General features: G+C 44.1%; 4 protein-coding genes and 2 long non-coding RNA genes across 8 annotated transcripts in view; 3 read left to right on the top strand and 3 right to left on the bottom strand.

Moving 5' to 3' along the window:
• The window catches only part of LOC112073890 (protein Hook homolog 3), a 54,199-nt gene extending 44,249 nt beyond the window's left edge, over positions 1-9,950 (bottom strand). The window contains exon 1 of the mRNA XM_024141124.2: positions 9,568-9,950. Coding sequence (XP_023996892.1) covers positions 9,568-9,624 — 57 coding nt within the window. The 5' untranslated portion in view covers positions 9,625-9,950. The remainder of the gene's footprint in view (positions 1-9,567) is intronic.
• Positions 9,951-10,361: 411 nt separating this feature from the next.
• On the top strand, positions 10,362-11,827 carry LOC112073891 (uncharacterized). The gene is made up of 4 exons (XR_011476709.1): positions 10,362-10,458; positions 10,998-11,164; positions 11,391-11,469; positions 11,714-11,827. It is a non-coding gene; the product is annotated as an uncharacterized lncRNA (long non-coding RNA).
• Positions 11,828-19,292: 7,465 nt separating this feature from the next.
• LOC112073888 (phospholipase A2) lies at positions 19,293-23,674 on the bottom strand. Its single transcript, XM_024141122.2, has 4 exons — positions 23,567-23,674; positions 22,824-23,052; positions 20,217-20,323; positions 19,293-19,899 (listed from the first exon to the last, which is right to left on the bottom strand). The coding sequence occupies exons 1-4, from the start codon at positions 23,607-23,609 to the stop codon at positions 19,751-19,753; spliced, it is 528 nt and encodes a 175-aa protein (XP_023996890.1). The 5' UTR covers positions 23,610-23,674; the 3' UTR covers positions 19,293-19,750.
• Positions 23,675-26,552: 2,878 nt separating this feature from the next.
• On the top strand, positions 26,553-44,187 carry txndc11 (thioredoxin domain containing 11). Its single transcript, XM_070440313.1, is given in 22 exon segments — positions 26,553-26,956; positions 28,925-29,141; positions 29,810-29,907; positions 32,682-32,725; positions 32,728-32,809; positions 32,907-32,914; positions 33,814-33,906; positions 34,277-34,389; positions 35,565-35,768; positions 36,039-36,269; positions 36,271-36,441; positions 36,443-36,577; positions 36,580-36,628; positions 36,631-36,657; positions 36,660-36,822; positions 37,023-37,042; positions 38,411-38,431; positions 40,329-40,489; positions 41,011-41,123; positions 41,569-41,624; positions 41,627-41,648; positions 42,616-44,187. Coding segments are annotated over 22 exon segments (2,703 nt in total). The 5' UTR covers positions 26,553-26,831; the 3' UTR covers positions 43,166-44,187.
• A 6,798-nt stretch (positions 44,188-50,985) lies between these two features.
• Positions 50,986-53,278, top strand: LOC112073885 (LITAF domain-containing protein-like). Its single transcript, XM_070440314.1, has 3 exons — positions 50,986-51,137; positions 51,331-51,462; positions 52,538-53,278. The coding sequence occupies exons 1-3, from the start codon at positions 51,037-51,039 to the stop codon at positions 52,644-52,646; spliced, it is 342 nt and encodes a 113-aa protein (XP_070296415.1). The 5' UTR covers positions 50,986-51,036; the 3' UTR covers positions 52,647-53,278.
• A 6-nt stretch (positions 53,279-53,284) lies between these two features.
• On the bottom strand, positions 53,285-58,268 carry LOC112073886 (uncharacterized). 3 transcript variants are annotated; one of them, XR_011476710.1, is made up of 4 exons: positions 58,234-58,268; positions 56,710-56,804; positions 56,146-56,428; positions 53,285-56,010 (listed from the first exon to the last, which is right to left on the bottom strand). It is a non-coding gene; the product is annotated as an uncharacterized lncRNA (long non-coding RNA). The 3 variants fall into 3 exon arrangements; XR_011476711.1 differs by lacking the exon at positions 58,234-58,268 and having other exon boundaries at positions 53,285-54,452; positions 54,663-56,010; positions 56,710-56,893; XR_002894630.2 differs by lacking the exon at positions 58,234-58,268 and having other exon boundaries at positions 56,710-56,875.
• Positions 58,269-59,430: the final 1,162 nt, after the last annotated feature.

Below are 59,430 nucleotides of genomic sequence, written 5' to 3'. Positions count from 1 at the left end.
CTGCAGCTAGAGAGAGGGCCCCAGTGTTATCAGGTAGAAGGAGGCCCCAGTGTTATCAGGTAGAGGAGGAGGCCCAGTGTTATCAGCTATGGGACTCCCAATCACGGCCGGTTGTGATACAGCCTGGAATCGAACCAGGGTGTCTGTAATGACGCCTCTAGCACTGAGATGCAGTGCCTTCGCTACTTAGCTCCCGAGTGGCGCGGCGGTCTGAGAGAATGACTAGATGATCTGCTTTCATGGAGGACTGGCTTGAAATGGGAGGATGAATCACACCATTTATTTTCAAATCTATTGGTTTTCTACCCAAAGTTCCAAAGGAAAATGTTGTGATTTAATWAACACGAGAGAACAGCAAAATGGATAAGAGTGTGGCGGTAGAGCAGGAACAGCTGCATCTTGTGGTCAACCTGGTATTTTCAAACTAAATGGTAAATGCAAACAAACAAAGGGAATACATACATAGTATGGAGAAGCAATACTCCAAGCCACAGCTTCATACTACTTGTTAAACATAGAGAACCGATACTAGAGCTGGGACAATAAACCGATAGTTATCGACACCGACCATATCGATCACTTATCACAGGCATTTTGCTGATGTCGTTCATTACGATAAGTAGCCTATATTAGAGATATGTGAAGTTTGAAATTAAATGTTTGCTAATATGGGTTATAAACTTAATGTTATCGCATCAATTCAGGCAATTTATCGCCCAGCTCGAACTGATACTGTGTACTGCTTGTTGGGGTTGGCATGAGGGGTCCATAGGTGACTTTCGACAATTTTGGGGGGGGGGATTCCTCATGTCTAACTCATTGGTAGGAAGAAGTTTGGTCCAAATCGGATGTTGGGTACTATATTCATTGAATACTATCTGAATCCTATAATTTGRGCGCAATCAGTCCGTAGACTAATTTCTCAGTGATCAAATTATATTTAAACAAAATAATGTTTCAGGAATGATAAATAATTTYGGTTACTAACTACAGAAACAAATTCAAAACAAATCAGATGGTGGGTGACAAAATCCTATTTTTTGTGCTTTTTGAAGTGGAATGACCCCAGTGGAACATAAAGGCCCCGAACAGGTAGGCCTAATACCCCTGGTGAAGTCAACGACAGACTATTAAAATTGCAGGTGAGTGTAAGTGATGAAGGATAACACTGTCAGACACAGAGTTGCTTGGCTGCCCTTGAAAGCAGTCTGATCCTGGTCATGGCCTGACTCTGATATGGGTCCTCAGTTCTTCTTGCCCCAGTTCCACCCCTCCAGTTCCGTTTTTTCTCTGCCCATTCCAGTTCCAGCCTCATTCCTGTCTTTTCTTCTGCCCATTCCAGTTCCACCCCTCTAGTTCCTGTCTTTTCTCTGCATTCCAGTTTCCTGTCTTTTCTCTCCATCCAGTTCAACCCTCCAGTTCTGTCTTTTATCTGCTCCAGTTCCAGTTCCTGTCTTTTATCTGCTCCATTCCAGTTCCGTCTTTTCTCTGCTCCATTCCAGTTCCAGTTCTTTTCTCTGCTCCATTCCAGTTCCAGTCTTTTCTCTGCTCCATTCCAGTTCCACCCTCTAGTTTCTGTCCTTTTCTCTGCTCCATTCCAGTTCCACCCCCCTCTAGTTTCCTGTCTTTTCTCTGCTCCATTCCAGTTCAACCCCTCTAGTTTCCTGTAACTTTTCTCTGCTTCATTCCATTCCATTCAAAAATCAAAAGTAACAGTCAGTATCTGGTGTGGCCACCAGCTGCATTAAGTACTGCAGTGCATCTCCTCCTCATGGACTGCACCAGATTTGCCAGTTCTTGCTCTGAGATGTTACCCCACTCTTCCACCAAGGCACCTGCAAGTTCCCAGACATTTCTGGGGCCGTAGCCCTCACCCTCCGATCCAACAGGTCCCAGACGTGCTCAATGGGATTGAGATTCGGGCTCTTCGCTGGCCATGGCAGAACACTGACATTCCTGTCTTGCAGGAAATCACGCACAGAACGAGCAGTGTGGCTGGTGGCATTGTCATGCTGGAGTATGTCAGGATGAGCCTGCAGGAAGGGTACCACATGAGGGAGGAGGATGTCTCCCTGTAACGCACAGCGTTGAGATTGGAGCTTGTTGTCATTGCAAGCAGTCTGATGACGCTGTGACATCACCGCCCCAGACCATGATGGACCCTCCCACCTCCAAATGCATCCCGCTCCAGAGTACAGGCCTCGGTGTAACGCTCATTCCTTCGTCCGATAAATGCGAATCCGACCATCACCCTAGTGAGAGAAAGCCGCGACTATTCAGTGAAGAGCACTTTTTGCCATCCTGTCTGGTCCAGCGATGATGGGTTTGTGCCCATAGGCGACGTTGTTTGCCGGTGATGTCTGGTGACAACAGGCTATAAGCCCTCAGTCCAGCCTCTCTCAGCCTATTGTGTGGATAGTCTGAGCACTGATGGAGGGATTGTGCGTTCCTGGTGTAACTTGGGCAGTTGTTGTCATCCTGTACTGTCCCACAGGTGTGATGTTCGGATGTACCGATCTGTGCAGGTGTTGTTACACGTGGTCTGCGCACTGCGAGGATGATCAGCTGTCCGTCCTGTCTCCCTGTAGCGCCGTCTTAGGCGTGTCACAGTACGGACATGCAATTTATTGCCCTGGCCACATCTGCAGTCCAGATGCTCCTTGCAGCATGCAAGGCACGTTCACACAGATGAGCAGGAACCCTGGGCATCTTTCTTTTGGTGTTTTTCAGAGTCAGTAGAAAGGCCTCTTTTGTGTCCTAATTTTTCATAACTGTGATCTTAATTGCCTACCGCCTGTAAGCTGTTAGTGTCTTAGCGACCGATCCACAGGTGCATGTTCATTAATTGTTTATGGTTAATTGAAAAAGCATGGGAAACAGTGTTTAAACCCTTTACAATGAAGATCTGGGAAGTCATTTGGATTTTTACAATTATTTTGAAAGACAGGGTCCTGAAAAAGGGATGTTTTCTTTTTTTTTTTTGCTGAGTTTAGTTGTATTACATTATGCAAATGAACAAATAGACTGAAATATGACAGTCAATTGTATTTACATTGACTGGTATTTACATCAATGAATAAAAGCATTTTGCAATGAGATTTTTTCTTCAGGTCATTTTTATACGTTTTAACAGCTTTTCATTATCRGCCAAAAGCCGGCAATTGCTGGCTAACAGAATCCCTGCTGTGGATTAGCATAGAGGCGATGAGTGACCGCCAGCTGGTTAGACGACCCATTAGAGTACATGTTGACAAAATTGGTGTGGGGTTTTACATTTTGCCCTCGCATGCTGCAGAGGCCGAGGGTGAGCCAGACAATACTAGTCAGCATAGGAKACCACACCACCTCATAAGCAACGTCCTCTCCAAGAAACAGACTGGTACAAGGCTCATCCGCCTTCTTATGGTAACGTACTCSGATCAAATCCTAATTCATCTGCTAATCTCATTCAGATTATTGTATAACCTCTAAACCCCTGGCCGTGGTACTCAAGGAGCTCGTTTWTAACAGACATATTCAGTTGTTTGAAAATGACTGATCTCTTTTTGTTTTAATTCAGGTTCCATTTTTCACATCTGTTTGTAGTGTTTAGTTCTCCTCACCTCTAAATGAGCTGCACCTCACTGTCATCTGAGAGARAGCTAAAATGAGGAAATCCTCCACACCCATATACAATTCTAACTGAAAGGAAACAGATGGGTGGAGTGGAGGAAAAACTGAACTCCCAGAGAAAAAAATGTTACCAAAAATATAGCTGCAAGCAGCAATGAACGGGGTTCACAGGATGACACAAAGGACAAGATCAGTTGGATAACAAAGCAAGCACTCCATGTAGGAACAATGTTAATTTATGTGCAATCAGTGAAAGCATTACCATGTTTATCTCTCAATAACACAAAGATGACGCAYGTGAAGTTTAGTCTAGTGCTGTAGGTAGCGTTTCACGGCATACCGAAAAGTGTCTACAACATTAATATCTTAAAATTCTGAGAACATGTAACAAAGTTCTCTTTGATATTAAAGAGAATGGTCTCTTGGGAAACATTACTTACAAATCACAGGAACATTGATATGAAAATGTTAGTTAAGAGTTCAGCTAGTGCCTTCAGAAAATATTCATACACCTTGACTTATTACATATTTTACAACCTGAATTCAAAATGGAATAATCACTCTCTCTCACCCATCTACACACAATAACAAAGCGAACACGTTTAGAAAATGTAGCAACATTTAATGAAAATGAAATACATAATTAACTTCACACCGCTGATCAATACATGTTAGAATCACCTTTGTTAGAATCTGCAACTGGATCCTTGACCTCCTGACGGGACACCCCCAGGTGGTGAGGGTAGCCAACAACCCATCTGCCACGCTGACCCTCAGAACAGAGGCCCCTCAGGGGTGCGTACTTAGTCCCCTCCTGTACTCCCTATTCAACCACAACTGCGTGGCCAYGCATGACTTCAACACCATCATTAAGTTTGCAGACGACATGACAKTGGTAGGCCTGATCTCCCTCAACAAGCCAAAGGAGTTGATTGAGGACTATAAAAAAACGAATCGCCCCCATTCACATCGACAGGGCTTTAGTGGAGCGGGTCGASAKCAGGGGGGGAGGACGATCCCCATTTCGTTTAAAACGTTTAACACCGCTAACTTAACTTTTTATTTAAGRTCAAACAGGGCAAGGGATGAGGGTGTAAGTGAGACTGCTAGAGTCCTACATTTCAAGCTCACACCAGCTAAATTCAGGCCGTACCCTACACAGGCCCGATTGCTTCTGCCAAATTTAAAGCCTGGCCCAAAACAACTTCCTCCGTTAGTAAATCCATGAGCCGCTCCTCTCTGTCCATCACTCACTCCCTGGACACAGGCAGCTCGCTCTGCATGCACTCTGCTCATGGMRCTTCAGAGTAAGTGACTATCCATAGCAATGGCTTCGCTTGGCCTGCTTTACTCAATGAAAACAGAGAGCAGTTAGCTACTTTTCATTACTCTAGAACTTTTTTTTTTTTAACTCTAGAAACATTATTTTTGGGTGAAATATCTCGTCTCTTATATTTGGCAAGTTTGAAACACTTCTAACACCATGTTATGATCTTAGTTAGATATGACTGTACTGTGTGTGGCAGAGCAGTTTCAAAATGTAACTGATACATTTTGTGACACTCGAACCCGTACCCTAGTTATTGATGAAAGAAAGTCCCTACCCGGCCCTAACCCGGGACCCATCGKGCTGGGTCGGGTAGCAGAGCTCTAAAGACTGCTTACAACGGCGCAACCTATAGGCCTATCACTGCCATGCTTTTTGACCAAATTACTCAGTTTCTGTGTACCAAAAAAAARAAAAAAAGMTGGTCAAATAATTTGAGCATTTCAACCATGTCAAGAAAAGAAAAATATATATAGCTGCAAGCAGCAATGCTGGGTTTCAGCTGTGGGACTACTGTGACACATCACCCTAGGATAAGCTACTTYCGTACTGCTTACCACGCTTGCCAAATATCAGAACTCAGAATCAAACTGATCATGCAATAAACATGTTGGATAATTTTTTGCAACTAGATCTATCTTTCTTTAAGACATAAGCACCATCTATGGATCCACATCTTCAACCACAATGTTTTCCAGGACTCTAGCTCAAACAAAATGGCTGCTATGAGCCAATAAATTGCATGAATGACTTTCTGTCCAACAGCGCCACCATGCACTAGGGCTGGGCGGTATACTGTATTTTACGATATACCAGTATTGATGCATGGACAGGTTTGGGTTTTTAACTTTACCTTCTATAAAAACGGTATTTGAATGTTTGGTTTGTTAAAATGTGATACGCCGTGGGGAATGTCCATTTTTATAGTTTACTTTTTATAGTTTCAATTAGAAATCTGGTTTCTCAATAAAAACTAAGGGACTTGCTTGCAGTTCCTACCGCTTCCACTGGATGTCACCAGTCCTTAGAAATTGGTTGAGGTTTTTCCTTTGTGTAATGAAGAAGTACGGCCATCTTGAATGACAGTCACATGAAGTGGATTGTTTGAGAGAGGCACATTACCAGAAAAGTTGCGTCAGTTTGTTTTCTTTTTGTATTGAACACAGATCATCCCGTCTTCAATTTGATCGATTATTAACATTGAAAAATACCTAACGTTGTATTACAAAAGTAGTTTGAAATGTTTTGGTAAAGTTTACATGTAACTTTTTAGATATTTTGTAGTGACGTTGCGCAAGTTGGAAGCTGTGTTTTTCTGGATGAAACGCGCCAAATAAATTGGCATTTTGGATATATATCGACGGAATTAATCGAACAAAAAGGACCATTTGTGATGTTTATGGGACATATTGGAGAGCCAACAAAAGAAGTTCGTCAAAGGTAAGGCATGAATTATATTTGTATTTCTGGGTTTTGTGTTGTGCCTGCAGTGTTGAAATATGCTACTCTCTTTGTTTACTGTTGTGCTATCATCAGATAATAGCATCTTATGCTTTCGCCGAAAAGCCTTTTTGAAATCTGACATGTTGGCTGGAATCACAACGAGAGTAGCTTTAATTTGGTAACTTACATCTGTGATTTAATGAAAGTTTGATTTTTATAGAATTTTATTTGAATTTGGCGCTCTGCATTTTCCCTGGCTATTGGCCAGGTGGGACGATTACGTCCCACCTACCCCAGAGAGGTTAAAAACAAATTCTTATTTACAATGACAGCCTACACCGGCCAAACCCGGACGACGCTGGGCCAATTGTGCGCCACCCTATGGGACTCCCAATCGTGGCCGGTTGTGATACAGCCTGGATTCGAACCAGGGACTGTAGTGACGCCTCAAGCACTAAGATGCAGTGCTTTAGACTGCTGCGCCAGTCGGGAGCCCCCGAAAAAGACCCATTGAAATCATTTAGAATGTATGCCTTGCCACCCTAGAGTCACGCACTACTCATAAAGAAAATGTAGAACTTTGATTATTCAAAAACATTAAATATCAAATACCGTCATACCGTCCAATTAAAAAAAAAAAAAAAAAAATACCCTGATATATTTTGGACACATTAGCCCAGCCCTACCATGCAGCCAAACTTAGCGATACTTTACAGGTTAACTAGGCTCATATGCCTGAGCATGTGTGCCAAATTTCATCACTCAAACACATCAAGAGTTAAAAACAAATGCGTGTTATTGTTATTTATTTCACCTTTATTTAACCAGGTAGGCAAATTGAGAACACGTTCTCATTTACAATTGCGACCTGGCCAAGATAAAGGTTAAAGTTATAGCACCACTGTGTGATCGATCTGAATGTGCTTACATGTGTTGAGTATTGACTGTGTTTGGAACATGTGTTGTTACAATATGAATATCCTTGCCTGATTTCTATGTATTTATGTGCCAGACCACACCCATGWGAAGGCTTATTGGTCAATAGTGGCCATGTTGTTTTAGGTACTAATCTGGAAAATACTGAGTTGGGAGAACCTTTTCCATAGATGCCACATGTCAAGTTTCGTGCAGACCGGTCTTTCGGTAACAGAGGAGTAGCGTTTTAAGTGTTTATCACAAAATTCTGAATGGTGGAAAAATMCATCATGGCAGCAGACCTTACGGGTCCTTGAGGCAAATGTGTTCCTTGTGAGGATTGTGACCCATGTACCCRAATTTCATGACTCTAGGTCAAATGTGGTGAGGGGTTGTGACCTATCAAAGTTAGCATTTGTGGCTAATTGGCATGAGAGGGTGTAGTCCTTGGCCCTTTACCATCATGCCAAGTTACACCCTCCTGGGCCTTACCATCTTACAGGAATGTGCATGTTAATGTCCTTGCGAGAAGAACCGGTTTATTAATAAYGAACGGCAACAAATAMAACACATCCAGAGTTKCTGCTGAACCCCTATTGATAATMATTCAGAACAATAGACTGCAGTTCATTTAGGGAGATTCAAAAGTTTGTCCAATTACTGTCCATTTATTGCCCAGTTGTCCCAATAAGGAAAATACACTTTGGTATGAGTGTGCTCAAAACAATGGCATTAGGCCCAGTTCCCTTGACACCAGTTTCCTGCAGAGGAGGACTTTTTGAGAATATTTTAGTAAACCCACACTTTCCAGGGTTCAGGCTTCAGCGACATGGCCTAGGCTACTGTGTGTATACTCACAATGCTTGCTGACAGAGGGAAACAATGTTCTCTTGTTTACTGTGTGAGTGGTGGGCCTGYTTCAGTATATTTTAGCAACAATGCTAAACAGCTATGTGAGGAATGTGAGCCAACTATATTACTTCCAGGGAAAGGAGCAGGAGCAACTAGATCTATCTTTCTTTAAGACATAAACCTTAACTGGCGGGCTATCTTCTCAATATGAATGCATTTGAACTACTGTCTGTGGCTCGCTAGCTTTGGACCAGTAACGTACAATGTATTTTTTTTTAACTTAGTTATTAATGGAATAAATATATCACACCCAAATCATCATGATCAGTTTCAGATTGATGGTGTGGTAGAAACATTTGAAAACTCCCCAATATCAAGAGACGTCACAATCACAGTGTCACAGTGTGCTCAATGTCACAATCTCAGGGATAGATAAACCCAGCCATGATGACTTAGAAGAGGATGTTTGTACCTGCTTCGTCCAGATAAAAAATATTAATTAAAACTAGCTAACTAAGCCATATTAGGCTACACAATCTACATTTTGGTAAGTCAACAACTTTCAATACAACACCGGAACTTTCAATAGACCTGTGTCTACAGTGCCACTGTTCACATTCCATCCCTTGGAATCCCTTTGACACATCTGGACCCACTCACTGTTGYTGTGACCAGTATTTGTCAACCTTTTTGTTATGATAGCTGGACAGAAGGTCAAATAGAAAGCAAAGGTCTCTGTCAACTTCCAATTCAATATTACATTTCAGTAATTAGCCACATGACAACCTGCTGTTAGGAAATTCATGATTGATGGATTGAGTGAGACAGAATCTCAGCCACAGGATAATTTAGAAGAGGGCTCCTTAGAGAAGRACGCATGTACAGTATTGATGTGTACAACTTGTCTATCCATGGCGGGGGTATCCTTCAACATCTCTGATTAACGTATGTGAACTAGCTACTAGAGTTTTATGTTGTCTGGTTGTTAAAATACTGATAGCTAATTGTCTACCATAGTTAAGGTACTTAACTTAAACAGCTGGCTATATGACTACTGCTTGAGGATGATGAGATTTTAAAACGTATATCGTTTTAAACTCTTGATGACAGCGTTTTAAACTCCTGTCATCATCCTCAAGCAGTAGTCATATAGCCAGCTGTTAAACTATGCTTGTTATCTTAACTAGGGTAGACAATTAGCTAACGTTAGTTATCAGTATTTTAACAATCAGACAAGATAAAACTCTAGTAGCTAGTTTACATATATATACACACCACAGATAGGTAACGCGTTGGCTACCATAACTTTCCTAGGTTTGGTAGACTTGATTTTGGCGCTAGCTAAAGCCAGACAACGTAAACTAAACACATTTAGTCTACAACCGTTCATTAAACCGAGAAAATTTATTTATACGTACCCATGTCAAAAGGCTCTCRCACAGTTCAACTCGATCCACAGAATCCAAGGTACTCATCGTACTGTAGGTARCTAGTCCAATTAATCCACGTTGATCGCCCTTCTTTATCTGAAAATGGCTAGCCAGCCAGCTATCGAGATGAAATCAACAAGACCGACACGTCTGATCAACTGGATGACCAAAACGAGGTATTATTATTTGTAAAAAGCTAGCTAACCGGTTTTCCYGACAGAACGGATACGGTCCCACGCTGTTTTCACTTGCATTAATGCATACAACGTCGAAAGTAAATGTTATTTAATCATAAACAGAGACGCTAAGACACACATCTACCGGTCACCCCTCTGTCAAGCTTTTTCCAACCAGCTGGGATGGTCGTCACTAGTTACCACCGCCACAAAGTCCTCAACTCTGCCTATTTCTACAATTTATCTTCTTAAAATCAGATTTTAAACCTAACATTAACCACGTTGATAAGCCTAACCCTGAATTAAGACCAAAAAGCTCATTTTTGTATTCAGACTTTTTTTTAACGATATAACACATTTTGACTTTGTGGCTGTATTACCTAGTGGAAACCCAAAAAAGATACCACTCTGAAGTAGGGGAAACCTCGACCCTGAATAGGATCAACCATCTTTATCAACGGTAGTTAGTCCAGAATACCTCTAAAGAAATCCCAGTAATCATAAGCATATGTGAAGAAGTACAAAAAAACATTGACTGATTTATTCCATGAAAATGTGAATAAACACATTGAGTTGAATTTAGAGCAGGCAGTAATTGGGACGCCATTTGRAGGTAGGCTGGAAAAGGACCTTTCTAAGAATGCGGAAGTGGAGCAGTGAATTCCTATGGATCTTTCCTATTGTACTTCAGTGCAATGGACAGGTAACCAYAACCTTCAGCAAACTGCTAACATTTTGCCTAACCCAAACCTTAATTATGGCCAAAAAGGACATTTTTGTTTTCAAATAGATAGGGTGATACTTTTAGCTTGTAAACATTAACGTACCTGACCTTATTTAGCCCCTTTTCGTTCTTATTATCTGCATTGGCTATAGTTTAGCAATACGACAGATATAGCCTAAGTCATATTTAGCTATRAACTCTGGCTCTGCGTTGAGTGGTTTGCGTTCTGTAGCTAGCTAACGGTAACGTTTTTTTTTAAACTTATTTTATTTTTTATTTCACCTTTATTTAACCAGGTAGGCCAGTTGAGAACAAGTTCTCATTTACAACTGCGACCYKGCCAAGATAAACCAAAGCAGTGCGACACAAACAACAACACAGAGTTACACATGGAATAAACAAACGTACAGTCAAATAACACAATAGAAACGTTGCCTCACTATAGCTAGCTAGATAGGGGGAGTTGTGGGCTGAATGTAGCTAAGTGACTCATATTTACTCTCTCTGTTCTAAACCAGTTCTATAGGATATGATTAAGTGGGATGGATGAAAACAATGAATGTGGCGAGGTGGACTATTTGCTGCAAGCTGAAGGCTCACTCATAGAGGGAGTCAGCAACCCAGTCCTGTTGGTTGTCGTTCTCAGTGTCACGTTCCTGKGTGGACTGGTAACTCTGCTCTGCAGGTCTAGTAATTATTGACATTCTTATGGGAATAAATGGTGTTGTGATGTTTTTTTGTAACCAGTTATTAACTTAATTTTTTTATTTTATTACTTTCTTAAATCAAACATGTATTTTGTTTTCAACTGATATGCCAGTGAATGTTGTAGTTGGCAAGTTGTAGGCGGGTTTCTAATATCTGAACCTAAAGATGTTTTTTTTGTTAATTCTACACATCTCTACCTGCAGAAATGAGCAGTATAACATCCACCCAGAGAACCAGGAGCATGTTCGTGCTGTCCGGCAACAGCTACAGTCCGAATCGCAGGTGTGACGATCTGCCGCTGTAACTGTCCCATTCGCAGATCCTTTGTACTTTCTGGATCATGTTCATTAGGCACCAAATGGAAGACAATGTACTGATACAAAGAGGGACTATCTGRACTAGTTTAATCCATTTCAAAACGTTTTTCTATTGTGTGCCCTAATGAACAGGACCCTGGTATTRTATCTCATTAGTTTCTCCTCCGTGAAAGTATCATACCACATCCCTCGCTCTGTCCGTCCCTCAGGAAGCTGAACCAGCCGAACCCAGGCAACAGTTCTATACAGACATGTCCTGTCCRGTGTGTCTACAGCAGGCCGTGCTGCCTGTGGAAACTAACTGCGGCCACCTCTTCTGTGGTAAGTGTGGCTGTCGCACTAGACTGATAGAAACAAGGAATCAGAACCAGGCCATAGCAGAGTATGTGAGTGGAGCGAGGAGTTGGACGCTGCCCAATTTGACTGGAGCGAGTTTCMTAAAGGCCGGAGCGTCAGCCGCTTYGTCTAATTCAATTTTACTCCAGTAGCGATCAATTCACGAGTTCTTTACTGACGTTATTGTCCCCATGGGGACATTTTGTTGCAGTGTCATGTATACGTTTAAAGGGTGTTTAAATAACAAAACAAATTGACAATACAACTTTCATAACAGTTACATACCAATAAAAAGAGACTAGACTGCTGGCCTTACTGGGCCAATAGGAACATTAGACTGCTGGTCTTACTGAGTCTATAGGAACATTAGCCTGCTGGCCTTACTGGGTCGATATTAACATTAGCCTGCTGGCCTTACTGGGTCAATAGGAACATTAGCCTGCTGGCCTTACTGAATCGATGTTAACATTAGCCTGCTGGCCTTACTGGGTGGATAGGAACATAAGCCAGAGCTATTTAGGAGGGATATCACACCTGGCACAAATTATTGTCTAGTTGTGTTTTTCCTGCCGAGGGGTGCCCTATACCTGCGCCCAGAGGGGAGTAGTTCAAAGTCCGGGTACAGGGCGTGGCTTGGGGAGGGCCCTGACCTTAAAGATCTCATCCAGGCCTGTCTGTTTGACTCCAAGTACCTTGCTTGCTGTGGTGATAATCCTCAGCATATTTCTCTGGCTGACAGTGGAATTGCCAAACCAACAAACAATAGAAAAAGTTCATGGCATGCCAGCCCAACATGCATTTATGGTATACTTGTGTGCTGCCATAGCTCTTTGCTTTAGCTACTGTCATCTAGTATGCTAAATATTTTCATAAAGAAACTGATAAAACACAGGTGAAAAATCAAGGTGAGTTACAATGTTCCCTTTTTTCGGCACTGAGTAAATATCAGGTCTGCTGAGCACAAACTTGAACATTGTTAAAATTCTGTGCAACTTGCAAGCGCGCATTTACTGTGAACATTGAGGCTGTACCTGCTTTAAGTTACNTTACTGTGAACATTGAGGCTGTACCTGCTTTAAGTTACTGTGAACACTGAGGCTGTACCCGCTTTAAGTTAATGGTTTACTGTGAACATTGAGGCTGTACCCGCTTTAAGTTACTGTGAACATTGAGACTGTACCCGCTTTAAGTTACTGTGAACATTGAGGCTGTACCTGCTTTAAGTGACTATGAACACTGAGACTGTACCTGCTTTAAGTTACAGGTTTACTGTGAACACTGAGGCTGTACCTGCTTTAAGTTACAGGTTTAACAGTGGCCATGTAGGCTACTGTGTCTATTTGATCATAATGTAGACCTACCAGAGTGGCCTACCATCTAAAACAATGCATAAATGCATCCCATAACATTTTAACATGGAAATAGCTGTTCTATCATTCATACTACAGTAGCAGCCAATGTGAGGTCTTCAATGTAGCCCTATAGTGCATGAGAATTTTGAAGAAAAAAAATAGATGCAGGGCTTGACATTACCCTGTTGATCCACTTGTCCTTCAGACGAGGCGGGGACTGAACATGTTTTATTTTTTGATGCAAGAAACCACGACAAAATAAAATGCATTATTATACCATTATTACAGAGAATCAGACAAATGATATAACCCTCTGCCTTTTGGCTACGTAGCTTATTCAAGCCTGGCTCAAAATACAACACTGCCCCTTTAAGACAAAAAAAAGCTCTTTACCTGACTAGCTTTTTAAAAATGTCTGGAATTGTATATGTGCGGTGCTCTTGTTGGAAGCAATCACTCCCCTATAGCTGACTACAAATGATCTATAACTGGGCTAGTAACTCACTAAATTGCAAAGGATATAAAAAAAATGTGCACACTTGGCCTAATGCAGCTCTCAGTTTGATCTCAAAACAAGCGCATCTACTCACGACCGCTCATGCTGTAAGCACAGTCCAGTTCAAAGTAAATGGCACAGATCCATATATGGCAATGGTCAATTTGAATATAGGCCTTACTGCAGCTCTGATTGGTTATGGCGCACCAGTCTGTGTAGAGTACGGGCTGAGTAGCAGCGTGTCAATGCAATAGAATCCTACTCCGATGTGTTCTGCCTACAACGCAATCTCGTGCATAGTTAGTTTTTGTTTCGGGATGTTGTATGAAAGTGGCTAATATTGCGTTGATTCGATCACATTTGCCACAGTAAAGGGAAACGTTGACAGTGTTAACAGGAGAAATTCTAGAACAATGGTGACCACCTCTTCTGAGTCCAGGTCACTTTGAGTCAAAATGCAAGCGGAGATCTTACCATTCAGATTTTCTAAAAAATGTAAAGCCTACACAACATTAACCAATTAAAAACAGTTCTGGAGCAATTGATGGTTTGTGCAGTAAACTATAGGCCCAACACATTGTCACTGCATATTTGTCACTGCATGGCTTTGCTTGAATTGCCCTGCCAATGCATTGTTGTTTGGACAATAAAAAAAAAATATATATATATCTAAATTTGAGGTAGGCTATATGATCACACCGGTAATAGATCCGTTGTATTACTTGTGAAGCACAGCTGAGTGACCATACATTTAAATTATTTGCTTTTTATACTGAACAAAAATAGAAATGCAACAAGATTTTACAGAGTTACAGTTCATATGAGGATATCAGTCAATTTAAATAAATGCGTTAGGCCCTAATCTATGGATTTCACATGACTGGGCAAGGGTGCAGCTGTGGGTGGGCCTTGGAGGGCATAGGCCCACACACTGGGGAGCCAGGCCCAGCCAATCAAAATGAGTCTCTCCCCACAAAAGGGCTTTATTACAAACAGAAATATTCCTTACCTGTGGCCAATGACCTTGAGCCTTCTTGGACTGGCACTTCTGATGTAAATCTATGGCAGCACCCACGGGGGCTTGAACTGCCTAGCTCTCCCTGAAGATTCTGTGGTGACCTGGTATCCCCACGAGTGACACTGAGCCAATCACGGCGCAACTAGAGAAAATGACCAACGCCTCCTGGCTGGCTGCCCCTCCTCCACAGGAAGCACTGAGCTCAGGCTGAAAAAACTGCATTTTGGAGCRGCTTTATTAACTAAAGGATTTTTTWWWAAATATATATTTGACATTGTTTGCAAACTGATATGTAACAMGAATTAATGTCAAAATAACATGCAAAATAGGCCAATTAAAAAGTTGATTTAAAAAAATATCTATATTATGAGCGCTTCTCACAGTAACCTTTTCCTGTTGTTAATTAAAATAATTTTCATTCAAATCATTTGGTTTCAAATTATTTGGTTTCAATAACTTGTTTTCAAACCAAATGGTAGGATGGAAATGGAGTGGAAAGCTCAGTGCTAGAGGCGTCACTACAGACCCTGGTTCGATCCCGGGCTGTATCACAACCGGCCATGATCGGGAGTCCCATAGGGCGGYGCATAATTAGCCCAGCGTCGTCCGGGTTTGGCTGGGGTAGGCCGTCATTGTAAATAAGAATTTGTTCTTAACTGACTTGCCTAGTTAATTAAATAAAAATAGCTTGTTTTTTTTTCTTCCCCGGAGCGGTTGGAAAGGACGTGAACCGCCGGAGCAGTGTGCAAGCAGAGCTCCATGAGCAAGGGGTTTCCGACCACTCAACTCTGCTCACATACTCTAGGCCAGGCCTCTCCAACCCTGTTCCTGGAGAACTACCATCCTGTAGGTTTTAACTCCAACCCTGTTCCTGGAGAGCTACCATCCTGTAGGTTTTAACTCCAACCCTGTTCCTGGAGAGATACCCTCCTGTAGGTTTTAACTCCAACCCTGTTCCTGGAGAGATACTGTCCTGTAGGTTTTCACTCCAACCCTGTTCCTAAAGAGCTACCCTCCTGTAGGTTTTCAACCTAATCTAGTACACCTGATACTAATAATTAGCTGGTTGATAAGCTGAATCAGGTTAGTTACAACTGGGGTTGAAAGGAAAACCTACAGGAGGGTAGCTCTCCAGGAACTGGGTTGGAGTTTAAACTTACAGGAGGGTAGCTCTCCAGGAACAGGGTTGGAGTTAAAACCTACAGGAGGATATCTCTCCAGGAACAGGGTTGGAGTTAACCTACAGGAGGGTATCTCTCCAGGAACAGGGTTGGAGTTAAAACCTACAGGAGGGTATCTCTCCAGGAACAGGGTTGGAGATAAACCTACAGGATGGTAGTCTTGGCTTCGGAGAAACACAGGGTTGGAGAGCGCCTGCCGCTTTCACACAGCGTGTCAGAGTTGGAGTGATGATCTAGAGTCAGATTCCCTCCCCGTCCATATAATCTCATTCATTATGATTTAAATGATGATCCATAATCGTATTGATTGATCTCAAAACTGATCCTAGATCAGCACTCCAACTCTGAGAACCTTAGTGAATACGTGCCCAGGTTCTGTTAGTTTTATTCCTGTCTGCGTCCGAATGGCACACTGTCCTATTCCTATATAGTGCACTACCCATAGGGACTCTGGTCAAAAGTAGTGCACTATGTAGGGAATAGGGTGCACAACATTCTGTTTCCATGGTGATGTGGAGCTAGCTCAGCTTGTCTCGTTGGAAGGCAACACATATAATGCCTTTTTTACTCAACAAAATAAATAGTTACGCACTTGAGTTTCAGATGGTAATAGTAAATAATAACAAGTTCTACTTCCTGCATTCAGAAAGAGTTGAAACATGGCGATATCCAACTGTTGTCATTTTCAATTTAAGGAAATCACCTGTTTTGAATTTGTCCCAAATGGGACCCTCTTCACTATGTAGTGCACTACTTTTGACCAGGGCCTAGAGGGTAAGCCATATGACCCTGGTCAAAAGTAGTGCACTACATAGGGAATAGGGAGCCATTTGGGATGAACACTAGGACATGTGAGACTCCATTGTTTAACATAAAAGGGCTATCGCTTCATTGGTCCCGCTCGTGTAACCAATGGCCTGAAGGATGTTTTATGTGACAAAATGTTTAAATGTTTTAAATTGTCAATTTGTTTAATTGTTCATGAATAGGTTCATTCTTTGCGGTGTTCTGTCCCACCTGTCCTGCGGTTGGTTGTGGCTAATTGCGTAGATTTAATTATTAAATATCTGTCTTTTCATTTTTTATTCTGATTTATTTTTTTAATTTAGAGGAATTCCACCACTTTTCCGTAAGTAGTGGTCTATAGGGGCGGCAGGTAGCCTAGTGGTTAGTGTTGGACTAGTAACCGAAAGGTTGCTGGATTGAAGGTAAAAATCTGTCGTTCTGCCCCTGAACAAGGCAGTTAACCCACTGTTCCCCAGTAGGCCATCATTGTAAATAAGAATGTGTTCTTAACTGACTTGCCTGGTTAACTATAAGGGATGCCATTCAGGACAAACTAAGTTGTATACTGGAGATGATGAATATGAGGTTTAACAGTGGTGGAATGTCCCTTTAATTAAACTGGTAGTACTACTTCTGGTGCACTGTGATTCTCTCTGACCAGTTACCATGGTGAGGGAGCACAAGCATTTTGCTACACCCACAATAACATCTGCTAAATATGTGAATGTGACAAACAACATTTGATTTGACTGATTCCCTCTGATGCTGGGTTGTTATGGTTTCTTAGACTTAGCAAACAAATTAATAAAATACTTTTATTTTTATTTTAAGAATGGGATGAAACTTTGTTTGTTCCAAAGATTTTTCCTACAGATGAAATGAGATTATTGTATTTTTCTTTTAGGCCTACAGATGAAATCACGCCATTAGATTCTAACATGCACACGCCAACAATTTGATGGCTTTGTTTTGGAGCAATGTCGTCATATTGCTGTGGGATTCTAACACACACACGCCATTAGAATAATGTCCTTACTGTTTTCTTTGTACATTGAAAATGTCAGTCTACAACCTGTTTATAGAGCTGCTGTTTGAGACCTCAGTCATGGACTTAATGGTACACCCCCACCAGGTCTGTCATGGTGATAAAATCACACTGTTAATCAGACCCATGAATCACATGAGCAGTGGGTACAGTCAAGTACTGTAGGTCTTTATTATACACACACCACTAGCCAGGACAAACCTGAGAGAACTCTAGTCTCTCACACACACACACAGTGTAACAGCATCAGCGACGGGTACAGGAGGGCTGTTCGTATCCACACATGAAGTCAGGCCAGACAGCGTATTTAAGGATGAAGGGAGCTCTCCTCAGACACCTGGCTGCCTCCCGGTCACACCTGCACAGAATCTTGTCACACCTGTTCTTGAGGGACTCTAGAACCTCCGGACAGAACAGACCGGGTGGAATTTAGAACTCTTAGAATGCAATAGGACTAAATAGAATAAAATATAACTGTACTTTTTCACATTATCGATGGAAAATTGCCCCTTTGCTTCAGACCTGGAAATACAGCTTGTATCCACAGTTGTTACTAGTTACCACAACCACAAAGTCAACATTGGCTATATCATAAATATGCTTTTAGCTTTTCATTTAAGGTTAGGGTTAGGCATAATGATGAACCACTATCCCAGAGAATGCTTAGGAGTACAGAAATAAAGTGTTGCATTATGGGATGTGTAGTTCYTACCGCAGTTGGACATCTTGTTCTCACAGGTCCACTGGTACTTGTCCGTCTTGGTCTGACAACCCAGATCCTCAGCCTTCCCATAGCAACAGTCATGCTTGTGACAGCACCTTGTGGACAGAAAACAACNGTCCCGCTCGTGTAACCAATGGCCTGAAGGATGTTTTATGTTTGTATGTGACAAAATGTTTAAATGTTTTCAATTGTCAATTTGTTTAATTGTTCATGAATAGGTTCATTCTTTGCGGTGTTCTGTCCTGCGGTTGGTTGTGGCTAATTGCGTAGATTTAATTATTAAATATCTGTCTTTTTTTCATTTTTTATTCTGATTTTTTTTTTTTAATTTAGAGGAATTCCACCACTTTTCCGTAAGTAGTGGTCTATGTAGGGGCGGCAGGGAGCCTAGTGGTTAGTGTTGGGCCAGTAACCGAAAGGTTGCTAGATTGAATCGAGGTAAAAATCTGTCGTTCTGCCCCTGAACAAGGCAGTTAACCCACCGTTCCTAGGCCATCATTGTAAATAAGAATTTGTTCTTAACTGACTTGCCTGGTTAAATATAAGGGATGCCATTCAGGACAAACTAAGTTGTATACTGGAAGATGATGAATATGAGGTTTAACAGTGGTGGAATGTCCCTTTAATTAAACTGGTAGTACTACTTCTGGTGCACTGTGTTTCTCTCTGACCAGTTACCATGGTGAGGGTGCACAAGCATTTTGCTACACCCGCAATAACATCTGCTAAATATGTGAATGTGACAAACAACATTTCATTTGACTGATTCCCTCTGATGCTGGGTTGTTATGGTTTCTTAGACTTAGCAAACAAACAAATTAATAAAATACTTTTATTTTTATTTTAAGAATGGGATGAAACTTTGTTTGTTCCAAAGATTTTTCCTACAGATGAAATGAGATTATTGTATTTTTCTTTTAGGCCTACAGATGAAATCACGCCATTAGATTCTAACATGCACACGCCAACAATTTGATGGCTTTGTTTTGGAGCAATGTCGTCATATTGCTGTGGGATTCTAACACACACACGCCATTAGAATAATGTCCTTACTGTTTTCTTTGTACATTGAAAATGTCAGTCTACAACCTGTTTATAGAGCTGCTGTTTGAGACCTCAGTCATGGACTTAATGGTACACCCCCACCAGGTCTGTCATGGTGATAAAATCACACTGTTAATCAGACCCATGAATCACATGAGCAGTGGGTACAGTCAAGTACTGTAGGTCTTTATTATACACACACCACTAGCCAGGACAAACCTGAGAGAACTCTAGTCTCTCACACACACACACAGTGTAACAGCATCAGCGACGGGTACAGGAGGGCTGTTCGTATCCACACATGAAGTCAGGCCAGACAGCGTATTTAAGGATGAAGGGAGCTCTCCTCAGACACCTGGCTGCCTCCCGGTCACACCTGCACAGAATCTTGTCACACCTGTTCTTGAGGGACTCTAGAACCTCCGGACAGAACAGACCGGGTGGAATTTAGAACTCTTAGAATGCAATAGGACTAAATAGAATAAAATATAACTGTACTTTTTCACATTATCGATGGAAAATTGCCCCTTTGCTTCAGACCTGGAAATACAGCTTGTATCCACAGTTGTTACTAGTTACCACAACCACAAAGTCAACATTGGCTATATCATAAATATGCTTTTAGCTTTTCATTTAAGGTTAGGGTTAGGCATAATGATGAACCACTATCCCAGAGAATGCTTAGGAGTACAGAAATAAAGTGTTGCATTATGGGATGTGTAGTTCYTACCGCAGTTGGACATCTTGTTCTCACAGGTCCACTGGTACTTGTCCGTCTTGGTCTGACAACCCAGATCCTCAGCCTTCCCATAGCAACAGTCATGCTTGTGACAGCACCTTGTGGACAGAAAACAACACGATCATGTTGTTGATGGGAGTTATTAACTCTGGTACAATGTATAAAGTACTTTGAGAAGTTATGTAAATCCACTCTGCTATCCACTACGTGGAGGACAGTGGCTTTGGGTTGTGTCCTCTTTATGTAGCAGGTCATCAACAAAGCAGAATTCASTCCATATTTTTTCCAAGCTCAAAATGGAGGGTCTGAGAAACGAGCTGTTGGCCATGGGATAGGAGACAGCAGGGCCGGATCTAGCCTTTTGGGTGGGTCCTAACCCGAGATTTGGTCAACTATTAGGCTAACTATTAGAATTTTAGCAACCAGAAAATGGCTGAGAGATTTCTACATATTGCACCTTTAATGATATCTGTGAGTGTGACTAACACAATGAATTMGGGCCCACTGGAGGTCAGACTCCCTGGGCACGTGCCCTGAATGCCCAGCCGGTATTTGGCCATGATTCCTACAAGTTTAGATACAGTTAAAGTCAGAAGTTTACATACACTTAGGTTGGAGTCATTAAAAATWGTTTTTCAACCACAGCACACATTTCTTGTTAACAAACTATAGTTTTGGCAAGTCAGTTAGGACATCTACTTTGTGCATGACAAGTAATTTTTCCAACAATTGTTTACAGACAGATTATTTCACTTATAATTCACTGTATCACATGTCCAGTGGGTCAGAAGTTTACATACACTAGTTGACTGTGCCTTTAAACAGCTTAGAAAATTCCAGAAAATGATGTCATGGCTTTAGAAGCTTCTGATAGGCTAATTGACATCATTAGAGTCAATTGGAGTGTACCTGTGATGTATTTCAAGGCCTACGGTTCAAACTCAGTGCTCTTTGCTTGACATCATGGGAAATCTAAAGAAATCTGCCAAGACCTCAGAAAAAGAAATGTAGACCTCCACAAGTCTGGTTCATTCTTGGAGCAATTTCCAAACGCCTGAAGGTACCACATTCATCTGTACAACACCATAACGCCATACCGCTCAGGAAGGAGACGCGTTCTGTCTCCTAGAGATGAGCGTGCTTTGGTGCGAAAAGTGCAAATCAATCCCAGAACAACACCAAAGGACCTTGTGAAGATGCTGGAGGAAATAGGTACAAAAGTATCTATATCCACAGTAAAACGAGTCCTATATCGACATAACCTGAAAGGCTGCTCAGCAAGGAAGAGCCCACTGCTCCAAAACCGCCATAAAAAAGCCAGACTACGGTTTGCAACTGCTCATGGGGACAAAGATTGTACTTTTTGGAGAAATGTCCTCTGGTCTGATGAAACAAAAATAGAACTGTTTGGCAATAATGACCATCGTTATGTTTGGAGAAAAAGGGGATGCTTGCAAGCCGAAGAACACCATCCCAACCGTGAAGAACGGGGTGGCAGCATCATGTTGTGGGGCTGCTTTGCTGCAGGAGGGACTGGTGCACTTCACAAAATAGATGGCCTCATGAGGGAGGAAAATTATGTGGATATATTGAAGCAACATCTCAAGACATCACTCAGGAAGTTAAAGCTTGGTCGCAAATGGGTCTTCCAAATGTACAATGACCCCAAGCATACTCCCAAAGTTGTGGCAAAATGGCTTAATGACAACAAAGTCAAGGTATTGGAGTGGCCATCACAATAGCTCTGACTCAATCCTATAGAAAATGTGAGGGCAGAACTGAAAAAGTGTGTGCGAGAAGGAGGCCTACAAACCTGACTCAGTTACACCAGTTCTGTCAGGAGGAATGGGCCAAAATTCACCCAACTTATTGTGGGAAGCTTGTGGAAGGCTACCCAAAACGTTTGACCCAAGTGAAACAATTTAAAGGCAATGCTGAAGAATAAAATATGAAATCATTTTTCTCTCTATTATTCTTTCACATTCTTAAAATAAAGTGGTGATCCTAACTGACCTATGAAAGGGATTTTTACTAGGATCAAATGTCAAGAATTGTTAAAAACTGAGTTTAAATGTATTTGTCTCAGGTGTATGTAAACTTCCGACTTCAACTGTAACTGGCTAGACTAATGTACCAATCTGAAAATTGTTAGCTGCCATCTCTAATTGAGTGACTGTCAGTGAAGGGAGGAGGCGTCAGCTGGGGGTAAGGGAGGAGGAGACAAAACTGCTGATGTACCACAAAATCTCGAACTGTACACCTATTCTAACTCTCAACAGGAAGTTGAGACACCGACTGAGTTCCTAAAAAGAAATCAAAAATATATATTTTTGGGGTGGGGCCAAAAGCCACCGCTTATGTTGCTTATGCCTAGAGCCGGCCCTGGCAGACAACACCCACATTACAGCATGAAATGACTGTTTGTGGATATTCAATGTCTGTGGATGGATTTAAAAATCAGAGTTGGTGCCAACCGGGTTTGTGCCTAAAGCCACAGCTGTAATTACACCAGGGCTAAGTGCCGAGTCCTAGTAGACTTTTGACCAGGGCCAACCAGTCCTTGTCCAGTAGTAGCTGTGTGTGTGTGATGGTACTCACCAGTCAGCCTTGTCTCGGGGCCATCCCTGGCCTCCCAGCCCGCAGTAACATCCATACATGATGTAAGCCACCGCCGACCTCTCAGTGCTGCATTTAACGACGCCCGCCAACTCCAACAAGCCCCGCTTGTCCCGCCGCCGCCATCGCTCCGGTAACCGGGAGGTGACGGTCGGTGTTGTCACTAACTCAGTCCCTTCATAAGATCTGGTTATCCCGTCGATAACATGCTCTAAATTTAGATTGTAATAGGTATTGTTAAATAAACGGTTGATGTATGAACTATAACCGCTGTGAGTGTGTGTATACTTACAGAGAGACAAACACACAGGCTACAGTGTACAGCAAACTAAATTGATGTACAATTTGACGGCTTTGATTTTGGAGAAATGTTCTCATTGCTGTAGGATTCTAACACGCACACGTTAACTTTCCCCTGTTCTGTAGGCTGTCCTTTATAGACCAGACAACAGTCTGTTGTACAATGCAGGAACACTACTGTGGGATTCACCTATATGACAAATACATACATAAAACTGTTTTGTGTCGAAAAGGATGAAAATCCCTTTTAGTGATAACCTATAGCCTTCACCCCTTTGGGCATATGTGCACCCATTCCAATTGACGCACAGCTTTTTTAGATTTTCTGAAAATAACCACGCAATATAATTTGACATCAATGCTGCTGTTTAGATACAATTGTGTAAAACTACTTTTCTGAAAGTGACAGAGAACAGAACACTTACCCGAGAACAGCAGCAAAGCGAGGTATAAAGCAGACATCTCCATGCAAGCCACGCGCCTAGTAATGGTCTTCTGTTCTAGAGCGCGTCAGTTTATGACCGCGTTTCCCAAACTAGGGGTCGCGACTCCATGTGAGGTCGCATGATATGAAAATGGGGTTGCGGGAGCAGTGGCGACCATCATTCAGTTTTCAGTCCCACATTTTTAGCACTTTTTTTTAAATGAATGTGAAATTACGGTAGCTTTGATTGGACTGATCATGTCAACATCTTACTTTCAAAATATTAACTAGCAGTCATCATCATGACAGTCGACAAGCTACTGGCAAATCCTTTTTAATCCTTGTCATATGAAGAGAAATAATGAAGAGAAATTATCAGCCATTGAACAAAGATTACACATCAAACTGGAAATCGCAAATTCAACAAGTAATCGTTTGGAAGGAATAAGTGGCTAACTGCAAACATTGCAAAGCAACCACGAACGAATGGAGTGGCTGTGTGTTTTTTTTTCCAGAGTTCCCACCATAAATACAGAGAATGCCAGACTTGGATGACAAAGTTTGATGACAGAATTTGCCCACAAAGGACCGCTGCGCCACCTTCACAAGGTGAGGTGTTGGGACTCTGCTGTTGGGACAGCTTTATGTAGACCGTAACAGTTTGTGGGCACCGTTTGTCACCTTGTGCAATGAATGTATTGTTTAGTGTTGTGTAGTGGCTTTGCTGGCATGCATCCCCCATGTTTTTGTTTTCCCCACTAATATTTACATGCTGAAATCGCCACTGTGCGTGAGAATTGACAAAATCCTGAAGAAAAAAATGTATAACAGTATGTACAATAAATAGCATACAATATTATATTGTATGTTATATTTCAAAATCATCGTAATGTGATTAACCTTAAAAATCTAAATGAACATTTTTCCGATCTAAAAGATGAAATTCAACCAGAGAGCGCCCTCAGATCGTGGGAAAGGCCGCACGGTTGACAGTTGCACTTGAATCGTTCCCACAGTGAATGGCTAGGCTCATTATGCGATGAAACCATAATACTACTGCAGAGACTTTGATATTACCGGTCGCAATTGATATGGTAAAAACAATTTGTGGTCAGGCAGAGGCACAGAAACTCACACCGATACCCTTTTTCAGATAACACTGCTAAACGAAGTATTTATGTTTTGACTGAACGATTCAAAAACTCCCCAGCATAACGGTCCAAATGGCGGTTAGCTGTGAGTGCCTAGATGCCCATGCGTTTGTTCGCTATGCATGTCAGGGGATGCTATTTTCGAGGACATATTGTTATGTTTCACGATTCCCGAGCATGAAATTGAAGAAAAACAGTTTCCATATGGGATCGAATCGTGGGCACTTGCACAGATGGTGCTACATCTATCGGTGGGACGGCGGGCAGTCCTCTGCACTCGAGTTATCAATGTGTCTCTCTCTGCCATATGGACGCATTGTATGATACATTGAGAGCAACTGGCTTGAAAAAGGTCTGAGCACAGAACTTGGAGATATACTGCAGCAGGTAACTTCGATTGTAAACTATATACATCAAACCACATCCAAATACCCTGCACTCTCCCTGAGCATTAATGACGCGTTCAAAACAACTGTGAACTCAGAACTGGGAACTCGGGAATCTCCGACTTCAGTGCGTTCAAGACAATTGAGAACTCGGAAAGAAACGAACTCCGACTGGGAAAAATAGTTTTGAACGGTCATCCAACTCGGAATTCCAACATATTTCTAGGGCTCCGAGCTCCGACTTTTTCGACCTGAAGATCACTGACGTCATGATTTGACCTCGTATTTTATATGTGTGTGAAGCTGGATTCAGTGCTCTCCTCTGCATTAAAACACAATATCGATCCAGGTTGACCCTGACTTTGAGAAGCTTCGAGGCGACATGCATCAACCACACCCATCTCATTAGCGGTGGTGAGATATACATTATGTCAGACTCATTTGCAATTTACTGTCATAGCCCCACATTAAAGTATGTGGTGGTGAGTTGAGAAGACAATCAGAAATATTGTTAGAATGTTTTTCAATTGCCTGCCATAGCCCCAAATAAAAAACGAAACATTGGCTGTTAATTACATCTGTTTTTTAACATGGTTGTGGTCGCGAGAATTTTCAGATATCAAAATGGGGTCGTGGGCCAAAAAGGTTTGGGATCTCCTGCCATAGGCGATTAAAAAGAAATTGCTTTCCCCGGAAGCTGAGCTTAGGCCAGTTCCCCGACCCGTTTAAGGTTAGAATGAATGTACTTCGATTTTAGGACAGGGGTTGAGGGCAGCATCCACCCGGGAGGCGATACCTGTGATTGAATACACCTTTCATGGTCATGGACACATTGGCGGTGTTGGACTTGGGGCGGCAGGTAGCCTATTGGTTAGAGCGTTGGGCCAGTAACCGAAAGATTGTTGGCTCGAATCCCCGAGCTGACAAGGTAAAAGTCTCTCGTTCTGTAACAAGGCAGTTATCCCGCTGTTCCCCGGTAGGCAGTCATTGTAAATAAGGATTTGTTCTTGCCTACTTACATGAAAGTAATTTTTTAAATGACTGCATCAAAACCGTGATGTAAATTGTGACCAACTGACTGAAATTGTGACCGACTGATCTACAAATAATATCGAGTATTTATTATGCAAGATTATTTGTATTAGTCAGTCTCGCCTTTAAAGTCGGCTGCAATGCCGAACACTCAGAGAAAGCATTGCAGTGGAGAACTAGCGGTCTTTGACAGTAATACCACAGATATGACAGCTGCGGTTTTGCAGTTTGAGAGACAATCTGACAATAACGAAGCAATTCATAACACGAAACCTTACAAAACAACCCCTTTACTTTTACGATGCAATACGTATCCCTTTAGAACTATAAGCAATGAAGTAAATTCATACTTTAAGACACTTTTATTCTGATTGCCTATTTGACGAACTACTACTACAATAAATACGAACGATTCTACTTTTCAGATTTGACCGATTACTTCGCGACGCTCCCTTGACGTGGAGTAGCGTCATTGCGGAAGTAGCTAAGTCTACGTGGGGAAGGAAGGTTGGCTTGTTCGTGTTTGAACTAAACTCTACCTAAAACACGATAAATGTGCAACCTACGGAACCTACAATAACCCTACCGCGCCTCGCCAAGTCTTCATCCAACCTCCCCGCCCGCCCACTAGCTGAATGGCCTTGTACCGCCAGGGCGTGTAGATCCGATGGGAGGGCTAGCCGGGTAGTTCCCTGTAATGCTTCGGTGGCTGCGGKAGTCTCTTAGGCAGGTGTCTAGTCTGATGGCCCGGAGACCAGCGCTTGTCTGCGGGGCGATACTGCTGAGCGTCCTGCTGCTACTGGCCGTTACATTTACCTGCAGGTAGGTAACATCGTTGTGATGGTTGGTAATCTACCGGAAGTTATCCGTGGTTTTCAGTGACAAACCCCCAGGCATTTCACAGTMTTGTTGTGGCCCTGAACAAGCTCACCTGATTSACAAGGGCTTGATGATTCGTTGACAAGTTGAATCAGGTGTGRTAGCTCTGGACTAGATCAAATACATGGAACAACTGGGGGTCCCCGAGGAGAGGTAAACCCCCCTGATCTAGCTATCTGTCCAGCCAACTGCTGGTTAACGTTACAACTGCAGCCTGTGTACTAATAGCTAATAGTTATGGTTAGCCATCAGATCCGACCTGATTGATTACAACTGCAGCCTGTGTGCTAATAGCTAATAGTTATGGTTAGCCATCAGATCCGACCTGATTGATTACAACTGCAGCCTGTGTGCTAATAGTTAACAGTTATGGTTAGCCATCAGATCCGATTGGTTACAACTGCACTAGGGTCGAACAGCATTGCTGTGTAGATTAACACACCACGGAGTCGGTGCGAGATATGGCTCGGGAAAATGTACCTCAATCCAGGCATTAGAAATGCGTTGTGCTCCTAATTGTCCCAGTTGAGAAGATGCTAGTTTTAAGCGGTTGTTCAATCTGCTTGGTATAACAGTTGGAATAATGGGACATTTTAAAATACAACTCTCAATACAACTAATTTCTCATCCCTGGATTGAGGTACGTTTTCCGATCCACGTCTCTCACCGGCTTAATCTACAGAAGAATGCTGTCTGACCCTCGTGCAGCTGTAAGCAAGCGGGTCGGATCTGCTGGTTAACTTTTATAGGTAGAGAACAGTCTAGGCTAACTCACCTGCAGTGTGTTTGATGTGGAAATCAGAGGCTCATTGGTTGGATATCTACCTAGACATGTAACTTCAGCCTTTGTTTGGGTCGCTAGTGGTGTCGTAGATCCAACAGTGACGTGTTCAGTGTGCGTCCTAATCTAGACAGCTGTTTAGGGTCCGTTTTCTATTAAACATTGCAGTGCAGCTTGCTAGATCACTGTGTCTACGTTCTGTTCATAAACACTGGACCCATAGCCTACAGTGGGAGGCCATCATTGTTGTCTTTTGTTTGTCCGTATTGCCTGTCTCATGTCCTGCTGCTTGTCGTCAGAGACTGACTGTCTGCCAGTCGCCTGTCTCATGTCCTGCTGCTTGTCATCAGAGACTGACTGTCTGCCAGTCGCCCTGTCTCATGTCCTACTGCTTGTCGTCAGAGACTGACTGTCTGCCAGTCGCCTGTCTCATGTCCTGCTGCTTGTCGTCAGAACTGACTGTCTGCCAGTCGCTGTCTCATGTCCTGCTGCTTGTCGTCAGAGACTGATGTCTGCCAGTCGCCTGTTTCATGTCCTACTGCTTGTCGTCAGAGACTGACTGTCTGCCAGTCGCCTGTTTCATTGTCCTACTGCTTGTCGTCAGAGACTGACTGTCTGCCAGTCGCCTGTCTCATGTCCTACTGCTTGTCGTCAGAGACTGACTGTCTGCCAGTCGGCCTGTTCTCATGTGCTCCCTACTGCTTGTCGTCAGAGACTGACTGTCTGCCAGTCGCCTGTCTCATGTCCTACTGCTTGTCGTCAGAGACTGACTGTCTGCCGTGTCCTCCTGTACTTCTAGCAGTTGTCAGAGATTCTGTCTTCAGGCTGTCAGACATACTTATGGTCCTAGGAGATATAAATATTGTTTCTCCCGTGGGAGCCCCGGGTTCATATCACTTATGGTCCTAGGAGACTTAAATGMTCATTTAGACTGAGTGGTTCTGGATGGACTGACATGTTAGAATGAGGAAAGACTAGAGAAGACTCAATGTATGTTGTTACACACAGCTTGTTTCAAGACGAGACAAATGATAAACTACTTGTATAGAAGTCATTCCTGTCTCTTCCTAGCGTCTTTCTCTCCCTCTTCTKCGGCACCCACCCCCTTCCACCCCTCTTCTCCCTCCTAGCCGGGCTAAGAATGTGGTTGCGTCGGCGCGTCCCCCGGTGAGGTTCTTCTCTGCCGAGGCCCCTGTGGTGGACCTGTACCTGGGCCAGCTGGAGCAGGTGGAGAGGCTGAGGGGCGCGGCAGAGGTGTCCGTCATCTTCTTCTACGCTCCCTGGTGTGCTCACTCCATCGCCGCTCGCCACGAGGTCCAGGAGGTCGCACGGAGGCTGGTCAAACAGGTACACACACACACACACACACACACGCACATACACACGCAGGAACGCACTCATGCAGGAACGTACACACACACACGCAGGAACACATACACACGCAAGAACACACACACACACACACACACATACACGCTCACATTCCATCGCCACTCGCCAAGAGGTCGCCCAGGGGCTGGCCAGACAGGCAGGGAACTGCACATTGTGGACTGGCTTATAGTGCTGAGGGATGGTTCAGAACAGGGTTGTGTTCATTAGTCACAGACCGTTGCAAAATGTTTGGCCTGTTGCAAAACCTTTTTCAATGGAAACTGTCTACTGCTCAGGAAGCAAACAGGGTGGGACCTACTTGAATTTGTTGTATAGAAACTTGTTTTCATTGGAAAATGTTTTCCATTTGGAGGAAGTGYTTTCTGTTGCTAAATGTTTTGCAACAGACCAAATGTTTTTGCAACGGTTTTCAACTAATGAATACACCCCTGGTCTATTGCACAGCTACAGTATGGTGCTATATAGTCTGGGTGCCAGTCTGTTTCTACTGTAGACAGCACAACTCGATACACCTCAGAGTTACTYTATTAAATGATGAAGCTGTTTATAAACGTGACTCCTTGTCTGTGCAGGTGGTGTGCTGTGGTCTTATTCTGTCTCTGCTGTCTGCACTGTTTGTACAGGTGCAGTTTGTGGCAGTGAACTGTTGGTGGAGCCAGGGGAAATGCAGGAAACAGAAGAGCTTCTACCAATACCCTGTCATCCACCTGTTCTACAAGAGGTAAAGGAGATAGAGTCTAGTTGCTCTATATCTATACCCTGTCTAGTTGCTCTATATCTATACCCTGTCATCTACCTGTTCCACTGGAAGGTAAGGAGTAGCGTTCTAGTTGCTCTATATCTTACCCTGTCATCTACCTTTCTAGTGCAGTTAAATTAGATACAGTCTAGTTGTTTTATATCTATACCCTGTCATCTACCTGTTCTAGTGCAGTTAAATGAGATACAGTCTAGTTGCCTCTATATCTATACCCTGTCTAGTTGCTCTATATCTATACCCTGTCATCTACCTGTTCCACTGGAGGTAAAGAAGAGAGCCTATCAACTTTGTATCTTGTTTGGTTGTTACTGTCATTGTGATAATATTCTGTTGTGTCCTTGATGAAGTATTATTCCCCCACTGTCCATGTAATCTTCATTCTGATCTAAAGGCTGACTCTAAATGGGCCTCCTACTCTGACAGGCCCGATACATAGAACCTGTTGATCTGTCTGACTCTAAATGGGCCTCCACTCTGACATGCCTGATACATAGAACCTGTTGTATCAGGTTCTAAATGGGCCCTCCTACTCTGACATGCCTGATACATAGAACCTGTTGTATCAGGTTCTAAAGGGCCCTCTACTCTGACAGGCCCGATACATAAAACTGTTGTATCTGGTTCTAAATGGGCCCTCTTACTTCTGACATGTCTGATACATAGAACCTGTTGTATCTGACTTAAATGGGCCCTCCTACTCTGACAGGCCGATACATAGAACCTGTTGTATCTGTCTGTCCCCTGTCTGACTCTAAATGGGCCTCCTACTCTGACATGCCTGATCACTAAGAACCTGTTGTATCTGGTTCTTAATGGGCCCTCCTACCTGACATGCCTGATACATAGAACCTGTTGTATCTGACTCTAAATGGGCCTCCTACTTCGACATGCCTGATACATAGAACCTGTTGTATCTGATCTAAATGGGCCCTCCTACTCTGACATGCCCGATACATAGAACCTGTTGTATCTGACTCTAAATGGGCCCTCCTACTCTGACATGCCTGATACATAGGACCTGTTGTATCTGACTCTAAATGGCCCTCCTACTCTGACATGCCTGATACATAGAAACTGTTGTATCTGTCTGTCCCCTGTCTGACTCTAAATGGGCCCTCCTACTCTGACATGCCTGATACATAGAGACCTGTTGTATCTGGTTCTAAATGGGCCCTCCTACTCTGACATGCCCGATACATAGAACCTGTTGTATCTGACTCTTAAATGGGCCCTCCTACTCTGACATGCCCGATACATAGAACTGTTGTATCTGACTCTAAATGGCCCTCCTACTCTGACATGCCGATACATAGAACCTGTTGTATCTGACTCTAAATGGGCCCTCCTACTCTGACATGCCCGATACATAGAACCTGTTGTATCTGACTCTAAATGGGCCCTCCTACTCTGACATGCCCGATACATAGAACCTGTTGTTATCTGTCTGTCCCCTGTCTGAATCTAAATGGCCCTCCTACTCTGACATGCCTGATACATAGAACCTGTTGTATCTGTCTGTCCCCTGTCTGAATCTAAATGGGCCCTCCTACTCTGACATGCCTGATACATAGAACCTGTTGTATCTGGTTCTAAATGGCCCTCCTACTCTGACATGCCTGATACATAGAACCTGTTGTATCTGTCTGTCCCTGTCTGACTCTAAATGGGCCTCCTACTCTGACATGCCTGATACATAGAACCTGTTGTATCTGGTTCTAAATGGGCCCTCTACTCTGACATGCCGATACATAGAACCTGTTGTATCTGACTCTAAATGGGCCCTCCTACTCTGACATGCCCGATACAGAACCTGTTGTATCTGACTCTAAATGGGCCTCCTACTCTGACATGCCCGATACATAGAACCTGTTGTATCTGACTCTAAATGGGCCTCCTACTCTGACAGCCCGATACATAGAACCTGTTGTATCTGACTCTAAATGGGCCCTCCTACTCTGACATGCCCGATACATAGAACCTGTTGTATCTGTCTGTCCCCTGTCTGAATCTAAATGGGCCTCCTACTCTGACATGCCTGATACATAGAACCTGTTGTATCTGTTCCCCTGTCTGAATCTAAATGGCCCTCCTACTCTGACATGCCTGATACATAGAACCTGTTGTATCTGTTCTAAATGGCCCTCCTACTCTGACATGCCTGATACATAGAACTGTTGTATCTGTCTGTCCCCTGTCTGAATCTAAAGGGCCCTCCTACTCTGACATGCTGATACATAGAACCTGTTGTATCTGGTTCTAAAATGGGCCCTCCTACTCTGACATGCCTGATACATAGAACCTGTTGTATCTGTCTTGTCCCCTGTTCTGACTCTAAAAGTGGCCCTCCTACTCTGACATGCCTGATACATAGAACCTGTTGTATCTGGTTCTAAATGGGCCTCCTACTCTGACATGCCTGATACATAGAACCTGTTGTATCTGGTTCTAAATGGCCCTCCTACTCTGACATGCTGATCATAGAACCTGTTGTATCTGACTCTAAATGGGCCCTCCTACTCTGACATGCCTGATACATAGAACCTGTTGTATCTGGTTCTAAATGGCCCTCCTACTCTGACATGCCTGATACATAACTGTGTATTGACTCTAAATGGGCCTCCTACTCTGACATGCCTGATACATAGACCTGTTGTATCTGTTCTAAATGGGCCTCCTACTCTGACAGGCCTGATACATAGAACCGTTGTATCTGTCTGTCCCTGTCTGTCTCTGAGGTTTGGCCCTATAGAATACAAAGGTCCGTTCACGGCTTCCTATGTAGGAGGTTCATCCTGAGAGTCATCACCCACTGACCTACCTACCATTCACGAGCCACACTACAAGACTTCCTGTCTATCATGAGGTATGAGGGGAGGGGGAGATGGGGGGGAGGGGGAGATGGGTGGTTTGATGCTGAAGGGAATAAGGAGATGGGTAGAGCAGGGAAACAGATATGAGAGGAATGAGTGTCTTGCTCTGGGTGTTATGTTCTGTTGTTAGAGAGAAAGACAGAGTTCTATGTAACAATGAGTGTTATGCTCTGGTGTTATGTTCTGTTGTTAGAGAGAAAGACAGAGTTTATGTAACAATGAGTGTTATGCTCTGGTGTGTTTTCTGTTGTTAGAGAGAAAGACAGAGTTCTATGTAACAATGAGTGTCTTGCTCTGGGTGTTATTTCTGTTGAGAGAAGACAGAGTTCTATGTAACAATGAGTGTCTTGCTCTGGTGTTATGTTCTGTTGTTAGAGAGAAATACAGAGTTCTATGTAACAATGAGTGTTTTGCTCTGGGTGTTATGTTCTGTTGTTAGAGAGAAAGACAGAGTTCTATGTAACAATGAAGTGACAATATCTGAAATGGACCCTGTTCCCTTTGTCGTGTGCTACAGGGTTCTATGGTTAACAGTAGACACTATATAGGGAAACGCGCATTTGTGAGGTCCGCTAGGTGTGTGTACCTGTGGGTCAGGTTGTAGTGTACGGTATGGTGGAGAGGTGCTGAGGAGCTGCTTAGCCAGTTCTTGTTTAATCCGTTCTGTAGTGCCTCTGTCTCTCACAACAGAGAGCCTGGTTTGTTTTGCTAGCAGGGTTTTAGCCTGTAGATATGACCTGGATAAAGATGAGTCTTTATCACATGGCTGACTGCTTCTACTGTTCTATGACCCTGTGATGTCACAGTACCTTTCCCATAATGCCCAGGTTGAACAGATATCCTGTTTGGAGGATTCACAGAATCAGGAGGGAATAAACAGGAAATCCAGAATCCTCTAACCAAGGTTTCTGGGAAAACCTTTGAATTTTGAGGAAGTTACTGGATTTTGCAACCCAAGTCACGTGTTTCTTGTCTGTTCTCCTCTCCTGCCTCCCAGCGGGGGTAGTGGGTTATTTCCAGTTCAACTCTTCTCCTCAGCCTCCCGGCTACATCACATACCTCTCCTCAGCTCTGCAGGCCTGAGAGAGAGGTAAGCTAACTGCTACAGTTAATGGTTAACTCCCTAAAGCCCTGAAGAGAGGTAACCTAAACATTAACATCCATGTTGTCCCAATACTTTACAATTATTACATTTCTGGATTTCCTCTCCTTGACGGGAGATGGATAAATGTAAGTCCTCTAATCCAGTGTCTCTTTCATAACCGCTACTCACTGGGTTTTGCTGCTGGAGTAGAATGTCATAGCCATTGAAATAGATGAGATAGACCAGACTTGGAGGTTTTGCCCATAGCAAGGCCTGTTCTACTCATTCTAGTTCTGTGACCTATAGAAATGATTAGTGGGCAAACCTGCATGAATAAAAGATGAATGAAAGTGTGTTTTGCTGTTCCCCGCTGCAGACTTCCGTAGTGCGGTGCGTTTTGGGGTGGTGACCAGTAGACAGGTGGCCGAGTCCATCTCCGTCAGAGATGACCAGACCGTCTACCATGCATCGACACTTCAACTCACATTGGTCCAGTCCACACACACACACACACCACACCTGTCTACTGACACTTCAACTCCTCATTGGTCAGTCAACACAGCACCACACCCCTGTCTACTGACACTTCAACTCCTCATTGGTCAGTCAAAACACAACACACCCTGTTTACTGACACTTCAACTCCTCATTGGTCAGTCAACACACACCACCCCTGTCTACTGACACTTCAACTCCTCATTGGTCAGTCACACACACACCCCTGTCTACTGACACTTCAACTCCTCATTGGTCAGTAACACACGCCACACCCTGTCTACTGACACTTCAACTCCTCATTGGTCAGTCAACACACACACACCCCTGTCTACTGACACTTCAACTCCTCATTGGTCAGTCAACACACACCCACCCCTGTCTACTGACACTTCAACTCCTCATTGGTCAGTCAACACACGCCCACACCCCTGTCTACTGACACTTCAACTCCTCATTGGTCAGTCAACACACACACCCACCCCTGTCTACTGACACTTTAACTACTCACTGCTCAGTGATGATGTCATCAGCACATGACAAACAGACTTGTCAGGGCCCAGAGTTTCTCGCAGTATCGCATTAGTGGAAACCAAGACTGTTCTCAGGGCAGACCTGGTTGTAGATAGATATGTTCGAGTCGCGTCGGGGACAATTTTAGCATTTTTAGCTAACCCTAAACCTTTTCTTAACCTTAACCGAATTCTACTAGCCCTCAACATTAATTATCCTAACCTGCCACGTTAATTACCCTAACCTGCCACGTTAATTACCCTAACCTGCCACGTTAATTACCCTAACCTGCTGGGAAAGGTCACTTCTGCTAGTGAGCACCAGCAGGCCAGCCCTGAGAGCAGTCTTTTTTTCCTCTAATGCGATACAGTGACTTTCTCCTGGTCGGGTCAAATGTTCAGGAAAAACTCCTGGTACTGTCATTTGTTTCAAAGGAGGTTTAGTTCTACCTTTCTGTCTCCCCGTCTCCACCGTCTCTCCCCCGTCTCCTCCCTCTCTCCCCTGTCTCCTCCCATCCCCTCTCTCCCCCGTCTCCTCCCTCTCTTCCCCGTCTCTCCCGTCTCCTCCCTCTCTCCCCTGTCTCCTCCCATCCCCTCTCTCCTCCCTCTCTTCTGCGTCTCCTCCCTCTTTCCCTTGCCTCCTCCCTCCCCCCTCAGATTTTCCCCAGTTGGGAGCGTAACTTCACCTCTGAAGGCATTTGTTCCTGGGTCTTTGAGCACCGCGAGACCGTCCTCCAATGGCTGGCGCCGACTGGTGCTAAGTCCCGCCTCCTGGAGCAGGAACTGACCAAAGGCCCTGCCCTCCTGCTCTTCCTGCCCCACAATCCCCTGGGGCTCGTCCCCGACCTGCTGCTGACGCAGGTGAGTCACCACGACAACAACGACGACCCTTACAAACAACAACCACTACTACAACTTACAATTAAAAAATAAATACATTTTACTATAACACTTAATATTTTGATGTGATGAAGAAAAAAACACGTCTCGAGAACATCATTATGAATTGTTCTATCTAGATGGATTTAGTTAGATTAGATGACTTTAGATCTCTGAAGAATGAGAATTTCTAAATCTCTCAATTTTTATATCCACATTAATTGAACTCTTTCGACCCCCTCCCCTTCTTAGATTGCAGACGTTGCGGGTTCGCTACCATTTCCTGTAGCGACTTCCCTCACCACCACCACCACCCTCTGACCACTCCTACTTACAGTGGACCCTCCCAGCCCTGTCCCCCCTCTCTGCTGCCTCTCAGTGGTTCTGCCCAGGCCACACCCCCTCCTAGGCTCCACCTCCAGGGTGTGTGAGCTTTGTCTCAACCAGTCCCAGTCCAACCCGGGTCGCTCTCCCCTCTGCACCTTTCCCCTCCCAGACATCAGGTGGTGCTGCCGTGCTCCAGTCCTACCTCAGACGATGCTGCCTACCTGTTGCTGTGACGGCAACGGCAACGGACGTTGCCTGTAGTAACATCCTGAGTAGCTACAGCCCGTCGTCAGGTCGCTACAGTGCCTGTTGTAGAACTGCTGCGACAGCTAGGGGTTTCCCTGCCCCCACAGCAGGGACTAGGGTAGACAACGAGGTGTCGGGACACCCCCCCCTCACCATCCTCCTCCCAGGACTCCTCCCCGTCCTCCCAGGACCAGGAAGTGGGCGGGATTAAAGGGGCTGAAGGTGTCGGACAAATAAGACGCTCAGGTTCTACATCCTGGACTCCGCCCTCCATGGCCGCTGGCGGTGCGTCTCGGGCGCTAGGCAACAACGAGATGGGTGGCGGTGGCTGGGGATTAGGAAGGTTGCTAGGCAACCAGGACCGGTGATGGCGCACGGTCGTTGCGACCATCGTGAACCTGAAGGATGAGGTGAACTACCGTTCTGGACCACAGAGGAAACCGCTACTGTTACAGAGTCACTGGTAGGACTGGGTCAACTAGCTACGTTACAGAGTCACTGGGAAGTTACTGGGTCAACAGCTACTGTTACAGAGTCACTGGTAAGACTGGGGAGTTACTGGGTCAACTAGCTACTGTTACAGAGTCACTGGGTAAGACTGGGGAGTTACTGGGTCAACTAGCTACTGTTACAGAGTCACTGGGTAAGACTGGGTCAAACTAGCCACTGTTACAGAGTCACTGGTAAGACTGGGGAGTTACTGCGGTCAACTATCTACTGTTACAAGTCACTGGGTAAGACTGGGGCGGTTACTGGGGTCAACTAGCTACTGGTTACAGAGCCTCTGGGTGAGACTGGGGAGTTACTGGGTCAACTAGCTACTGTTACAGAGCCTTGGTAAGACTGGGTCAACTAGCTACTGTTACAGAGTCACTGGGTAAGACTGGGGAGTACTGGGTCAACTAGCTACTGTTACAGAGTCACTCTGGGTAAGACTGGGGAGTTACTGGGTCATAGCTACTGTTACAGTGAGTTCACTGGGTTAAGACTGGGGAGTACTGGGTCAACGAGCTCCTGTTACAGAGTCACTGGGTAAGACTGGGTCAACTAGCGACTGTTACAGAGTCACTGGGTTAAGAACTGGGGAGTTACTGGGTAGGACTGGGGAGTTACTGGGTTAGACTGGGGAGTCACTGGGTTAGACTGGGGAGTTACTGGTTAGACTGGGGAGTTACTGGGTTAGACTGGGGAGTTACTGGGTTTAGACTGGGAGTTTACTGGGTTAGACTGGGGAGTTACTGGGTTAGATGCGGGGGGTTACTGGGTTAGACTGGGAGTTACTTGGTTAGACTGGGAGTTACTGGGTTAGACGTGGGGAGTTACTTGGGTTAGACTGGGAGTTACTGGTTAGACTGGGGGAGTTACTGGGTTAGACTGGGGAGTTTACTGGGTTAGACTGGGGAGTTACTGGGGAGTTACTGGGTAAAGACTGGGGAGTTACTGGGTAAGACTGGGGAGTTACCTGGGTTAGACTGGGGAGTTACTGGGTTAGACTGGGGACAGTTACTGGGGGAGTTTACTGTGGTAGGGAGTACGTGGGGAAGTTACTGGGAGACTGGGAGTTACTGGTAGACTGGGGAGTTACTGGGTTAACGGGAGTGACTGGTTAGACTGGGAGTTACTGGGTTAGACTGGGGAGTTACTGGGTTAGACTGGGGACGTACTGGGGTGAGTAAACTGGGAGTATGGTTGAGCACTGGTAAGACTGGGGAGTTACTGGGTTCAACTAGCTACTGTTACAGAGTACTGGGTTAAGGGGATGGGAGGACTGGGTCATAGCACTGTTAAGAGTCATGGGTTAACTGGGTGAGTTACTGGGTCATAGTACGTTACAGAGTCACGGGTAGACTGGAGAGTTACTGGGTCAACTAGCTACTGTTACAGGAATCACTGGGTAGACTGGGTCAACTAGCACTGTTACAGAGTCACTGGGGAGTTACTGGTCAACTAGCTACTGTTACAGAGTCAACTGGAAGACTGGGGAGTTACTGGGTCAACTAGCTACTGTTACAGAGTCACTGGGTAAGACTGGGGAGTTACTGGTCAACTAGCTACTGTTACAGAGTCACTGGGTAAGACTGGGTCAACTAGCCACTGTTACAGAGTCACTGGTTAAGGACTGGGGAGTTACTGGGTCTAGAACTAGCTCCTGTTACAGAGTATACTGGATAAGGACGGGAGTACTGGGTTAGACTGGGGAGTTACTGGGTTAGACTGGGGATGGTACTGGGTTAGACTGGGAGTTACTGGGTTAGACTGGGAGTTACGGTTAGACTGGGAGTTACTGGGTTAGACTGGGAGTTACTGGGTTAGACTGGGGAAGTTACTGTGAGACTGGGGAGTCTACTGGGTTAGACTGGGGAGTTACTGGTGTTAGACTGGGGGAGTTACTGGGTTAGACTGGGTGTTACTGGGTTTAGACTGGGGGGTTACTGGGTTAAGACTGGGGAGTTTACTGTGGTTAGACTGGGGGAGTTACTGGTGTAGACTGGGGAGTTACTGGGTTTAGACTGGGGAGTACTGGGTTAGACTGGGGAGTTACTGGTTAGACTGGGGGAGTTACTGGGTTAGACTGGGACCTTACTGGGGTAAGAACTGGGGAGTTACTGGTAAAGACTGGGACGGTTACTGCGGTAAGACTGGGTATACTGGGTAAGACTGGGGAGTTACTGGGTTAAAGACTGGGGATTACTGGTTAGACTGGGGAGTTACTGGGTTACTGGGAGTACTGTTAGACTGGGAGTTACTGGGTTAGACTGGGAGTTACTGAAGGTTAGACTGGGGAGTTACTGGGTAGACTGGGGAGTTACTGGGTTAGTACTGGGGAGTTACTTGGGTAAAGACTGAGGCGAGTACTAAGGACTGGGTACTGGTAAGACTGGGAGTTACTGGGGTAAGACTGGGGAGTTACTGGGTAGACTGGCTTCGGGGTAGACTGGGGTACTGGTTAGACTGGGGAGTTACTGGGTTAGACTGGTGGACGGTTAGACTGGGTGTTACTGGGATTAGACTGGGGGAGGTACTGGGTTAAGAACTTGGGGTGTTACTGGGTTTAGACTGGGGAGTTACTGGTGTAGACTGGGAGTGTTACTGGGTTAGACTGGGTGTACTGGTAACTGGGAGTTTTACTGGGTTAGACTGGGGTGTTACTGGCGTTAGGGACGGAATGGGAGTTACTGGGTTTAGGACTGGGGAGTTACTGGGTTAGACTGGGGTGTTACTGGAGTTAGGACTGGGAGTTACTGGGTTAGACTGGAGTTTACTGGGTTAGACTGGGGTGTTACTGATTAGGACTGGGAGTTACTGGTTAGACTGGGAAGTTTACTTGGTTAGACTGGGGAGTTACTGGATTAGACTGTGGGGAGTTACTGGATTAGACTGGGGAGAGTTACTGGGTTAGACTGGGGAGTTACTGGATTAGACTGGGGTGTTACTGGATTAGACTGGGGAGTTACTGGGTTAGCTGGGAAGTTTACTGTAGACTGGGGACGAGTTACTGGGTTAGACTGGGAGTACGGTCTAGACTGGGAGTTAACTGGGTAGACTGGGGAGTTACTGGTTAGACTGGGTGTTTACTGGATAGACTGGGGAGTACTGGGTTAGACTGGGGAGTTAGTGACTCGAGTTACTGGTAGACTGGGGAGTTACTGGATTAGACTGGGGACGTTTACTGGGTTAGACTGGGGAGTTACTGGATTAGACTGGGATTACCACACTATTAGTTGGAAACAGACCTGGATTTAAATAAACCATTTTGAAGTCATTTAAAATTCTGCAGCTGCTTGGTTGAGCTTGCCTGGCTACATGGACCAATAGAAATTGTCCTGAAACTGCAAACCCCACCCATCTGGTACTCCAGGCAGGCTAAAGCAAAGTATTTGAAAGATTTCTAATAGTATTTGAACCCAGGTCAGGTCTAGGGAAAGTAGCCAGCTTTACCCATGTGTGTGTGTCTTCTTGCCCCTCCAGAGTTGTTCATCAGGAACTTCAGCACCCCCCACAGCCCACTGCAGAGACGGCCTGGTGGGGAAGAGAGAGGAGGAGGAGGAGGAGGAGAGGCCCCAGAAGAGACCCCTCATCTCAGAGCTGACCACCTCCTCTTCCTTAGTACTGTCATGGATCCTCACAGGGTGGGTGAGAGAGAGGAGAGCCAGGGAGAGGGAGGGAGGAGGAGAAATGAGAGAGAAAAAGGAGGGGAGGAGGAGCAGGAGAGAGGGGAGAGGAAGGAGAGAGAGGGGAGAGGAGCAGGAGAGAGGAGGAGGAGGAGCAGGAGAGAGGGGGAGGAGGAGCAGGAGAGAGGGAGAGGGAGGAGCAGGAGAGAGAGAGAGGGGAAGGAGAGGAGCAGGAGAGAGGGAGGAGAGGTGCAGGAGAGAGGGAGGAGGAGGAGCAGGAGAGAGGGGAGGAGGAGAGAGGGGAGGAGGGGAGGAGCAGGAGAGGGAGGAGAGAGGGAGAGGGTGGGTGGTCCTCACCCCCACCTCGCACTGGTTTAACATCATAATAAGTGTTTGATTTGACATGTTTATGTGTAGTAGTTCAGTTTAGACTGGTTTCTGGTTTGTAGAATGGACTGTGGTTAGGGCTGTAAAACTGCTATGGTAATGGCTTTAATTCGTGAATGTGATAAAGGACTATTTTACGTGTGGTTCTCCAGGATGTGCTGCTGTTCTACTACAGTCAAGTTGGTGGCTACTGCTCTGTTCTAAACCACGTCATCATCCAGCTGGCTAGAATGTTCCATGGGAACAGCACCGTCACCATCGCCAGTAGGGCTGCTGGCTACTTGGGTGACTGGCAGCTTGGGTGCTGGCTGACTGGTTGACTGACTGACTGGTTGGCTGGCTGGTTGACTGACTGGTTGGCTGGCTGGTTGGGACTGGACTGTTGGTTGGCGGGTTGACTGACTGGTTGACTGAACTGGTTGACTGGCTGGTTGGCTGGCTGTCTGGCTGGCTGGTTGACTGGCTGGTTGACTGGCTGACTGGTTGGTTGGCTGGCTGGTTGACTGACTGGTTGACTGACTGGTTGGCTGGCCGACTGGCTGGTGGCTGGACTGGCTGGGGGGGGAGTTGTTTCTATTTTGTGACGTAGTGCTGAATTGGGTTGTTGATTGGTTTCTGTTTTATTGAGCTTTTTTACATTCCATTGATATTCAACTGTTAAACTTCCTGTAGTAACAGGATGTGACGTCATACTGTGCTCTGTGTGTTAGGGTGAACGTGGCGCGTAACGACCTGCCGTGGGAGTTCATGGTGGATCACTTCCCCTCTGCCTCCTCTTCCCCAGACACAGGTGACAGAACACATACCGCATGTACATGACCTGCTTAGACTGTTGTTGAATACACTTTCTCTTTTATGAACAAGACCTTTGTGAATACGCTGTTCTCTTTGTACTTGAAAAGACCTGTTGTTGAATACCGTTCTCTTTGTCTGAACAGACCTGTTGTTGAATACCTGTTGTCTTTGTACTGAACAAGACCTGTTGTTGAATACCTGTTTCTCTTTGTACTGAACAAGACCTGTTGTCGGATACCCTGTCCTCTTTGTACTGAACAAGACCCTGTTGTTGGAATACCCTGTTCTCTTTTTCTGAACAAGACCTGTTGTTGAAACCTGTTTTCTTTGTACTGAACAAGACCTGTTGTTGAATACCCTGTTCTCTTTGTTCTGAACAAGACCTGTTGTTGAATACCTGTTTCTTTGTACTGAACAAGACCTGTTGTTGAATACCCTGTTCTCTTTGTTCTGAACAAGACCTGTTGTTGAATACCCTGTTCTCTTTGTACTGAACAAGACCTGTTGTCGAATACCCTGTTCTCTTTGTACTGAACAAGACCTGTTGTTGAATACCCTGTTTCTCTTTGTTCTAAACAGACCTGTTGTTGAATACCCTGTTCTCTTTGTACTGAACAAGACCTGTTGTTGAATACCCTGTTCTCTTTGTACTGAACAAGACCTGTTGTTGAATACCCTGTTCTCTTTGTACTGAACAAGACCTGTTGTTGATACCCTTTCTCTTTGTACTGAACAAGACCGTTGTTGAATACCCTGTTCTCTTTGTTCTAAACAAACCTGTTGTTGAATACCCTGTTCTCTTTTACTGAACAAGACCTGCTGTTGAATACCCTCTTCTTTTGTACTGAACAAGACCTGTGGCTTTGATTCACTAATATGGAAAGATATCCCACAGCCTCTCATGCCTCATTTAGTTAGACTAACTAGTCTTATGTTACTTCCTGACTCTCTTCGTCTCTTAGGAAACACCTGTCCGTCAAGTTCCCGGAGGACACGCCCATCACTCTCCCCACCCTATTACGCTTCATCCTGAAGCACTGCGACTCCGCCCACCAGCCAATGAAAGCAGACGGATCAGACCCTAAACCTCACGTGTCTCCTCAAGGCGGAGTTCCGCGCTCCTACAGAGAAGTCCAGACATTACATCGTGCACGCCAGCGCCTCTCCAACCAACTGGCCCAGCTATGGCGAGACAACCGGCGGTTATCCTTCGACGCCGTGGCCCTGGAGACCCACAATGCACTGCTGCAGTCCCAGAATGGCGAGCTGCAGCGTGAGAGGCTGAGCCTAGTGGAGCAACACAAGGAGAAGAGTCGTCAGTTAGGGGAGGCGGTCAGGAGACTACAGGAACTAGCAGACGCATCAGAGAACCTTCTCACTGAGAATACACTGCTGAGGGTTTTACTGGGAGCCCTGAGAGCCAGGGAGACAGAGACGGGGGAGGAGGAGGAGGAGGAGACAGGGGAGGAGGAGGAGGAGACAGGGGAGGAGAGGAGTTATATGGCCTCTTGACAGGGGAGGAGAATATACTGCTGAGGGTTTTACTGGGAGCCCTGAGAGCCAGGGAGACAGAGACGGGGGAGGAGGAGGAGGAGGAGGAGAGGAATTATATGGCCTCTTGATGGAGAAGGGTCATGCCAAGTAGTGCTGTTAGAACGGAATCCGAGGAAGAGGAAACAGAGCTGATGAATCACAGCCTCCTGACACCCCCCCCCCTAGAAGAAAGAGGAGGATACTATGGGGGGGGCCCTGACAGATGGCACGAGTAGAGGAGGAAGGAGACCAGAGGAATCACAGCTTCATAATTCTCTCCTAGTGGAAMGAGGGAACACGACAGAGACAGCAGCTTTATAACCATGTACCATAGGATGTCCTTGGGGACCAGAGAGAGACGGGAGAGAAAGAAAGGAGATGATACTACAGAAAGTGCAGAGGAACAAAATAACTGTAAAATGTGTTGTTGATGACGTCTTTAAGCGCCGGACTTAGAATGTGTGGAACACTCTAGAATGTCCAATCATAATGCTAACTCTAGAATCCATAAGGGTTAGTGGTTCCGMGAGAAGGTTCTACCCAGTGAGGTCAGAGKGAAGCGACCAGGCCCTGTCACAGAGAGACACAAATGCATGTCAAGTGGGCAGTCGGTGACATGGAACTAAAAGAAATGGAATAAGATGAACACGATGAACACTAGAAATACGTCCCAAATGGCACCCTATTCTCTATGTATTGCTAGTCTAGCTAATAGGGTCCCATTTGGGGCATAACCCTAGGTGAATTTAGTAGTGTTGTCTTCTGAAGCCTTCTTCTTGGTTTTTGGTTGGTTTTTATTTTCCAAGGAGCACCAAGTGATTTCTCCATAGAGAATGTGTATTTAGTTTTTTGTTTCTTTTGTTAAATGTATCTATTTTTACAAGAATCGCWAAAAAATACGTCTATTTCTATGTAACGTTAATTCAGGTATAAGGAAGATGCAGCTGTTTTACATGTAAAATATTGCACAGATTTTTACTGATTAAAATGTTGTAATTTAATTAACCGCGTTGTGAACTATTTGTTATCTTCAGACTCTGGCTCACAGTTAGAATCGAGATGCATTGGCCTTCACCCGACTGCCAATAGGATTGCTGGTTGGTATTTGTGGAAAAATCACCCTGATTAACTCTTTAGTCATATCACAGTTTACCTATTTGCTTATAGTTTGCCTACACCTAGTGACCTGCTTTTTAAATTATATGAACAAAAAATATTCAATTTTATTTGGAACGGCAAGCCAGATAAAATTAAAAGTGCCTATTTATATAACGAATATGAATTTCGGAGTGCAGAAATGATTAAATATTAAAGCATTAGACCTCTCACTAAAGGCATCAGTCATACAAAAGTTATACTTAAATCCAAACTGGTTCTCTAGTAAATTGGTACGAATGTCTCATCCTATGTTCAAAGGGCCTTTTCCCCTTTATTCAGATTACACCTGCTCACTTTCGGTTGTTTGACAAGGAAATAATCTCCAAAATATCTTAATTTTTTTAAACAAGCCTTAGAAAGTTGGTTGCAATTTCAGTTTAATCCACCTGAAAGGACGGAACAAATAGTACAACAAATATTGTGGTTAAATTCAAATATACTAATTGATAAAAAAAACTCTATCAAGACACATTTAAAAAAGGTATAATTTTTGTGAATGATGTCATAAATAGGACTGGTGGGTTATGTCACACATGCAGCTAACACAGACATATGGAAATGTCTGCTCTACCACAAAATTACAACCAATTAATTGCAGAATTACCAAAATAGAAGAGGCAAGTGGAAGGGGAACAAAGTAAGGAACTTGTATGTCGGCCCTGTATTAAAGAACATAAATGGTTAAAGAAAGTGTGATAAATAAAAACATATACCAATTTCATTTAAGGACCAAAAAACTGACAGCGTGCCATTTAATTGCAAAATAGTTGGGAAGAGATTTTTGATGTACCCATTCCATGGCACATGGTTTATGAATTGATACGCAAAACACGCCGGATTCAAAACGTCACATTTTTCAATTTAAATTACTATACAAAATTCTTGCAACTAATAGAATGTTTATATACACTGCTCAAAAAAATAAAGGGAACACTTAAACAACACAATGTAACTCCAAGTCAATCACACTTCTGTGAAATCAAACTGTCCACTTAGGAAGGAGGAGCACTGCCAGAGCCCTGCAAAATGCCCTCCAGCAGGCCACAAATGTGCATGTGTCTGCTCAAACGGTCAGAAACAGACTCCATGAGGGTGGTATGAGGGCCCGACGTCCACAGGTGGGGGTTGTGCTTACAGCCCAACACCGTGCAGGACGTTGGCATTTGCCAGCGAACACCAAGATTGGCAAATTCGCCACTGGCGCCCTGTGCTCTTCACAGATGAAAGCAGGTTCACACTGAGCACATGAGCACATGTGGCAGACGTGACAGAGTCTGGAGACGCCGTGGAGAACGTTCTGCTGCCTGCAACATCCTCCAGCATGACCGGTTTGGCGGTGGGTCAGTCATGGTATGGGGTGCATTTCTTTGGGGGCCGCACAGCCCTCCATGTGCTCGCCAGAGGTAGCCTGACTGCCATTAGGTACCGAGATGAGATCCTCAGACCCCTTGTGAGACCACATGCTGACACAATGCACATTTGTGGCCTGCTGGAGGTCATTTTGCACGTCTCCTGATGTACTGGCCTGTCTCCTGGTAGCGCCTCCATGCTCTGGACACTACCTGACACAGACACAGCAAACCTTCTTGCCAAAGCTTGCATTGATGTGCCATCCTGGATGAGCTGCACTACCTGAGCCACTTGTGTGGATTGTAGACTCCGTCTCATGCTACCACTAGAGTGAGAGCACCCGCCAGCATTCAAAAGTGACCAAAACATCAGCCAGGAAGCATAGGAACTGAGAATGGTCTGTGGTCACCACCTGCAGAACCACTCCTTTATTGGGGGTGTCTTGCTAATTGCCTATAATTTCCACCTTTTGTCTATTCCATTTGCACAACAGCATGTGAAATTTATTGTCAATCAGTGTTGCTTCCTAAGTGGACAGTTTGATTTCACAGAAGTGTGATTGACTTGGAGTTACATTGTGTTGTTTAAGTGTTCCCTTTATTTTTTTTGAGCAGTGTCCATGCATACATACATACAATCATTGGCGCATAAAATATGCTGAGGGAGGATAATGTTTAATTAGATGATTGGGAAATGTACACATGACTTCTCAGGGTGGATAATGTTAATTAGAAGATTGGGAACATGTACACATGACTTCCTCAGGGTGGATAATGTTAATTAGATGATTGGGAACATGTACACATGACTTCCTCAGGGTGGATAATGTTAATTAGATGATTGGGAACATGTACACATGACTTCCTCAGGGTGGATAATGTTAATTAGATGAATTGGGAACATGTACACATGACTTCCTCAGGGTGGATAATGTTAATTAGACGATTGGGAACATGTACACATGACTTCCTCAGGGTGGATAATGTTAATTAGATGATTGGGAACATGTACACATGACTTCCTCAGGGTGGATAATGTTAATTAGATGATTGGGAACATGTACACATGACTTCCTCAGGGTGGATAATGTTAATTAGACGATTGGGAACATGTACACATGACTTCCTCAGGGTGGATCATGTTTAATTAGATGATTGGGAACATGTATATCACTAATATTATTAATAATATATACACAATGAGTAACAATAATTGGCTATATACACACTGAGTAACGATAACTTGGCTCTATATCACAAATGAGTACCGTTAACTTGGCTCTATACACAATGAGTAACGGTAACTTGGTATATACACAATGAGTAACATAACTTGGCTATATACACACTGAATAACGATAACTTGGCTCTATAACACTGATAGATACTGCTAATACAATGAGTACGATAACTTGGCTATATACAATGAGTACGATACTTGGCTATATACACAATGAGTAACGATAACTTGGCTATATACACAATGAGTAACAATAACTTGGCTATTACACCATAAGTACGTAACTTGGCTATATACACAATGAGTAACGATAACTTGGCTATATACACATAAGTAACGTTAACTTGGCTATATACACAACGAGTACCGTTACTTGGCTCTATACCACTGAGTAACTGATAACTTGGCTCTATACACACTGAGTAACGATAACTTGGCTATATACACACTGAGTAAGATAACTTGGCTATATCACATGAGTACGATAACTTGGCTATATACACAATAACGTAACATTACATGGCTCTATACACAATAAGTAACAGTAACTTGCTCTATAACAATAAGTAACGATAAACGTGGCTCTATACACAATGAGTAACGATAATTGGCTATATACACAATGAGTAACGATAACTTGGCTATATCACAATGAGTACGATAACTGGCTAATACACAATAAGTAACGTTAACTTGGCTATATACACAATGAGTACCGTTAACTTGGCTCTATACACAATGAGTACGAAAATTGGCTATATACACAATGAGTAACGATAACTTGGCTCTATACACAATAAGTAACGTTAACTTGGCTCTATACACAATGAGTAACGATAACTTGGCTCTATAACACACTGAAGTAACGATAACTTGGCTATATAAGCACATGAGTAACGATTAACTTGGCTATATACACATGAGTAATAATGGCTATATACACAATGAGTAACGATAACTTGGCTATATACACAATGAGTAACGATAACTTGGCTCTATACACACTGAGTAACGTTAACTTGCTATATACACAATGAGTAACGATAACTTGGCTTATAACACAATGAGTAACGATAACTTGGCTATATACCATGATAACGATAACTTGGCTCTATACACTGAGTAACGTAACTTGGTCTAATACACATAGTACGATAACTTGGCTATAAGACAATGAGTAACGATAACTTGGCTATATACACAATAAGTAACGTAACTTGGCTATATACACAATGAGTAACGTGAACTGGGCTTCTATACACAATGAGTAACGATAACTTGGCTATATACACAATGAGTAACGATAACTTGGCTTATACAATAGTAAACGTTAACTTGGCTCTATACACAATGAGTAACGATAACTTGGCTCTATACACACTGAGTACGATAACTTGGCTATATAGACAATGAGTAACGTAACTTGGCTATATACACAATGAGTAACGTAACTTGGCTATATACACACATGAGTAATGATAACTGCTATATACAAATGAGTAACGATACTGGCTATACACAATAAGTAACGTAACTTGGCTATATACACAATGAGTAACGTTAACTTGGCTCTATACACAATGAGTAACGATAACTTGGCTATTACACAATGAGCAACGATAACTTGGCTCTAATACACAATGTAACGTAACTTGGCTCTTACACAATGAGTAACGATAACTTGGCTCTATAACACACTGAGTAACGATAACTTGGCTATACTAGACAAAGAGTAACGTTAACTTGGCTATATACACAATGAGTATAACGTTAACTTGGCTATATACACAATGAGTAACGAAACTTGGCTATATAACAACAATGTAGAACGATAACTTGGCTATATACACACTGAGTAACGATAACTTGCTCTATACACGACTGAGTAACGTTAACTTGGCTTATATACACAAATGAGTAACGATAACTTGGCTCTATACACAATGAGTAACGATAACTTGGCTATATACAAATAAGTAACGTTAACTGGCTATATACACAATGAGTACGTTAACTTGGCTCTATACACAATGAAGTAACGATAATTGGCTATATACAACAATGAGTTACGATAATTGGATCTATACACAATAAGTACGTTAACTTGGCTCTATACACAATGAGTAAACGATACTTCTTGGCTCTATACACCTGAAGTAACGATACTTGGCTATATCAACAATGAGTAACGTTACTTGGCTCATATACACAATGAGTAACGATACTTGGCTATATACACACTGAGTAACGATAACTTGGCTATATACACACATGAGTAACGATAACTTGGCTCTATACACACTGAGTAATGTTAACTTGGCTACATACACAATGAGTAACGATACTTGGCTCATATAACACATGAGTAACGATAACGTGGCTATATACACAATAAGTAAGATAACTTGGCTATATACACAATATAACGTTATCTTGGCCTCTATAACAATGAGTAACGCTAACTTGGCTATATACACAATAGTAACGATAACTTGGCTATATAGACAGGGTACCAGTACTGAGTCCATGTGCAGGGTACGAGGTAATAACTTGGCTATATAGACAGTGTACCAGTACCGAGTCCAATGTGCAGGGGTACGAGGTAATAACTAGGCTGTATAGACAGGGTACCAGTACTGAGTCCATGTGTAGGGATACGAGGTAATAACTTGGCTATAACACGGGGTACCAGTACTGAGTCCATGTGCAGGGATACGAGGTAATAACTTGGCTATATACACGGGGTACCAGTACCGAGTCCATGTGCAGGGATACGAGGTAATAACTTGGCTATATACACAGTACCAGTTGAGTCCATGTGCAGGGATCGAGGTAATAACTTGGCTATATACACGGGGTACCAGTACTGAGTCCAATGTGCAGGGGTACGAGGTCATTGAGGTAGATATGTAGTGCATTTGGAAAGTATTCAGACCCATTGACTTTTTCCACATTTTGTTAAGTTACAGCCTTATTCTAAAGTGGATAAACAAATATGAAAAATCCTCATAAATTTCCTAGATTCTGGCCCTTTCTAGGGAGTTTTTCCTAGCCACTGTGCTTCTAAATCTTCATTGCTTGCTGTTTGGGGTTTTAGGCTGGGTTTCTGTACAGCACTTTGACATCAGCTGATGTAAAAAGGGCCTTTTTAAATACGTTTGATCGATTAAACACAATACCCCATAATGACAAAGCAAAGCAGGTTATAGTAATTTATAGCAATTAAAATATAAAAACAAATACCTTATTTACATAAGTATTCAGAACCTTTGCTATGAGACTCAGGTGCATCCTGTTTCTGTTGATCAAGTTTCTACACAACTTGATTGGATCCACCTGTGGTAAATTCAATTTTAGAATAAGGCTGTAATGTAACAAAATGTGGAAAAATGAAGGGGTCTGAATATTTCCAAATGCACTGTATAGTGGTGTAAAGTGACTAGGCAACAGGATAGATAAAGATGGTAGCAAGCAGCCAATGTGAAGAGTCTTAAACAGTTAGTGCAAGAAAACAGAGAAGGGCAGGGTACAGTAGACAACAGTAAGGCTGTTTGGTGGGAGACAAGGGCAGGGTACAGTAGACAACAGTATAGTGTTTTGGTGGGAGACAAGGGCAGGGTACAGTAGACAACAAGTATAGGCTTTTGGTGGAGACAAGGGCAGGGTACAGTAGATAACAGTATAGGCTGTTGTGGTGGGAGACAAGGGCGGGGCACATGTAGACACAGTATAGGCTGTTTGGTGGGAGACAAGGGCAAGGGCACAGTAGATAACAGTATAGGCTGTTTGGTGGGGACAAGGGCAGGGCACAGTAGAAACAGTATAGGCTGTTTGGTAGGATGGCGGGTCCGGCTACTAGACTCTGTTCACCATCCTGTGTTACTGAGTAGAAAGAAAGTCTGAGTACCTCCTTTTGGACCAGCAGAGCAGTAAGACTCTCCCTTACAGCAGAGTCAGTAAGTACTTTTATAAGAGATATGTGTCTGTTATTGAAAGTAATGATGAAAAATGTAAAGCTTATCAAAAAGAAGACTTTTATTTTGTAGTTGGAATGTTTTCTCTGTGGTTATCAGCATTTGTTGAGTGTTCCATTAGTATATTGTATGTCTTTCTGTGTATCTTCGTTAGTACCCACACTCCTTTTCCCTCTCAGGGAGGATGGCCAACGTCCAGGTGCCTGTTGGTATGTCCTACTGTACTTTGGGTTGAGTGAATCTCTTGTTAACTATAAAGGAAGTGAAACAGCCATGTGTTTTCAGTGGACAGATAGTTGGAAGAAGTAAATAATGGATGAGAATTAATGATTGAAGCCATGCTGTGAGGTACTGTAGGATGAATGAATAACACATTAATGCATTAGAGAATGAAACTATGAATGTCTAACCCCCCTCCTCCAGTGGCCATCGGTGCATTTGGGACAGTCCTGTCCAGATGACCTGTCCTTACTGTCACCAGACCGTGGTCACTCAGGTTGACTTCTCCTCTGGTGTCCTCACCTACCTCTTCTGTGGAGGAATCTTCTTCTGTGGGTACGTACAAGAGTGTGTGTGTGTGTGTGTGTGTTGTGTGTGTGTGTGTGTGTGTGTGTGTGTGTGTGTGGTGTGTGTGGTGTGTGTGTGTTGTGTGTGTGTGTGTGTGTGTGTGTGTGTGTGTTGTGTGTGTGTGTGTGGTGTGTGTGTGTGTGTGTGTGTGTGTGTGTGTGTGTGTGGTGTGTGGTGACCGCCTATCCTACTGTTAGTCAGTGGGTTATGGTCAGGCACCACAGGCTGAAATGACTTGCATCTATGTATACATTTTGAGATTTGTTGGTATTTTGATCCATTAATATGAGTATTTTCACAAACTAAACATACACATGTCAAACTTGATGAAAATGTATGTATTTGTTTATCATACCACCGTCATAAAAAATTAAATGAATCAATAATTTCAAAGCTCACTACATTAAATTACACATAATTTAAAAGCCCATTTCATAAAGAATGTTACAAACTGGACTATATTTTGTAACTTACTTTGATGAGATTGTGATTGGGTCTAATTAGGCTTTGGTAGTCTAATTTCAGAGTGCTTGTCTTTTAACTGCCATTTCCTGAAAGTCAGACTCTTCCCACAAGCCAACTCATTTCTCTCAGCTTCAGAATCATCTGCGTTCACCACATGTTGTGAGGTGATGCTTAGATATTTTCTCCAGACTTGCCCAGACGGAATCGTTGATATGTTGTTAATTGTTTATTCTAGATCACATTTTCGTAGGAAAAAATGCACCAAAAAAATTCATTTTTTTACCTACGACTTTAGTATTTTACAGATAGAAAGATGAAAAGTGTATTTAACCCACAAGCTGCTCTGGTCAAGTCCGGTTCTGGAGTGTCTTAACAAAATGAAACCAAAATATTCACGCTGACTTCATCCAGTGTCCAGATTGAAATGCATTTGTGTAAATATGCATATAGTGTATTTAATGAGATATTTGGAAATGTATTTTTATTTGTGTCTACATTTAACTGGTCAAAGTTGATTGTGATTAAGAGAGAAAAAAATCCCTTTTAGGCTTTAAGATGCATCTCCATACAATGTGTGACCGTTGTTTCTCCTCCTCAGGTTTGTTCTGGGTTGCTGCCTCATCCCTTTCTGTTTAGACCGGCTCAAAGACGCCAAGCACACGTGTCCCTCCTGCAAGAACATCCTGGGGGTTTATAAGCGCTTATAAGCACATAATAACCTGCAGGAGTCTCCCGTGTCTTTCGGGAAGCTCGCTACAACATTGTGTCTTGTCTTCTGAGACACGTTGTTCTTCCACAACAGTCTGCTGTTTCTCTCAGCTTCCACCCAGTAGAACTGCACAGCAGTTTGAAAGACAAATGAGTTTAACTTGTCATTTACAGTGTCCCATCCCRCCCTGTCCCTTGCTATGCAGTTAACTGTTGCCTTGGCAATGGAAAAAATGTATGACTTAATTAGTTTGACTCAATAGAACAATTTAACTGTCACAGAATGTTGTCATTGACAGTGTTCCATCCTGTCCCTTGTTATGAAGTTCACCGCTGCCTTGGCAACGGTAAAATATTTGTGCCATAGAAAACATAGAATGTGAATATTCATGATTTTGATGGTTGTGGAATGATCTGTAAGTTATATTAGTATAATTGTGTCAATGCAGCACTGTGAGTCTTTCTGATTGAGTACTGTACTGGTTTGTTAGGAAAAAACTGAGCCCTGAAAAATACAATCATTTCACAACCGCTAAAATATTTTGTTAATTTGTTGAAAAAACTCATTTTTATTATCAGCTGTTAGTTCATAGGCTGTTTATTTCTTTATAAATAAAATGTTAAAAAATTGGGGGGCTTGTGCAATAATATACATTTTTATTAATTAAATCATACATTCAACATCTGCTAGTTAGTAGCATCAAATGGCAACATTGAGAAGACAGACCAACCGTCTGAGCTGACGTGAACAGAAGCACAGTGACATTCTAATGACAGAATCATCCTACACTAGTGGAATTGGTGGTCATGACATTGAACAGCGTTTTGGCTCGCTAGATAAGTGTTGGAGATACTAACTCTGATAAAAACAAATGGCTGTCCCAGAAAGACGACATCACCAACACAAGACTTCTTTGTCATCTAATGAAATAGTTCATATTTGAACGGAAGACGAAGACAAAGGGCTCTATTCAATCCACACGGTGGAAGTTCAGCGTGACGGCGTGGTTGAAATGTAAAGGCCATGTTCCCGTAGCGTAGACGCTGCACATGTCGTCTCAATAGGAAATGACCTTTACATTTCAGCTATACAGACTGAATAGAGCCCTAAAAATACTTCTTTAAACAGCGTTCCAGCCACCAAGACAGAACAGACTTCATTCCAGCCACCAAGACAGAAAATGGTTCATTCCAACAGCATTCCAGCCACCAAGACAGAAGAGACTTCATTCCAGCCACCAAGACAGAAAATGGTTCATTCCAACAACATTCCAGCCACCAAGACAGAAGAGACTTCATTCCAGCCACCAAGACAGAAAATGGTTCATTCCAACAACATTCCAGCCACCAAGACAGAAGAGACTTCATTCCAGCCACCAAGACAGAATGGTTCATTCCAACAACGTTCCAGCCACCAAGACAGAACAGACTTCATTCCAGCCACCAAGACAGAACAGACTTAATTTTCAACAACATTCCAACCACCAAGACAGAACAGACTTAATTTCAACAACATTCCAACCACCAAGACAGAACAGACTTAATTTCAACAACATTCCAACCACCAAGACAGAACAACATACAAAGCGAATACACTTAAATAAAATGGTGTGCAGAACTTGTCAGAGCAGAAACATTGACGTGACTAAAGTGCTAGATTGTTTTATAGTCCTTTGATAGGTCCAGTATATCCTTGTATTCGGTGATATTTACAATATCTAAGGCACTACTTGACTCTAAATGTATACATTTTTGTTTCCCGTTTGAGAACTTTACATGGTGTTTTCCCCTGTCTGAGCCGAACGCTACTCGATGCTATGGAGTCAGTTATTCTGTGAAATCAGTGTAGAATGTACAGGAACGCGACGGCCAGAGTGGTGAGGAGAAGGAGGAGAAGGTGGAGGCCGAACGCTACTCGATGCTATGGAGTCAGTTAACTCAGTTATCTGTGAAATCAGTGTAGAATGTACAGGACAGCGACGGCCAGGGTGGTGAGGAGAAGGAGGAGGCCGAACGCGACTTGATGCTATGGAGTCAGTTATCTGTGAAATCAGTGTAGAATGTACAGGACAGCGACGGCCAGAGTGGGAAGAAGGAGGAGAAGGTGGAGGCCGAACGCGACTTGATGCTATGGAGTCAGTTATCTGTGAAATCAGTGTAGAATGTACAGGACAGCGACGGCCAGAGTGGTGAGGAGAAGGAGGAGAAGGTGGAGGCCGAACGCGACTTGATGCTATGGAGTCAGTTATCTGTGAAATCAGTGTAGAATGTACAGGACAGCGACGGCCAGAGTGGTGAGGAGAAGGTGGAGAAGGTGGAGGCCGAACGCTACTCGATGCTATGGAGTCAGTTAACTGTGAAATCAGTGTAGAATGTGCAGGACAGCGACGGCCAGAGTGGTGAGGAGAAGGAGGAGAAGGTGGAGGCCGAACGCGACTCGATGCTATGGAGTCAGTTATCTGTGAAATCATGTAGAATGTACAGGACAGCGACGGCCAGAGTGGTGAGGAGAAGGTGGAGGCCGAACGCTACTCGATGCTATGGAGTCAGTTATCTGTGAAATCAGTGTAGAATGTACAGGACAGCGACGGCCAGAGTGGTGAGGAGAAGGTGGAGGCCGAACGCTACTCGATGCTATGGAGTCAGTTAACTGTGTTATCAGTGTAGAATGTACAGGACAGCGACGGCCAGAGTGGTGAGGGAAGGAGGAGAAGGTGGAGGCCGAACGCTACTCGATGCTATGGAGTCAGTTATCTGTGAAATCAGTGTAGAATGTACAGGACAGCGACGGCCAGAGTGGTGAGGAGAAGGTGGAGCGCGAACGCTACTCGATGCTATGGAGTCAGTTATCTGTGAAATCAGTGTAGAATGTACAGGACAGCGACGGCCAGAGTGGTGAGGAGAAGGAGGAGAAGGTGGAGGCCGAACGCTACTCGATGCTATGGAGTCAGTTAACTGTGTTATCAGTGTAGAATGTACAGGACAGCGACGGCCAGAGTGGTGAGGAGAAGGAGGAGAAGGTGGAGGCCGAACGCTACTCGATGCTATGGAGTCAGTCATCTGTGAATCAGTGTAGAATGTACAGGACAGCGACGGCCAGAGTGGTGAGGAGAAGGTGGAGGCCGAACGCGACTTGATGCTATGGAGTCAGTTACTGTGTTATCTGTGAAATCAGTGTAGAATGTACAGGACAGCGACGGCCAGAGTGGTGAGGAGAAGGTGGAGGCCGAACGCGACTTGATGCTATGGAGTCAGTTAACTGTTTTACTGTGAAATCAGTGTAGAATGTACAGGACAGCGACGGCCAGAGTGGTGAGGAGAAGGAGGAGGCCAACGTTGGTCTGTTGATCGCTCCGCCGCTCGCTACACAGAAACAAACATACATTATAACTTTTTCACTGAATCATATTCACTCACTCACTCACTCACTCACTCTCACGAGAAATGAAAGAGAACCGGCTGATCTTTCATAGATAAAAAGGAACGGTCATGTTTTACCTGTAGTAGCAGCTCCTCCAGCCACGGTGGTGACTGCTCCAGCTCCTCTCAGCCACGGTGGGGACTGCCCCAGCTACCCCTGCACTGGTACTAGGAAGGTGGATGGTTCCCACACCAACCGGGGGTGGGGTCAATCTTGCCCCCTTAAGACCCAGCCCCAGATAGTCCAGATGGCCTGGAAACGGGTGCTGATCCAGGTCTGGACCACGCTCTGGTTCTCATAGCTCCTCAGCTCTGGCAGGTTAGAACCCAGCAGACCTTTGACCTGCCTCACATCCAGAGTCTGAGGAGGAGGGGATAACTAGATACAGTTGTAGAAAACCACACACCACACGAACGCGCAAGCACACATGCACACACACACACACACACACACACAGACAGACAGACAGACGTAGAAACGCACACAGACACACACACACAGATGTAGAAACACACACAGACGACACCAACAGATGTTAGAAACGCACACACACAGACAGACAGACAGACAGACGTAGAAACGCACACAGACACACACAAACAAACAGACAGACAGATGTAGAAACGCACACACATACACACCTGTATAACAGTAGGGTCCAGGCTGATGAAAGTGTCCATGTCCATACTGATGTTAGAAGTGGACAGACGCAGGACGTAGGCTGAGTCAGCACCACCTAGTGGACAGACAGAGAGTAGACTGAGTCAGCACCACCTAGTGGACAGACAGAGAGTAGACTGAGTCAGCACCACCTAGTGGACAGACAGAGAGTAGACTGAGTCAGCACCACCTAGTGGACAGACAGAGAGTAGACTGAGTCAGCACCCCCTAGTGGACAGACAGAGAGTAGACTGAGTCAGCACCACCTAGTGGACAGACAGAGAGTAGACTGAGTCAGCACCACCTAGTGGACAGACAGAGAGTAGACTGAGTCAGCACCACCTAGTGGACAGATAGAGAGTAGACTGAGTCAGCACCACCTAGTGGACAGACAGAGTAGACTGAGTCAGCACCACCTAGTGGACAGACAGAGAGTAGACTGAGTCAGCACCACCTAGTGGAACAGACAGAGAGTAGACTGAGTCAGCCACCACCTAGTGGACAGACAGAGAGTAGAACTGAGTCAGCACCACCCTAGTGGACAGACAGAGAGTAGACTGAGTCAGCACCACCTAGTGGACAGACAGAGAGTAGACTGAGTCAGCACCACCTAGTGGACAGACAAGAGTAGACTGAGTCAGCACCACCTAGTGGACAGACAGAGTAGACTGAGTCAGCACCACCTAGTGGACAGACAGAGAGTAGACTGAGTCAGCACCAACCTAGTGACAGACAGAGAGTAGACTGAGTCAGCACCACCTAGTGGACAGACAGAGTAGACTAGAGTCAGCACCCACCTAGTGGACAGACAGAGTAGACTGAGTCAGCACCACCTAGTGGACAGACAGAGTAGACTGAGTCAGCACCACCTAGTGGACAGACAGAGTAGACTGAGTCAGCACCCCCAGTGGACAGACAGAGAGTAGACTGAGTCAGCACCACCTAGTGGACAGACAGAGTAGGACTGAGTCAGCACCACCTAGTGGACAGACAGAGAGTAGACTGAGTCAGCACCCCCTAGTGGACAGACAGAGAGTAGACTGAGTCAGCACCCCTAGTGGACAGACAGAGAGTAGACTGAGTCAGCACCACCTAGTGGACAGACAGAGTAGACTGAGTCAGCACCACCTAGTGGACAGACAGAGAGTAGACTGAGTCAGCACCCCTAGTGGACAGACAGAGAGTAGACTGAGTCAGCACCACCTAGTGGACAGACAGAGTAGACTGAGTCAGCACCACCTAGTGGACAGACAGAGAGTAGACTGAGTCAGCACCACCTAGTGGACAGACAGAGAGTAGACTGAGTCAGCACCACCTAGTGGACAGACAGAGAGTAGACTGAGTCGCACCACCTAGTGGACAGACAGAGTAGACTGAGTCAGCAGCCCACCTAGTGGACAGACAGAAGAGTAGACTGAGTCAGCACCCCCTAGTGGACAGACGGAAGCAAGGGAAAGAACAGCAATATGGATGGAGGGAATCAGAGAAGAGAGACATAGACGTACTTAAGTATGGCTGTGTTAGTAGTAGGGTAGTAGAGGTATGTATTTATGTAAGCCATTTTGCCACAACTTTGGAAGTATGCTTGGGGTCATTGTCCATTTGGAAGGCCCATTTGCGAGCAAGCTTTAACTTCCTGACTGATGTCTTGAGAATGTTGCTTCAATATATCCACATAATGTTTCATTCTCATCATGCCATCTATTTTGTGAAGTGCACCAGTCCCATCTGCAGCAAAGCACCCCCACAACATGATGCTGCCACCCCCGTGCTTCACGGTTGGATGGTGTTCTTCGGCTTGCAAGCTTCCCCCTTTTTCCTCCAACATAACGATGGTCATTATGGCCAAACAGTTCTATTTTTGTTTCATCAGACCAGAGGACATTTCTCCAAAAAGTACGATCTTTGTCCCCATGTGCAGTTGCAAACCGTAGTCTGGGTTTTTATGGCATTTTGGACCAGTGGCTTCTTCCTTGCTGACGCGCCTTTCAGGTTATGTCGATATAGGACTCGTTTTACTGTAGATATAGATACTTTTGTACCTGTTTCCTCCAGTATCTTCACAAGGTCCTTTTGCTGCTGTTCTGGGATTGATTCGCACCAAAGTACGTTCATCTCTAGAGACAGAATGCGTTTCCTTCCTGAGCGGTATGACGGCTGCGTGGTCCCATGGTGTTTATACTTGCGTACTATTGTTTTGTACAGATGAACGTGGTACCTTCAGGCGTTTGGAAATTGCTCCCAAGGATGACCAGACTTGTGGGAGGTCTACAATTTTTTTTCTGAGGTCTTGGCTGATTTTTTTCATTTTCCCATGATGTCAAGCAAAGAGAAACTGAGTTTGAAGGTAGGCCTTGAATACATCCAACAGGTACACCTCCAATTGACTCAAATCATGTCAATTAGCCTATCAGAAGCTTCTAAAGCCATGACATAATTTTCTGGAATTTTCCAAGCTGTTTAAAGGCACAGTCAAGTTAGTGTATGTAAACTTCTGACCCACTGGAATTGTGATACAGTGAATTATAAGTGAAATAACTGTTCTGAAAACAATTGTTGGAAAATTACTTGTGTCATGCACAAAGTAGATGTCCTAAACCGACTTGCCAAAACTATAGTTTGTTAACAATAAATTTGTGGAGTGGTTGAAAAACGAGTTTTAATGACTCAACCTAAGTGTATGTAAACTTTCCAACTTCAAC

The sequence above is a fragment of the Salvelinus sp. IW2-2015 genome, unplaced genomic scaffold (genome assembly GCF_002910315.2).
Source record: "Salvelinus sp. IW2-2015 unplaced genomic scaffold, ASM291031v2 Un_scaffold2408, whole genome shotgun sequence".
NCBI classification, from domain to species: domain Eukaryota; kingdom Metazoa; phylum Chordata; class Actinopteri; order Salmoniformes; family Salmonidae; genus Salvelinus; species Salvelinus sp. IW2-2015.
Note: the sequence above shows the minus strand (reverse complement) of the source record. Positions and strands in the feature narration are given on the sequence as shown.

What these genes read in the sequence shown, in the direction of transcription:
- LOC112073888 (XM_024141122.2), bottom strand. Translation starts at nt 23,609, where the DNA reads ATGGAGATGTCTGCTTTATACCTCGCTTTGCTGCTGTTCTCGG. An exon ending in CGCTTTGCTGCTGTTCTCGG is followed by an intron (nt 23,053 to 23,566) that starts GTAAGTGTTCTG and finishes ATCTAAATTTAG; the next exon opens with AGCATGTTATCGACGGGATA. An exon ending in CCCCGAGACAAGGCTGACTG is followed by an intron (nt 20,324 to 22,823) that starts GTGAGTACCATC and finishes TCTGTCCACAAG; the next exon opens with GTGCTGTCACAAGCATGACT.
- LOC112073885 (XM_070440314.1), top strand. Translation starts at nt 51,037, where the DNA reads ATGTCTTTCTGTGTATCTTCGTTAGTACCCACACTCCTTTTCCCTCTC. An exon ending in TATGTCCTACTGTACTTTGG is followed by an intron (nt 51,138 to 51,330) that starts GTTGAGTGAATC and finishes CCCCTCCTCCAG; the next exon opens with TGGCCATCGGTGCATTTGGG. An exon ending in GGAGGAATCTTCTTCTGTGG is followed by an intron (nt 51,463 to 52,537) that starts GTACGTACAAGA and finishes TCTCCTCCTCAG; the next exon opens with GTTTGTTCTGGGTTGCTGCC.